The 72089-nt window shown below is 35.9% G+C and overlaps 1 pseudogene; it reads right to left on the bottom strand.

Moving 5' to 3' along the window:
• Positions 1-1289, bottom strand: part of LOC149235077 (polygalacturonase QRT3 pseudogene) — a 1965-nt pseudogene extending 676 nt beyond the window's left edge.
• Positions 1290-72089: the final 70800 nt, after the last annotated feature.

The following is a 72089-nucleotide window of genomic DNA, read 5'->3' as shown; positions in this document are numbered from 1 at the left end:
TAGGCGTCGCCTAAAAAGAAACTATCAACAATATCAAGCTGCACGGGATCTTCTGCAACAATGCCTGTGTAGTCCATATAAGAACCGAGAATCCTAGTCTGAGTCAATCCACCGAGCTGTAGTTTGATTCCAACTCCTCCAAAGCCCGTGGCCTTATTATAGCAGTGGACTCCCGTTATTATATTGGCCTGACCGCTCAACAAAATCCCCACAGCAGCCGAGAAAATGACCACATCTGTTACAGTGTTGTCGTTGCCCATGAGATTTATGGCAACGCCACTGAATTCACTCTCGTCGGGGCTTCCACCCGCGGTAATGCTCTGTCCAAGAAAGGAATTATGGATGACTGTCTCGTGCCCGCCCTGAACCATGATGCCAGACGACATGAAATGCGAGATATAGCAGCTATCTATGTTGGTTCTAAGGGAATTGATGACTAGAATACCCCCGCCTAAGAAATTCGCATCGAACATCAAATTCCGCAGAGTAACATATTCGTATGAGTACCCAGCAGACGAGTCCATGCCCATGATGGCGGTCGCGAGCTCATCGCCATTGAGGTTCCCATTGAGCTTCGCATCAGTCGAGGACCATAGCTCGATCAAGTACCGATCTTTTGGGAAAATCGAAGAAGCCCGCAGAGTTCCCCCGTGAATCTGTGTGCGCGGAAACAATTAGTAATTCGTCTGGACAAACCTGCAATGTGATACACCACAAAAATACAGAGATTTAATTTCAATACCAAAACATTGCCGCCTCTGCTTGCAGGCAGCCGCAGAGGTTCGCTGATGAGATAATTTCCCCCTTCGAGATGAATCTCCACGCCTCCGAGGTCAGGTACACCTGGCATCATTTGTTCGACTGTAGTTACATTGAAGGCCGCATTGATGGCAGCCAACAGGGCATGAGTGCTGTCTGTGTCTCCGGTTGGATCCGCGCCATAGTTTCTAACATAGAATAAGCGGCCATTCGATGGGACCTGCGCAACCAAAAGCAAACCAACAAAACACACTAAAAAAACTAATTTCCGTTGCTCAATTTGCAGAAAAGTGTGCCATCTCCAGTACACTTACCGTGGTGTTGTGAGGTCTTGACGCCGCAGCCAGCGACTGAGCCTTCTTCCAGCGAGCAATCGAAACTCTCTTCGCCTCCTCTCGACTGAAATATTTGGGAACATTGACGACTGGAGAATCGCGACTCTCCATTCTTAATTGCGAGAGGGATCTCGAGTGATCACCAGTCAAAATCATGTGACAATCCACATTGGATAAAATCCCAAGAAACGCCATTACAACCAAGACGCAAAAAGCCCCTAGGGCACCCATTACTCCTTTTGCAGGTTGAGACTTCCTCTTCTAATTCCAGGCTACTAAAAACGAAATATAGACAAAAGCCAGATTATGATACCTTTAAATATTTTTCCAGAAGAGAATGGCGGACGGGAAGGCCATTGCAGAGAGAAATCCCAATGGAGCCGAGCAATCTTTATAATCTTTCTTGTGCTGAATGTTGAAGTGCTCTATATTTATAATCTTTCTTTTTTGTGCTGAACTTTGAAGTGCTTTATATTTATAATCTTTCTTTCTTGTGCTGAATGTTGAAGTGCTCTATATTTATAATCTTTCTTCTGCAGAATTTTAAGGTGGAGTCACCAGCAAATTTTTCTGGTAGTGTCCTGCAAAGATGCTCATTGAGCACAGATGAGGAAGGCGGTGAATTTGAAGGGAAAGAGTTAGTTGTCTTGGCCGGCACAGGAGGGCTATAAATTATTATTGCATTAACAAAACTCCAAGTGTATTTATACCTTTCTCAAAAGCGGAGTCGAAACTGATTTGGACATTTTTGCTTTCATATGTTTTCGATTGTTGTTTCCAATTTTTGGTTATTAATTATCAGAAAGGCAAGTTTTGATGGATCAGATTATGCTATTCAAGTGTTTTAGCAGTTTCTAAGCACACTCAATTCAATTTTCAACCAAACGCAAAATATACAAATTCAATGAGGAAAATGGAAATTTATATTTTTTAATTTTTAATTAATTTTACAGTGACTAGATTTTTATGAAGTTTGATTCTGGTGGATTTATTTTCAATCAATTGTGTTAGTAAGATTTGACTAATATAACATTTTTTTAATTAAATTTGAAACACATTAGACATGATGAAAATGTAGTCTCACCAAGGTTACAAAAAGAAATACAATTTAAAATAATATATTTAAAAATATATTAAATTATTCTACTTTTTGTTTTTTTTGTTTTTGTAAACAAGATAGTACTTTCTATATTTATTTTTTCAAAATTTACATTCAAAAACATCGATCAGCCAGCCACCTGCCCGAGGGAAACTAGGTGGCCATCGATCAACATTGTATCCACTCCAAAATTTAAATAAGTTCATCATTATCATCAGTATCTCCCAAGTTCCTCTCTTTGGCCTTTCAGACATAAACATTCAAAAAACTATAGATAGAAAAACTAAAGATAAAGCAGCTACTCCTCATCTGAGGAGGCTATCTGAAATGTTTCCTTCTCTTCTGGGCTCAACATCTTCTTTCCGGTGTTCTGCGACTTCACCCTTGGGCTTGGGAGCTCTCGTCCCTGCTGGAACAATTTCCACTTTATCTCGGACAAAGTCTGCTTGATGCGGCCCAAAGCAAGATTGTTCCTGTATGTTTGTATCTGGATGGTTGCCAGTTCCTTCATCATTTCCCCTCGGCCAAGTTCCGGTTCCTTGTTTCGCTCCTGCCGATTCAACACTTCCCCTTCCATGTGCTCCTGATGGAGGGTCATGGCGCGAGCAACTATGTGTTTCATGATCCAGTATTGTTGCAAAGTCCTGGTATAGAGAGATTGCCGACCATTTGTTGTGCCTGGGTCTTGTACCATTTCTTCCCACTCATGCAGGGGAAGGTCTCTACCTCATAGATTTTGTCTCAGGTCTCATTCCCAGCTCCAAATCTGGTCCCAGATTTCCTGCGGATTTGCCTTCATGTAGGCGTCCACTAGTTTCTTAACCTGTTCACCTGTTGATTTCCTTCCTTTTTTCTGGCCCGTACTGCTTGTTCCGGCCTCTTGCTTAACATTTCTTTTGCTTCACCTGGGTGCCATGTTTTTGCTGGTCAGCTTACTGATGCTCTGATCCTTCAAATATTCTTGTTGGGTTGCAGTTGTCCCCTTACTGTCTGTTAGACCTATCACATTATGAACATAGTTGTCAGTTTTAACCGTTGGGGTGGTATAATTGGAGAGGGTAGCACTACCACCCTTCTTTGTAAGTCCTCTCAAGTTATGGTTGTCTCTTTTATGCAAATCCAAGGCCTCTCAAGAACTTTCCAGTTCCGAGCTTTCATCTCTGAGGGTTACGCTATGATAGTTAGCGTGTTTTTTCTGGGCCGAGCGGACCGCCTTGCGTTCTAGGCCCCTCCTAGCTCTCCTAAGCTTTCCTATCCCCATCCCTGGTTTGGGTTCCTCTAGTTCAGAATCCCCCTCTTGATTTTTTCCAGATTCTCTGACTCCTATGGCATGCACCTGCTTCCACTCTCGGATGTTCCAGGTTTGCCTTTCCAAGGGCATAGTCTCAGGGTTTGAAATTCTCGGGTCTTCCCATCTATTGTAGGGGGCATGGGTGGATGGGTCCTTCATTTCATGTTTACCCTTCTCCTTACTGTCATACTCACCTTTCCTGGCCATGGATTCTCGGGGTTCTCCCTTGTCCCAAACTACCTTAACTCTGTAACTGAATATGAGGTGATGTCAATTATCCCTCTCTAACTTCATGCCTACATTATGCTTCATGCAAAAGCTTTTTTCCAAGTGAGGGGGAGGAAATTTAACATACCCGTCGACCTAATTATGTTGTTCTATCTTCTGCAGCAGTCTTTGGCCGTCGATGTGTTCTCGCTCGCCACCTTCCTTATTCCGCGTCCACATGCAAAATGCATGGTTTCCCTCATACTTTGTTCTTTTAACATTCCTCTGTCTTAACCTTACCTCCAGCTGTCTCCGTTTCCATCCATCTGTGGCTCGCTTTTCGTCCCACTTTCCTTAGGATGCTTCCCAAATGTCTTGTCCTCTGTGCTTCATTAATGTTTATCTTCTTCCGACTGCTCTTGTCGTCCATTTGCTGACTCCGCATTTCCATCTGGCTTTCCTTTACTATCCCTTCTCGGCCCTGCTGTCCTATTCTCCCTTCGCCTACCTCTTTCCATTTTTGCCCCGCCGCTTCTCGGGTCAGTCCTTTCTCTTTCCTCTTCCGTCATCCATGTCCTCTATGTCCTTTCTTTCGTCCTGCACTATTCCGTGGGTGATCTGTGCTGATCTGCTTGTGCCTGCCTTCATCCTTCTATCCTCCCATCTACGTCACCCGAGTTCTCTTGTTGTCAATGATCTGCCTTGACTGCCTGTTTCATTTGGTTCATTTCCTCATTCTGGCTGAGCTCTGCTTCTCCTGCGTCTAATTTTTGCTCTTTGTTTCGGCATCCCTAGTTTGTGAGGAGGTCCGGTGGGGCATTTCCTTTCCTTTTCACATGGGACGAGATAGTATATGCCAGTCGTTGGCGTTGATTTTCAACATCTGTTATTACCGACACCGTCCTCCAACTTTTTCTTGGTTTTTCCACAGGTACTCCTTGTTGTAGTTGTTTTATGGTGTCTATGACCAGCCTAGAATCCCCTTCTATTTACAATCTTTGGTACCCTTCTCGTATCGCTATCTCCAATCTCCTGTTTAGTGTGTGATATTCTTCTTCATTGTTTGTGGCAATGTCGCAGTCCATTGCATATGCCCTTATGATCTTTCTTTCCTCATCTCTGAATATCCCTCCAATACCCGCCTCCCTTGGGTTGCCTTTGGCTACGCCGTCGAAGTTTAGTTTTATGAATCCTTGGGGGGGATTCCTGTAACTTTCTTCTGCTCTTACCTTTTCTGCATCTTGTACCTTCCTTATGCTATTTGAGTTTTTTACTTTAATTTCCAGTCTGTTCATAATGTTGGTTTATGTACCTTCTGTCTTCTAGTATTCCTCTATCCAGTTTCCCAGAGTGATTGTTTCCCTTATATTTCTCATAATTTGGTTCCATATTTCCCCCGTGTCATTTTTTTTTTGTTCCGAATATTACCCTGTTTCGGGCTTTCTAGAGGTTCCACAGGAAGAACCCAATTGACAGGTTCCAAGCATGGTTGAGGATTATGTTGCGGTATGGCTTACTGCTCCACAACTCTATTGTTGTTTTAATGTTGTCTAACTTTCTTTCTGTAATCTCAAAAATTTGTTGGTGATTTTGCCACGGGATGTTACTTAAATTACAGGAATTTGTGACATGCTCCATAGTTTCTTCTTGCTTTTGGCATAGTGCTCAGCGTGAGGGCCCGTGCATCCCTTCCCGTCTTAATTGATCCCAAGTCAAGGCTCTCCCATGTAGCACTGTCCAGGTAAAAAACACCACTTTTGGCTAGGTTTTTAGCTACCAGATTCTTTTCCATTTTTTTGTGTCTGCATTTCCAGCTCCTCCTATTTTCATATGGTAGCCTTCTGATATTGTGAACATGCCTTTAATGCGTTTGCCCCATCTTATTATATCTGGTCCTTCTTTAATAGCTATTTTCCTGGTTTCCAATTCTTTGTGATCGCTAGTCCATTGATCAGTTTCTGGGGCTTCAAGCCAGTCATTCTTCATCTTCCATTTTCTCCAATAACTATTTTGGTCCCCTACCCAATAGTTTCTTACTATGTCTTCCACTATTTGGGTTGTGTACTGTTGTATTTCATGTAACTGGGGTTCTTGACTCAGGGTACCTCTTTTTTTCCACCCTTCCTGCCAAGAATTTGCTTTGTTTCCCTCCCAAATTTCCCAGAAGTTGTTGTCTCTTATCAGGGCTTTATTCATATTGGCCAGGTTCCAAATCGCTGAGCCTTTCTTTTATGTCAAGGTTCAGATTTTTCCCTCCGGTGTCCATGCTATCTCATATTTTTGTTCCCAAAACAATTTCCAGAGGTCATTCCCTCCTTGAATCCATCTCCACCATAATTTTTCCCCCATGACTTGGTTTAATATATAAGGGTCTCTGAGTCCCAGACCTCCCTCTGATACCGACCTACTTAACCATGTCCATGAAAGTAATGCCCATTTTTATTTTTATTTTTTTGGTCATTGCCATAGAAATTTTTTAAATATTTGCACCACTTTCTAAAAATTTTCTTAGGGATTGCTTGACTTTCCATCTGATAGATTGGCATAGCATAGAGGACTGATTTCAGGAGTATGAGACGGCTCGGTGTATTGAGCGTTCTAAACATCCAATTGTCCATTCTTTTTTGAATTTTCCTTATCAAACCATGCCAATTCGCTACTCTGTATTGCTGATCACTCAATTGTACTCCTAAGTATTTTGTTGGGAACTGCCCAATTTGGAACCCCAATGTTCTTGCTAGGAAGGCTTGGCTCACTCTTGGCGTGTTGAAAAAGAAGATTTCAGTTTTCTCTTTATTCACCCCTGTTCCTGAAGCTTTTGTGAATTTTGTTAAGATCTCCCCTATCTTTTTTTGCTTCCTTGAGGTTTGCTTGGTTGTATATCATCACATCGTCCACAAATTGTTGATCTGTGATAGTTAAGTTTTCCCTCCATAATTGTAGCCCTTTGAATTCTCCTCTACTTACTCTGTCATTGATTAAGTGACCTAAACCACTCGCTGCTAAGATGAACAAGAATGGTGAGAGAGGATCTCCTTGTCTTAAGAAACAGGTAGGTTTAAAGGTGTCAGTAGGGGTCCCATTAAGCAGGATTGACATACTAGGTGTGGATATCATGGACATTATCCATGCTATCCATCTATCATCAAATCCGTAGGCTTGAAGGATTTCTTGTAGATATTGCCAGCTGAGTTTATCATATGCCTTTTCTAAGTCAAGTTTGATCATCATTCCTTTATTTCCAGTTTCCTTTAGGGAGTGGATCACCTCTTGCGCAACTACAATCCCATCCACAATCTGTCTTCCTTTCACAAACCCTATTTTTTCTTTTGCTATCAATTCTAGGAGTAGGGGTTGTAATCCTTTTACCATTATAGTGGCCATAATTTTATAGATTACATTGAAAAGAGCTATAGGTTTGAAGCTATGGGGTTCTTTAGCTTGATCTACTTTTGGTATTAAGGCCAGGAAGGTAGCATTCCATGTTGGGTGCATTCTTTTATGGCTTCTTGATTCTTCTATTGCATTAACAATATCTTTTTTCATGAACCGCCATGTTGCTTGAAAGAATTCTGTTGTAAAGCCATCCGGGCCAGGGGCTTTGTTTTTTGCCATTGTCTTGATTACTTCCTCAACCTCCTTTTCCATAATTACTTGTAGAAGCACTAGGTTTTGGTCCCTGCTTACCTTTTTTGGGATGTATTGTTTTATCTTTGCTATCTCCTCATTTCTGTTTCTTTGCAACTCTGTCAATATGCCCTTGAAATGTTAGATTAGGAGATTTTCCATTTCCTCTTTCTGGATTACTCTGGTACCTTGTTCATTTTTTAAGGAGAAAATTTGGTTCCGCTGCCTATGTTGCAGCATTGCTCGATGGGAGAATTTTGTATTGTGTTCTTCTTCTTTTAGCCATTGAACTCTTGACTTTTGGCACCACAGGATTTCCTCCTACTTTCTCCTTTCCTCCAGTCCGATTAGCACCTCCCCTTCTTCCTTCGCACTCTCCTCGGTTCTTCCTTCTTCTATGATTTTTTGTTGTATCCTTTTCATTGTTGTTTGGAGTTGTTCCTTGTCTTTATGGATGTTGTCGAATTCTTCTTTGTTCCAAGTCTTAATTTCACTTTTCAGCTCCTTGAGTCTCAATTGGAGTGTATGCATCTTATTCTTGCCTTGTATTTCTCCTTCACTTTTCTGCCACCAGGTTTCCAGCTTGTCAACGAGTGTTGGGTCTCTTAGCCAAAAGGCTTCAAACCTGAAAGGTTTGTGATGGTTTTGATTGTTCATGGCAATTTCAAGTTTTATTGTCAGTGATCTGATCCTTGGCATGGTAAGATTGTTGCTTCGTAGAAAATATCTTTCCCTGGAAAGTGTTCTGTGGCTAAGAACCTGTCCAATCTGGAGGCTATCCGTCTACTTCCTCCTCTTCTATTATTCCAAGTGTATTTGCCTTTGAAAGCATTGATATCAATCAATTGGAGGACTGTCTGGGTTTCCCTAAATCTCTCCATGTCTTCATCCTCTTCTGTAGTTGGTTCATCCCATTTATTTATGTCTACTTCCATTACTTCATACTCTTGGTATACTTCCTTTTCTTGGATCCCCTTTTCTTCTAGTTCTTTTTGAGATTTCTACTTATTGTTATTGATATCATGCTTTTCCCTCCCGCCTTCTTGAGCTATCCCTTCTTGGTAGTCCATATTTTAGGTTTCTTCCTCCCTTTCTTCTGTTTGTAGTGCTTTGTACCTATTTGTTTCTTGACCTGTGGTTGGCTGTTCTTTCCTGCCTTTTTGCTAGAATTCTTTAGTGGGTCATTTCTTGAGTTTTACTTCTAGAAACCCCTCATCGTCTTTAGTAGTTTTCCTCTGTTGCTTTGTCTTTCTCTCCTTTTCCTCTGCATTTAAAGAGCATTCCTTAAAAATGTGTCCATATTCGTGGCATTTTCTACATCTAAATGGTATATGTTCATAGTCCAGAGCCTGCTGCCATACCTCCTCATGGTACTCGAGTTTGACTGCACCCGGTATAGGGTTTGCAATGTTCATGTATACACATATTCTTGCATACGAATTATATCTCCCTCTTTTAGTTGATTCTGCTATCTTTAAAAAACTTCCTATGGTGTTCCCTATTCCTTCAAGAATCTCTGGGTCCCAGAAATCCATAGGTAGTCCAAATAGTCTAACCCATACCGGTGCTGCTAGGAATTTTTCTTGGTTCGGGTTATAGCATTCCTCCCAATACCTCATAAATAAACCTACATTGTTATGGAAATATGGTCCATTTTCAAATGCTTTCTCTTTGTCTTATAGGTTTGAGAAGATTACCATAAAAAAATCGCGTGCTCCCAGCTTCAGTTCAATGTGGCCGCTGGCTGCCATTTCTACTGGATCCATCTTGTCAGTTCTTTTTCTGAGGGCCAGACTCCGATGAACTTACAGATCAATGCATGATCCTTCATGTAACTTCTGTACCTTTCCAGTTTGTTCATCAGAATGACAAACCTCGGTTTCTCCTCTGCGAAAGGCAGACATCTTCCTTTTCTTCCTGATTGCCAGCATGCTCCCAGGACTGGTCCCAGCGTCTTTTGTGCAGCCTCCACTTTGCTACTATTGGTTCCTTCTCTTGCTGTCGCATCCCTGTAGGAGGGGATCTCTCCCCTCCTAGTCTCCTCTGTCATTTTTGAACCGCTTGTTCACTTCTGTCCGTGCATGTCCGCTAGTTTTTTGAGGCGTTCCGCACCACCTACCTCATGGCCGCAAGGTCATTAGGGTTGCAGAGCTCCAAGAATCCCTCATCGTGTTTTATTCTACTTTTTTTTTTTAACTTTTATATAAATTTGAATTTAATAGTGTATAATTTTTTATTCATTCATAAAATTCCATTGAGTGGAGAATTAAAATATCTTTTAGAAATATAGTGGCCATTAAAGCTTGATAATAAAATTCCGCAAAGTGAAAGAATTAAAATATCTTTTAAAGATATGGTGGGCATTAAAGTGTCCTTTTAAAAAGTAAGCATCTTGTTGAGTTGAGGCTTCTGTGATCCATATCAAGATTGAGAAAAGTTCTTCGGCGTAAATCACATGATATAATATTTGTCGACACGTTTCGAACCAACAAGTGTGATTCATAGTCAAGATAAGTTGAAGAACCAGATCACTAGGTTTGACTAAAAATGGCTATATTAGGATAGAGTTGAAAAACGACTAAGTTTGACCAAGAACAGTTAGTTTTGACTATTCAATATGTTTAATTAAATAATATTATTATGTTATGATCTTGGTATTAAACCTACTATCACTAGTATTATACCTACTATTACTGGTATTATACCTATTTATTATAATATAATATAATTATTTATTTTAGTAATTATTTAACTTATTAAAATTAAATAATTTTATTTAATTATTAAATTAATAAGAAATTCATGTATATAAATATATGAATATTATTAATAACAACTATACTAGTCTTTTTTAATTAAAACATACTCTTTATCTTTTAAATACATTTTATTATTATGGTTAACCAACAAATTATTTAAGTAATATTACAAAATATAAAAAATTAATATATTAATATTTTAAGTCAAGTATTATTATTATTTTTTAATTAATGTTTAACTTATTAATATTAATTTAACTTATTAATATATTAATAAGTTAAGTTAAGTATTAAATTAAAATTAATATATTAGTTTTTTTTAATAGGAACTTGTATTACAGGTTCTAGGGAAATTAGTAATAGTAAGTATTTATTGTATTGTTATTATTAATATAATAATAGTATTTTATTAAGGGATGGGTAGCTACTCAACAAATATTTATTAGAAAGGTCGTCTAAATATGCTAATTAAATATCTTATGCTATATAATTTAACCCTATAAAAAAAGGAAAGAAAAGGATAAAAGAAATAAAGGAAGATTTCCAAAGAGGATCAAAGAACTATAACTAAAGAAAGAAGGTTAAAGGATTACAAGGGGAAGTCCCAAGAAAAATTTATTAAAAGAGGGAGGGGAGGAAGGGGAGGAAAAGACTAAGAGGTGATGGCCGAGACCCAACAACTATTGATCTTCCAACCATCATCTCTATTGAGATTGCTTGGCCTTCTTGCAATCTCGATGGCTTCCATAAATTTTCGGCGGTAGAACTGTGAAACTCTAGCAATAACAATCCTTTCTCTTATTCTTATTTCTCTTCTCTTATTGCTTATTCCCTTTCCTTTCTCCTTTTGCTATCTCCCTTCCCCTCCTTTATACCCTCCCCTACCCACTGACATATTCCACTTGGTCTTCTCTGCATGCTCTGCTAGTAAGCATCTTTTTCACTGAAATCCATTCCAACAATTTTTTTTAAGTTAAATTGTAATTTAATAAATTTAATATTTTTTAAAACAATTTTATAAAATACATAACATGGGATCACATCTATATGAAATTACATATTGATTATGTGTATAATTTTTACTCAAACTATATTGATTATTTGTATAAATTCTTTTGAAACTATATTAATTTTGAAGTACATTTATCAATATGGATGGTATTCTTTATCGGATGATATTCTTTCTAAAATGTGGTGACTTCTCCTTTGACTTAGATTTTGTTCCATGCATTTTGTAAACATGCTCCTTGGCAAAATTGATTGTAATGGGTTATAAGGATATCTATCAATGTGGATAAATTATATTTTTTCTCAAATGTGGTGATTTCTTTTTTTACTTTGATTTTGTTCTATGCATTTTGTAAACTTGCTCTGGAAAACTGATTGCGAATGGGTTATAGATTGATTATGTCTAAAATCCTTTTTTAGCTGGTTGGTTTATGAAGAGTGAAAATTTCAAAATCATCTTCATAATTGCAGAGGAAATTATAGAGTTAAAATTAATTTTCCTAAAAAAATAATAGTAAGTTCGACAAGACTACATCTTCATCATGTCTAATATATCACTCCCATCCAGGGAGGCAATTTAACTGATGACTTCATATCAAGGAGTGCCTTAACAGAGCACCGCACCCAATCGTCGGTCCAAGACCTGTGGTCAATAATATTATTAACTTTTAAAATAACAAAAAATATATATAAACTATATAAAATTCTTACAAATTTGAATATTTTTTCAAAACCATCATTAAACATTTTACAATTCACATATCATGGACTAGTAAGATTTGTCAAGGTTTCTACACATTAAGATAAAATTCGATCCTAATTTTTTTTTGTCTTTGTCTTCAGTGAACTTGATTCAAAATGAAATAACTTGAGTGAATGAAGATATTCTCGAAATAAGGGCGTCATAGAAATAAATCAATGTTTTTAGAAATTCTACTATGTATTGAAACTACTTTACCTCTTGTAAGAATTTTGGATTACCTAATATTACTTGTTGTTTGGAAACAAACTCCACACCTTTCTAAGAATAATGAAAAACATAGAAAGGACATGGAGTTATTCTTTTCTCCTCTGGGGAGAACAAGAGACAACGGAAGCATGTTAATCACTTCATTCATGTGGCTCCTAGCTTCAATGTAGTAGTTGCATGAGTGGTTGTATCTAGTTCATGTTGGGGGTTAATGAACCTTGCCTCGATTTTATGTTGTTCCTCATTTGAAGGACAAGAAGACAAATGGATGAGGCAATTAGATGTAATGAAGGGTAGACAAGACGATGCCAAGTGTTAAATCTCATGCATTAATTGAAACCAAACTTCCTCCCTACCACCTTTGCATGATTCGGATGATGAAATTGTTTATTATGGCTTCCAAATGGTACAAAAGATGGTAATTCCTCAATTTTTGGTACAAAGTTGCTCTTCCCTAGCAATCACTCCATTATGTATCTACATGGACATTATATCCCCTTAAGATATGGTAAATTGAGATACTAGTGAATGTAGGATAGAATCAAATAGAAAAAACAAAATTCATTAACCATGCGCCTTAAAAATGATAACAAACCAATAATTGCAATCAACTTAGAGGGGAAAACCTCATTTTACAATGAATATAATGTATAAGACAATATTTGATGATTCTAAGACTAGGTCTCAATGGTATGTGCGTCTATTATATATGGGGTACAATTATAACAAAATAGTACAATGAAAGGTTATGACTTACATAATAATATAACAATATAAATCTAATAATTCAATATCTTGGTCTTAATTAGGCGTTTTAGGGTTAACATGGGGGTTTTCTGGGACTTAGCATGCCCCTCCTCTTTAAACAAGTGTTGCCTTCAATACTTGACTAACGCAGATATTTCTACTTGAACAACTAATCTTCCCATGTCGTCTCTTCCACTAGTAGGTTCTTTGATTTGGTGAGAAACATAGTAATTGTTTGATTTATTAACTAATTAGTCCTTGAGAGAGTGTATATTTCAACAATTATTCATATTGAGAGAAATTTTCAAATGAATTTGCTTGGACGAAACATTGGATAGGATTAAACATTCTCCATGCAGTTTCATTCAAAAAATTCTCTCAATACTTAATCCTTGTTTCTAGGATTGTTTCTAGTTCTAGTACAATGTCTCCTTTTTTATTAAGCTCTATTAAAATAGCTAATATTGGGATCTTGTCACTAATTACCTACTTTAAGCAAGAAACATGGAAAACTAGGTGTACATGTGAATATGGGGGAAACTCCAATTTGGAAGCCACACTTCCATTCCTTTGCAAACACCTTATAAAGGCTATAATACCTTGGTTCTAATTTTTTGTCCTTCTTTTATTGCTAAAGGAACATCTAATTATATAATTGTAGCCTCAAAAATACCCAATCCCCCACTTCAAATTCCCTATCACTGTGGCATTGATCTATTTGTTGCTTCATCCTATTTTTCATTATAACCAAGTTGTTCTTAAATAGTTTGAGAAACTCTTGTTAGTTACCTATGTCACCTTTCATTGCTTGACTATTTATATCTCCTTTCAAGGGTGTTAGGATGGATGAAGGAAACCACTTGAACTATTATGTTTGTTCATCATATGAAAATAAATGTAGATATCCTTCTAAGCATTTATTCACAATCTTAGTTTTCTTATCAGATTGAGGATGGTAAGATGAGGCATGAGCTAATTGAGTACCCCAACAAGAAAATAATGCAGTCCTAAAATTTAAAGGAAAATTGGATCTCTATCACTTACAATAATATTTGGGATTCCCTATAGCTTTTGGATTATCTACATGAATTCTTCTACCATTGTACTTGCTTTAAAAGGATGAGAAAGAGAAAAAAAATGGGTATACTTTGTAATTATATCTACCACTACCATACTGATGTTCCTTCATATTTGGGTAAACCTATAATAAAATCCATTGAAACTTCTTCCCAATGTTCCTTAGTATGAATAACGATTCTAGGAATCTTTGGGTCTTGATTGTCTTTCCCTTATTCTATTGGAATACCACTCATTTAGACAAAAAGAACTTGCATATTTACTGTAAGTCATTCCCAAAAAGAATCTTTATTAATTCTATGGTATGTTTTCAAGAACCGTGAATGTCCTCCTATACGAGAAGTGTGTAATTCCAAAGGGACCTTTTGTTTGAGTTGAGAGTTCTTACATAAGTCTGCATGATCTTGATATGATAACAAATAATTCTTCCACTTAAATTTCAATTGCATCAGATTCATCCTATAGTTTTTGAATGATATTCCATACCTTCTCATCTTGCTTCCATTCTATAATGGTTCCTTCCACCTAGTCAGATTGTAGAATTGAAATAGTGCATAGTAAACATTCCATGTCTTACTCTTTCCTTGAGAGTGCATCTACCACAATATTTAATTTCAAAGTCAAAACCTATCATCCTTTTAACCCAATTTTGTTGCTCTTATGACAAATATTGTTTTTGAGAATCTCTTTTGGACTAATCACATAATTAGCTTTTCTCAACATTTCAAACAATCTAATGTGGTTCATTCTCAGGGAAAATATGGAAAAATTAATCTATACCTAGGTATAAATAACAGAGGTACATCATGTCCTAAAGATAAACGTCAGAAAAATTAGATTAATGAAATATTTTTTTGTTTAATGAATGTTGGGTCACACTATCTTGCCTACTAGCACTTTGTAATTCTTCCAGGATGAGGAGAGGAACCCAAAGGTAAACACAAACCACTTTGAAACTGGAATCTAGCCCTTCCAGATTTAGAGAGGGTTCCCTATGCCAAAATATCCAGTCACTTAGGTCTTAGGATAGGTATGGAGATCAATTGGGAAACATATTTTACAATTTTCTTGTAGGGAAGAGGGAAAATCCATTGGGCATATGGTAATATAAAGTTGATTGATTTTCTAGTGGGAAGATGAAGGGACAAAGGATATTTCGATAGGGGAAAGGTAGTGAGTCCTTCTGGTGTTTTCAATTAAATTTGTTGTAGAAGGGTGAGTAGAGGAATGGTGGAAAATGACATAAAGAGCATCTAACTGAAGAATGAATTCTAAATGTCATTAAAGAAGAAAACCTTAATTGTTTAGTAAGCTATAACAAAGCACTTTGACAATGATTTTTGAGATAAATCCTTGCTAAATAAACATTAAGACATACATTCAAGCATGGGAATGACAAGAAATAAAACTTACAACATAATAAAACACATCACCATAGAAACAGACACAAGAATCCTTGTAAAATCAGACCTCAGTCATTTTCATTCATTGGAAAATATCAAAAAAATATAGTGCACAATGTTTCTTCTTTGATCCAGGTGGATATTGGTGGCCACTTGCCTATTCCACCTAGACCACCCAATCAGTTTCATCTGTTTCCTTGTTCATTTCAACATTTACTATTTTTAGCAGTTTTTCAGGTCCTGAACTTCCGGAGCAGTTTTGACCCCCTAAACAACATTTTTTTGGGGTCTGCACTAGGCCCATAACCATAAGTAGGGGCATGTAGTGAAACCTATAGTACTCAATGAGACCTTTCCAACAAGGTATCATATGCACTAAACAAAGATAATATGACCAAGTTACGACCCCGGGAAGTTGACTACCCAACTAACCCCAACAGGGCCCACAAACTCTTGGTGTTACATCTCCTAGGGTAGGGTTTTGGGTTTTTAGGGTTTTATCATGTTTTGCAATAATAAATAGGCCCTTGAGCCTCATTTTAACATAGTTCAAAGGAATTTAGTCGCCACATCTCTTCTCAGAGATAAGCTACCATCACCCGAGCTATCTTATTTCCATTCTGTTTGTAAGCATAGTTCCATATTTTTCTATTAATGAAATAAAGTGTTTTTCTACTGCATCTCTGTGTTGATGATTATATTTGTAAGTTTTTGCGTTCCTGTTTAAGTTTGTATCATTCTCTTAACCCCCCGACTAACCCTTTTCTTCAATAAAACTACATCATAAATAGACAAAAAACAAGTTGTTCCTTCCTTTAGGAACCAAATTCCGCAAAAATATTTATGTTTCTGCCTTCATCAACAAACATGAAACTAGGAACTGTTTTGATTAAGGCTTTCTCAAACAAATTACATTAAATACAATGCCTAAATCGAGTTTCAAATCTCCTAAACACCTTAGAATATTAACCATGACCATAAAAATTAGTTACATAAGATTTATACGTAAATTTTTTGGTTAAAGAGTTGATTGTGTGGAAGCGCAATGTCAACGCTGCGTTATTTCCTACTCCAATAGAAATGCAACACAGAAGTGCAACGAGTTGATGGTCTGACTTGTTCTGACCACCTTATGAGCCTCTAAATGAGTCATGCATGTGGAAAATCACCTAGAAATCATCCACTTCCCCTTGAGAAACTTCCTTTCATTTTGCAAACCTTCCATCTTTCAAAAACTCCACCTGCACTAAAAGCGCAGTGCCTGTATGAAAGTGCAGCGAAATCTGTCCTCCATGATTCTGACTAATGTTGAGGGATATGAACAAAATAAACAACCTTTTGATGATGTTGACAGTATTGAAATCCGTTTTCAAATCCCCACTCACCAAAAAGATGCCAAAACTTCACATTTCCATCAAACCCTAATGTCAAAAATGAGACATTGTTGTTTAAATTGCTCCCTTTGGAAAAAAATTCATAAGCTTCCAAAGTATGATTGTTTCCGCTCCCAAAAAACTTCATATAAAATATAAAACTCTCAACTCCCTCATCCAACACAATTCAACTAGTATACTTAGGAAAAACGGTAAAAACAAAACCGTTTCAATTACATGCTTCAAGGATTAAACTTTGGATGCTTTAGCCAACAAATGAAGCTTTCCCTTGTCCTTCTCTTATATTTCCGTAACTATTGTTTCACATCCCTTAGCGCCTTTCTTAAGGTGAGGTTTTTTCTATAGATATTTTTGAGTTTCTTATGCAAAGAAAGATTCTTTTTCAACATATACTTAGCATTTGACAATGCTAGATCACACATGTTCAAATGGTCATATATCTTTTGTCTGACCCTCTCATCCTATTTCTTACATCTAGTAATTTGATTTTGGGATTTTTTCAACCACATCTTCAATCTATGAAAGTATGTTGCCCTTCATCTACCTCAAACTTCTTCTCTTTCTGCACTGACTCTTGCTTTTGTGGATGCAACTTTCTTGCTGAAGACCTGGTCACAGGAACTCTTACTGATGGAGCCTCAAACTCTTGAATATCCTCTATTACTACCTGTTCTTTACCTTTGGACTTGGTAGCAAATGGAGTTAACTTTATTACTAGTTCTCTTTCATTAATATTAGGTGTCCTTTCTAAGGCAATCTTCTTCAACTCCCTATTGTCATGGTGTAGTTGGGCAATGACCAAGTGTGCCTTCTTTAGTTGTTCTTGTAGTTCTAAGATCTCATAGTATTTATCATCTAGAACAATATCCTCTAGTATGGTATCTAAAACTTCAATTGACTACTCAAATGTTTGTTCCAAAGAAAATTTCTTTGTAGTAGCTCTAGTAAGTGGCTTCTTGGAAACCTCCAGTACCTCAGGAGAAAAGTGAAAATTTTTACTCCTTTTCTTTTCTGATGGATCAAATGAAGTTGATGGCATTTTTACTGAACTCTCAACAGGTGATTGCACATATCTTTCCATAGATGATGGTGTATTTTTTTTACTCCAATGGCTAGTTGGTAACTCAGCTACCAAATTTGATGAATATGAGAATGCTTGCCATGATTGACCCCTTTTCCTTAGTTCTTATACCACCAACAACTTAGTCAAAGAGAAATGGAAAATATTGGGCTCCACTTGGCTTTTATTACCTTAAACCTTATCTTCCATCCTACTAAGGCTTCTAAACAAATACAAAGGAAAATTCAAAGGGATTTTTCCTGTGAAGTGCATCAATAGCCTAAAATGATACTGATAAATCCTCCCAAATCTTCCTTCACAAGTGAAGTATCTTTGGATGACCTTTAGAAGTTTGTTGTAGGGTTCAAGTAGGTAATCCCTAGGTACAATAGCTCCATATCCCTTGTTTATGTACTTTGGATTTAAGAATTCCTTGTAATTGATTATGTCAAGAGGCATGCTTTTAAACCATTATTATCCTTGAAGAGGAATTTCTGTAGTAGCTGAAATGGAGACATCTGACATTAAAAAAATCATCTCTCCAATCTTAACATCCACCACAGTGAAATTCAAGGCAAACTCTTTGGTGAGCTACACACTATATCCTTGGATATTCTCACAAAATATGATGCAACCAACCTGTTCAAATCCAACTCTAATTGTTGGGTGTAAGTTTATCAAAGTAAGCTCTTCGGGCTCAAACTTGATGTCTCTTCCCTTGTGATTTTTTCTATATGGATTTATCATGACTTCATGACATAGATGAATTTTACGGGTTTTCAATGAAATTTCGGTGTTTGCCAATTACGCATAGCAATAGGGTAGTATTTTTGAGTTTAGGCTTCTGTGATCCATAATGTTTAGATGAGAATTTTTTCAGAGAGTTCACATCGAATTTTTTGGAGCCAACACAAGCGTTAAAAAGCCAAACTTTATCAACAAATTCCCTTCTGTGTAGGGCTAATATTTTTTATTTTAGACTTATGTGATCCCTAATGTTTAGATGAGAACTTTTTGAGAGAGATCACATCGAATTTTTTGGAGCCAACGCAAGCGTTCAAAAAGTCAAACTTTATCAACAAATTCCCTTCTGTGTAGGGCTAATATTTCTAAGTTTAGACTTATATGATCCATAATGTTTAGATGAGAACTTTTTTGAAGAGATCACATTGAATTTATTAGAGCCAACGCAAGCGTTCAAAAAGTTGAACTTTATCAACAAATTCCCTTCCATGTTGGGCTAATATTTTTGAGTTTAGATTTTTGTGATCAATAATGTTTAAATGAGAACTTTTTCAGAGATCACATCGAATTTTTTGGAGCCAACACAAGCGTTCAAAAATTAAAACTTTATCAACAAATTCCCTTCTGTCTAGGACTAATATTTTTGAGTTTAGACTTTTGTGATCCATAACGTTTATATGAAACTTTTTTGCAGAGATCACATCAAAATTTTTGGAGCCAACACAAGCGTTCAAAAATTTGAACTTTATCAACAAATTCCCTTACGTGTAGGGTTAATATTTCTAAGTTTAGACTTTTGTGATCTGTAATGTTTAGATGAGAACTTTTTCAGAGAGATCACATCAAATATTTTGGAGCCAACGAAAGCGTTCAAAAAGTCAAACTTTATCAAGAAATTCCCTTCTATGTAGGGCTAATATTTCTGAGTTTAGACTTCTTTTAGCCATAATGTTTAGATGAGAAAATTTTCGGAGATATCACATTGAATTTTTTGGAGCCAACGCAAGCGTCCAAAAAGTCAAACTTTATCAACAAATTCCCTTCCATGTAGGTCTAATATTTTTGAGTTTAGACTTATTTGATCCATAATGTTTAGATGAGAACTTTTTTGGAGAGGTCACATCGATTGTTTTGGAGCCAACACAAGCGTTAAAAATGTAGTTATGAAAATAGGGAGTTAGATAAGGGTTTTATGGAAATTTAGAATGAAAAGTCATATATTAGAAAACTTAGACAACAAAAACCCATTTCTCAGACCCAAGTCAACAACTTCTTGTTTTTTGCCTACAGTAAAAAATTTAAAACACAGGCGCAACAAGAAAACACAGTGCATGGGGGCAAAAGTTTATTGATCCTTGAGGACAACAACAACAAGATATGAGGCTCCAGACCAGTTAAATGGAATGTTAGGATTCAAAATATGGGTCACAAACAAAGTTTTGAATGCTTTATGTAGGTAACAACATAAAACACAACGAGTGAAATAAAGCACAACATATTTTTCAGACACAACAAGGAAAGCACAATAAGCTAAAAAAATTAAAGTTTTCAAGGTCATTTGTGTATTTTATTCGACTGGTAAGGTCAAATTAAACAACATGCAAGAAAAACCATTCAAGAAATGATGAATTGGACCCTGGAAGTAGTGATAATCCTTTGTGTTGAAGAAACTCAACCACTGTCTCTAAGTGCAATGCCTCCCCTGTAGACTTCATGCAACGGACTTCAAATGATGTCTAAGAAACTTTCGATTGAACCAAAAATGGATCTCCAGTATTTTAGATGCTAAAACAATTTTTTTAACTCCCAAGGTGACCAAACCTGACTTTAAAAGATAATCATTGCGATTTGGAGCTTTAATGATGAAATCGAAACAATTGAAAGAAGTGTAGCACATGCCTCATAATCGTTGTATTAGTGGTGATGTCATGGCACAATATGATTTCACAACCTAACTGACTATCTCGACCCCACTAATTTGTGCCAATGATGAGAAGACAAGACTTACTATGACCTCATTCATGATCTTGTATGAGATATGACCCTGGACTTACTTGACTCAATCTTTAGGAAATCCATAACTTTTTTTACCTAATCTTTCACACACTTTAACATAATTACATCAATAATGAAATCTTTCATACTTTACTAAGACCAATAGCTTGATCTCTAAGAGATCATGGCAAAACTTTTGCCCATTTACCAAAATAAATTTGAAATACTAAACTTGTTTTTGACTACTATAATATAGGACATTAACATGGTCATTATATTATCTAATAAGAAAATATTAATAAACAACCAATTAGTTATAGAAATTAACCAAAAAAATTATATATTTAGAAAGAAAATTAATATGTAAAATATAGAAATGGAAGAAAATTCAGGCTAAATTAGTATTATATTATTATGTAATAAGAGTGAATAAAAAGACTAATTATAATTATAGTATAAAATTATATATTATTATATGATTATATAATATCATGAAGTTGAATCTATTAATATGATAAAAGAGAAGTTCAAACATAATGAAACTAGGTTCTAAGATTGTAATTATTCCAAATTTTATTAGAAATAAAAGAATGGGGAGAAATAACATTTATATTAAGCACATAGAATTATAACAATATAAAAAGGGACAAGAGGTTTGACCACTATGTAATATATAACAATAAAAGGGGAAAAAATGAAACAATTAAAAAATCAAGATATAGGTTTATGAAAGTAAATTTAATATAACAAAGAACAATATAATATTATTATATATATAACTTAATATCTTATAATTATAGATAATAATCAATCAAAAGGAAAATAATTCATTTACTAAAAGTTGTTAAATGTATAAAAACTTATAAAATTATGTTTAAAAATAAAGGAGGATAAATAAAGGAATATATATCTATATATATATATGAGTAAGGGAACTAGAGATCATCAAGATGAGAGGGCATGAATCTAACTTTCCAACCATTGTCTCTATTGAGATTATTCACCTGCTTCTCAGTTTCAATGGCTTCCCTCAACTTCCTATGATGGAAGTGATCAATCCTCGTGATGACCTGAGAATCCTCAATGTATACATGATGCTTGGTTTTTCCGCATGCTCAGCTATAGCTGAGGAGTGGGAACACCTGTGTTTAATGTCTATTGCATGCTCTTAATTCTTTTATTAATGGAGTGACCAATTTCCCCTATGTAAGGAATTCCACAGGAGCAAGGGATTAAGTAAACCCCTTTCATGTCTTTAGGGTTTATTGAGTCCTTAACAAATCTAAGGGAGCTTTTGATGGTAGAAAAATATTTGAAGGTAGCTAAGATTTTATTCTTTTTAAGAATATGAGAAATCTTATCAGTGGTCCCACAGATGAATGTAAGTTGAACATTGGAAACCAATTCATTGTGAGTTTTTATAATACTAGGTTCTCTACTGCATCTTTGAAAATCCATGAGCCCCTTGATGTTTGTTATTCTCAAAAACTTTCAGAAGATGGGATTTATCATATTCTAGGTTATTATCATCAGAAATTCTAAAAGGCTGGGTAGCAAGCGTATTAAGAACTCCAAATTTATGCACTGCAAAATGATGATAATTGGCATGAATATATTGTTCCACGTGAGTTTTTTTACAAAAAACTTGGCGAGACAAGGAACCATCTTCCATTCTAGAGAGGAGACATCAAGGAAAGGAAGGCTACCATAAACTTCAATCTCCATCGTGAATTTGATGGAGTTTGATTGAGAATTAAGATGATGAATCTTGTTCCAAATATTAGTTCAAACTACCATGATCTATTATTACTTTGAAGTGTCTTCCTATTAGGTATTTATGTAATTTCGTAACTACATATAGTGGCCAATATTTTTTTTCATAGTGTCTGAGTAAGTTATTTCCTTTAAGTTCACTACTTTCAAAGGCAAGGGTTCTTCTTTCTTACACCAAAATTGCATTGAAGCCATGGCCTAAGGAATCACACTCCACAGGGAAGGTTTTTGTTAAGTTAGGCTTGGCCAGGATGGGAGCTGTACACATAACCTATCTAAGTTTCTTGAAAGATATGTTTGCGTCTTTAGTCCAAGAAATTTCTTCCTTCTTCCATAATTTTGTTAGAGGTGTTACTATTTAACTATAATTCTTGACAAACATGCAATAATATCCTATCAATCCTAAGAATCCTTTGAGTCCATCCAAATTCTTTGGGATTGACCATTCCCTCATAGCTTTGATTTTGTTATGATCCACTTTGACACCTTCATGACATACAATATGACCCAAATATTCCAATTCTTGAACCCCAAAGGCATACTTGGAATACTTTTTATATAATTATTTATGTTCCAATAGTGTTAATACCTTGCCAACATGTTGTACATTCTTTCGCCTGTAGGTTTTAACCCTGTACAAAATTTCCTGGAAACAATTTCTTAAAAACAACAAAATACAATGGTGAGAATATAAAACAAATACACAGATATTTCCCATGGATCCAAAAATTGAAACTACTAGATTGATATTTCATTATATTCCTTTCAATGTTACAACACATATATATACATGTTGAAGCTTTCATAAACCCCAATCCATTAACCTTGGATTAGAAAATAATTGTAGTTCCCTTGATTATATCTACAAGATACTATGTGAAGAAAACCATCATGCCCAAAATCATGTGCAAAACACATTCACAAAACCATAGGTAGGTCCTCCCACCTAATATAGGATCCAAAAAAAAAATTCCTAGGGCATCCCATGTAGGGGCGTTACTGCCCCCTAAAAACCCCCCCGACAAGGGGGGTTTCTGCCCTCGCTACACCTAACTAGTCATGGAAAGAATATAACACACACCCAACATCGCCAAGATTTGTTGTAGATTAGTATGTCATCAAAAAACACCAACATAAATTTTCAAAGGAAGGATTTGGAAAAAGAATTCATCAAGCTTTGAAATCATTAAAGTGCATTAGTAAGTCCAAATGACATAACCAAAAAATCATAATAAACTTCATGTGTTCTAAAGGCAGTTTTGCGAGTGTGTTCTTACCTCATTTTTATTTGATGATTTCCTAAACAAAGATTGAAATTAGTAAATAAAATTGCACCATGCAATTTGTAGAATAATTCATTAATGATAGTAATGGGAAACTTGTCTTTGATTGTCATTTTTTTGAGTTGGATAACACCCATATTTAATTCCCCTATTGTAAAAATTAATGTGTAGATTCAAAATTGCTCATGAAATTTACTAAATCACAAGACTTGAAGCTACTCTACTGATCTGTGAAAGTTACTTCACCATCTAGGGCACAAATCATAGACATGCAAAAGGAAACATCACACATGCACACATATTTATATAGGGGAAAGCAACTGCTCAAAACCCTTTACTATCTACATTTCATTAATCAGAGAATAGAGAAGAAATACATATGCTTGCTCAAGCTTGAGCACACCCTGTAAGCGTATAGTCTATCCCTCTACCTGACTGACTGAATCTAGCTAATACTTAGCTAATTTCAAGCCCTATAAGCTCCTATTTCGTTGTGTTGTTCCTCTGGGAAATTGGCCCCTATTATTTAGGAATTTCCCACTATTGAATTACGCAATTCCCTAGGGTCCTTCCTATGCGTACATGCACCACCTGTACACATTAGAATATGCTACAACTGATAGTACACTTCCTTGGAATCTATATATCAACCAAGTAACTCAAATTCTATGCTTGAATCAATTATTTTGGGTGGAATGATCAGTTAAATGGTTGATCACTAAGTGTGGTTGAAGTTACACTTCCACAACTTGACCTCCACTAGTTCTTCTAATAATTAGAGCTATTTAAATTGACAGTAACTCAAATTGATTAAGATAGATTGCTACAATTAGTAATCAAACATACTAAACTGAACTCAAGATTCCCCAACTCAAATTAACTGAGTTAACTAAGTGACAAGTTCCGTGTCACCTCAGTTAACTACCTCCAAGATTTCTATTGAAATATAAATTCAAATTTTCTCTAGTTTGGCCAAGGCAACGTCAAACTGATATTTTCTTGCTACAATTTCAAAACTCCCCCTCAGCAATAAAGGTATTATCAACCACCCCTATCTTTCACCTGTGGAAATCGGACTTCTCTCTTGACAAGGCCTTTGTTAAAATATCATCATCTTGTTCCTCTATCAGAATGTACTGCAACAACATAATCTGCCTCTGCACACAATCTCGGAGATGGTGATACCAGATATCAATATGCTTGGATTGATTGTGAAAAATAAGATTTTCATAGAGTTTGATACAACTCTGATTATCACAGTAAATCACAGTAGGAACCACCATCTAAACAAACAAGCCAACAAATATCTTTCTCATCCAGATTGCCTCACATGCTTCTTGACTTGCAGCAATGTATTCTGCTTCTATTGAGTTGAGTGCTACTAATCTTTGCTTCATGTAGTACCAATAAATAGTTATGGACCCAACACTAAAAATTCAGCCTTATGTACTCTTCTAGTCTGATGGAATTTCCGCCCAATATGCATCTGTGAAGCCACACAACTTCACTCCCTCTATCCATTTGTACCATAGTCCAAACTGCGTAGTGCCTCTGAGGTACCATAGAACATGCTTAGTTACCCTCCAAAATAGTTTGGTTGGCCTAACCATAGCTTGGCTTAGCTAGTTGACTTCAAAGCACATGTGTGGTCATTTGTTCATAAGATACATGAGTGAACCCACCAACTATAGGTATACAGTCGCATCCACTTCATCACTTAAAGTGGTATCCTCTTTCCTCCCGTTGGTCACTAGAGGAGTCTCCATGGGTTTGCACCTATCCATGTAGAACCTATGAAGTCTCTCGTTGGCATACTTTACCTGAGAGACAAACAATTCCCCATCACCTTGCAATACTTCCAATCCAAGGAAGTAGTGCATGAGACCCATGTCGTTCATATCAAACTCTCTTACAAGGCCCTCCTTGCAAGATTTGATCGACTGTTCATCACCAGTCAAAATTAAATCATCAACATATAAAAAAATTCAACAATTTACCTTCTACCAAAATATGATAAAGGTTTTCATCCACACCACTTTTGGCGAAGCCCAAACCGGTGAGATAGCTATCGATTCTGGTGTACCAAGCATAGGGTGCTTGCTTGAGTATGCACACATGAGACTCTTGACCAAAATTCTCAAATCCTTGTGGTTGCTCGATATATACCTTCTCGATGACTCCATTGAGGAATGTTGTTTTCACATCCATCTAGTGGATCTTTTCACCCCATCTGTGCAACTAGAGCAAGGATTAATATGATGGATGAGTACCTGCTGTAGGAGCAAAGGTATCCTCATAATCAATCCCCTCAAATTGAGAGTACCCCTTAGCCATAAATATGGCCTTGTACTTTTCTATGCTCCTGTATGTTGCATGCTTCACCTTGAAGATCCATCTCAAAACCACAACTGATTCGTCTGTAGGTCTTGGGACCACTTCCCAAACACTGTTCTTCACAATGGATTCATACTCCTCCACCATTACATCAACCCATATGGGTTTCTCTATTGCTTCCTTGAATGAGGATAGCTCAATCTCTGCTAGCTCAGTCATTAAAGCCTTGTAGCTAGTGTACTAATCTAGTGACCTTCTCTTCCTGTGCTAATTTGAAGAAGCACCCATATTCTCCCTTGCATCCTACACAAGTCTCTCAGATTCCCTATTTATTTTCCTTCCTTCTATGGATGGTTCTAATTGAGTGGTTGTCTCCACTCTCTCCTCAACTTGTGGTTGCTCCACATCATCCCGGGGCTCCTCCTTTGGAGCTAAAAGATCCTCCTCTGGTGGTATTTGAATCTCCCTCTCAAGAGAGCACCACATGGATTTGTGTTCATCAAATTTTACATCCCTTCGCACAAGTGTCATTCCGAGGGATGGAAAATACACATGGTTGTAACATAGTTACCGACCAATGAAAAAATTACCTTGTACCCAAAAAAATTACCTAATACCCATTATTTTGAGGTAGAAACAAATCACTTGGTTTTGAAAATTGGTTATTCAAAATACACTTTTTTTTTGGAGCATATTTTTGGCACTTTAAATTTTTTGATGTATCAAGTACGAATAATTTTTTTGAATGTTAGTGATTTTCATGCTAATTTTGAAAAATATTAATGCAGCATCAACACATTTTTGAGAGCTTATTTTTGACACTTTAATTTTTTTTTTTTTTTTAATGTATAAAGTGTGATTTTTTTTGTTAGTGATTTTCATCTTGATTTTGAAAAGTGTTGATGAGCACCAACCTTTTTTGTTTAGAGAGCTTATTTTTTACACTTTAAATTTTCTAATGTATTAAGTGTGAATATATTTTTATAATTTAAAGAAAAATAAATTAAAGCAAAAGGGAAAAAAATCTAAAACAATTTTTTTTTTTAAGTTAAAAAACAAATAAAAAATAAAAACCTTATTAAAAAAAGAAAATTAAAAAAATTACCAAAAAAAGCTAAAATAGAAAAAAAAAAGTTAAGGAAAAAAAATTAAAAAAGAAATCAATTAAAATTAAAAATTAAAAAATATTTACATTAAATAATTTAAATAAACAAAATTAATAAAATAAAAATTTAAGAATTTTTTTAATTAAAATTATAGAAATATAAAAATAACATAAAATAAAATTAAGAGAAAATATAAAAAATAAAAAAATAAATTATAAAATTTATAAAAAAGGATAAAAAAAAAATTAAAACACGTTAAAAAAAACAGAAAAAAAACATTAAAAAAAATAAAAAATAAAAATTAACCACCGCAACCCCTCGCTCTCCTCTCTCCCTTCCTCTCCCTTGCTCCCGCTCCCTCTCTCCCTCCCTCGCCCCAACTGACCTCCGCCCTCGCCTACCCGCTACTCCTCCCCACCCCACCACTGCTCACCCCTTCCCTCTCACCCCCCCCTCCCCTCCCCTCTCGGCCGGGCCCTCAGCCAGCAGCCAAAGGGTTGCAGGCCGATTCTAGGGCTGCAAGCCGATTTCGGGAATCGACCTACAGCCCTTTGGCCTTTGGCTGAGGGCTCGGGCAGGCAGGGAGGGCCAAGAGAGGGGGGGAGGGAAGGGGTGGTGTGGGGTGCGGAAGGTAGGTGGGGTGGGGTGAGGTGGCTAAAGGATGACGCGGGTAGGGTCACGAGGGGGAGTGAGGGGGTGGGGTGGGGTGAGGTGGCTAAAGGACGACAAGGGTAGGGTCGCGAGGGGGAGTGAGGGGGTGGGGTGGTTAATTTTTTTTAGTATATATATATATATATATATATATATTAATTCAAAAATTAAAAATAAAAATAAAATTAATATATATATATATATATATATATATATATATATATATATATATATATATATATATATATATATATATTCAATTTTAATTTTAGTTATTTTTTTTAATTGTTTTGATTTTTTTTTTTTTTGGTCATAAATAGTCCCTTTCCCACCCTTGGCTAGTTGGGTTTTTTTTTTTTTTTTTTAAGTTGGTTGGATAGGCTTAGGGGTAGCTGAGGGATTTTTTTTTTTTTTTAATATGTCATTTCTATATATTTTTTATATTTGAATTTTTTTGTCATGTTTTCTTATGTTTTATTATTTGTTATTATTTTTTTTTATTTTTTTTTTCAAATATTTGAATTTTTGTTTTATATATATATATATATATATATATATATATATTGTAGGGTTTGTGTCGATGCTTGTCTAGCAACCCGATCCCATTATGCGCAATTTGATAGTTGATTTTAAATTTTTCGTTATGATAAATCGAGTTTTCCCCACAATGTGTTAATTTCATGGTTGGTCTTTAAGTTTTCATTCACCCAATTTGATAGTTGATTTTTCTTTTTTTTGCAATGTATCAAGTTGTCTTATGCTAATATTTTAAAATCGCTATACATTTAGCATTTAAAAAAAATTACTCTTGGTATAATAACTCTTTCATTTAGGTGTTCATTTTTAAAGTTTTTTTAGTCATAAAATTTTTCCACAATGTCATGCTTGAAATATTTTGAAAACTTAATATTGTTTTGTAGTCATAATCTTTGGTTCTAATTCCATGGTTGAAAATTTGTCAAAATTTTAATGTTTTTATAAGAGGTGATATTTTATCTTTAATGCTATAGTTGAAAATAGTTATAAGTATTTTTTTTTAGCACCATGCCTGAAAATTGTTGGAATTTTAAGGTTTTTAAAGAAAGTGATATTTTAAATTTAATGTCATGCTTAAAAATCATTGGAATTTAGGCTTTTCAAAAACGTGACATTTTATCTTTAATGTCATGCTTGAAAATCGTTGGAAATTTAAAGTTTTCCAGAGTCATGATATTTTATTTTTAACGTCATTATTAAAAAATGTTGAAAATGTACCCTGAAAAAAGAAGACGTTATTCCGGCATCAACACTTTTCGATTTCAAGGTGTTTTTTGCACCAAACAAAATGGCTTTTATTGTTTTTTACTGTTATTTTAAAAAATATTGAAAATTTACTTTGAAAAAAAATGGAGATGCAGAATCAAAACTTTTTATTTTTGGGTTTTTTTCATGTTTTTTTGGGGTTTTTTGGCTCGAGTACCCGTTTTGAGGTAATAGTTCCTGTTTGATCAATAACTATGTTTTTTTATGGGGAGTTTCTATGTAACCCAAAAATACCCACAACTCTGCTATCGCCTCTATCCTCTTCCCTGATTCTTTGGAGACATGGCAGTAGACAAAGGCTCCAAAAATCTTGACATGTGACACATCCATATTCCACCCCAAGAAAGCCTCCTCTGGTGTGATGATTCCAAGAATCCGATGAGGACTCATGTTCTGCAAATAGATTGTTGTGTTGCATGCTTCATCCCACATGTGCAGAGGTAGGTTTTTGTAACACCCTCCTCCCACATTTACCCAAATTAACTGATCGTTGGGGTAAACATGTGACAAGAGGCTAATATGATGTCATTCAACTCCCCATGTACAGTTAAAGAAGTGGAACTGACCAAACCAAACCATTCTGACCTTCCACACATGTTATAGAACCTCATGGAGCCAACCAACCCTTCGAAGTGATCAACCCCTGAGATAACTTAACATTTCCCTGAACTGAACCTCCAGTCACTCCCATGACAAGACATGCATGCGATTGATGCCTTCGAGTCACTCCCACAGCAATGGCATGCCAAGGTATATGGAAATTTTTAGCTAGTTCTGAGCCAAAAACCTCGAACTTTGTGCCACTTTTTTAGGGCCAAGATTCAGTCCATTGCCCAAAACTTCATGAAAACTTTAGAAATTATTAATAACATCAAAACAAGAGTACTAATGACAACATTTAATCAATGACTTGACTAGACCCCTACTAGCCATGACAAGGATTTTGTTAAACATCTCACAAATATGCATTCTACATGTCATAACAACATATTTGAGCATATGGGTCTCATACTTATCGGAGAATCATAAGGAAGAACTGATGCATTATCACAATAGCTTCATTATCATCTATTAGGTCATATATCCATTGTTCACTCATTTGCAAATCAAAAAATGATGGGAGCCATACATCAATTATGTCATAAAACATGCTCATAACCAATATATAACCAACAAAAATAACAAGGATATAATAGCCATAAAAAGCACATATAAACAAGTATATTTACCCATCAAATACAGGAGGAAATACGCTCTTATTAACATATGAAAAATGAAACTAGGTTTGGGACTTCCACGCACAACCCAACCATAGATTGGTTGAACCAAATATTTATTTTAGACAATCAACTCCATGTCATATTCCAAGCATGAATGTGGGATCTCATGGAAAAAGGCCAAAAAAACAAAACCAGGGTTTCCAGAGGCCAAATCACCTCAACCCTCAACCAATGATTCCACCTCACGGCTGAACATCACTAACCATCACTAGATTGGTATCCATCCACGTTTTATAGGGCTCTAGAGAATTTTTTACAACCAGGGCTTCCATGGCTAGTAACTCAACCCACAACTGTTGTCGAGCTTCTATAGCATTTTTCCAACAAGTGCTGGCGATCAAATGTTAGCTCAAAAATGAAAGTTCCCAGAATATTTTGAAACTGACGTCAATTCAAAGTGTTCATTGTTATGAATCCAACGACACTTATTTCACCTCAATCTGATGTCATATTTTTATTTTCATGATAATAAAAAAATCAACGTGTATTTTTTATTTTCATGATAGTATAATAGAGGCTTCTTTAACTAACCCCAAAAAAATATAAACATGCTTATAAACCCAATAAAATATCTAAACATTAAAAAAATATGTACAGTGAAACAACAAATCATTACATATATTCTCAAAAACCCATTTCCAGCTTACATGGTAAATTGCAAACCAAATTTTGAGGGCTTCAACTCTCAAAATATTAAACTGAATGGATTGAAATACGTAATAGATTAAGATTTGCATGGATGGCCAAGAATAGAAGGTCATTTTAACGAACCATGGATAGGTTGTAGTTAGTTATCTCTTCTAGTTGTCACCCCCGAGCCAGATTCCAGAAACTGAGGTGGTTGTGTTCAAGGGATTGAACACCAACTATTGATTGAAACAAGGACTCTAGAGGTTTTCCCACCTCCATCCACCAATCAAATAATTTTCAAAAAGCTCTAAAGGGAATTGGGAGGCCTGCTACCTCAACCCTTTAGCTGTTTACAATGATTAGACACCAAGGGCTCCACCCTAAAACCTAGAACAAAGTGGTTCCATTCACTAAAGGGAATCCAAAACCCACTGTAAAGAAAACAAAACAAGAAAATCTCTAGGATTCCCTTGAGGAATACAAGGAATAATCCCTCCACCCCAAACTTCAAGGCACTCTAGATAAAACCATCTCCACCCTCTAGCCAATGGGGAATTGAGACGCCATTGCTCTCACCTGAGAGAACTTGTCATGCTAATCTTGCCAACTGAAATCAATTATTCCAGGTACTTCTTAGTTTTTCACTTTCCAAAAACTTCTCTACCACCGATATTTTTTCAAAGAATCCTCCTATAGTTTTCCATGTGCCACCTTGCACAATTCTCCCATGTTTGAATATGTTGCCTCCTCCTTTCTCTCCTCTTGTTGTTGAATTTCTCATTTTTCTAGCTACCTAAACAACCCCCCAAACTTCATTGATTTCGTCCTTTTTGTTGGCCAAGTCCCCAAAGGCGAGCATGGGCTCCATACTTCTCTTGCAATCCCATAAATTATGAGCTCAATCCATTAAAACACACAACAATCAACTTTCAATGGTTGTCCATACAATTTATATTTTCTGGTAGTAAGAAAACTGACATCATCCCAAACAAGAAACCTCCCCCAGTCTCTAGAATATGTGTCCCTTTTTCAACCCAAACTTTGCTAAATATTTACATGAATTATTTACAATGTGTTCACAAATGGAAATGAACTAGGGTTTGTCACACAAAATTTTAATTTAATCAGTAATTTTATACATGAGGAGTAGTGATTTAACTTTTATGAAATATTTACGGAATATTTGTAGTAGTCAAAATAGTGGGTTGAGACATATTACAAAAGTAGTTATGATGTTTTTGTTTTTCATTTTTTTTTTTGTAAGATTGGCTGGACCTTTTCATTATTTTTTTTAAAAGGAAGGTTACATACATAGATCAAATCATTATATTGCCTCAACTTGTGCTACGAGAAACGAGATATGTTGGCCACCATATGCACAAAATGTGGCTCTAGCTTGATTCATCACCATATGCATGGAAATGAATAGTATTGGTCCATGCATCCTCCTTAACCACCACCTTAATTCACCACCATATGCAAAGAAATCGAGTCAGAACATGGAAGTTTCAAAAATATTACCTATTTTTGGCTCTAGCTTAAATCATGTGCTAGGATCCCACATGTGTGATTTGGGTGTATTCCAAGTATTGTACCAGCATATTAAGCCAATTTGGAACCTAATATGTCATTCTTTGAGAAAGAAAAACATATTTATAATTTTTACTTTCTTCTCCATTTGTGCAGGTGCAGAATTGAGTATCGAACTATTAAAATGGTGCTAAACTAAGTATTGAATTACCAAATTGTTTCTGAGCTGGTAGAGAAATAGAAATTTTCATATTTTAACATGCTTCTTGGCCACATAACCATATTAGTAAACTGTCATTGATAAAACCGTATTAAATACATGTTTAATCATTAAAAGGATAAGAAATCCATCATAATTAACCAAAAGGTAAAAGAGGTACATTTAACGGAAGTTGGTGGTATAATTGTTATGGAAAGTGTCAAAAATGCAGGAATCTTATGAATGGAGACTTTATATACTGAATGTTATGACATAATCAGAGCCCAATAAATTTCCTTACAATTTATATTTTCCTGTAGTAATAAAACTTACACCATCCCAAACAAGAAACCTCCCCAATGTCTAAAATATGTGTCCCTTACTCAACCCAAACTTTGTTGAAAATTTACATGAATTATTTACAATGCGTTCACAAATGGAAATGAACTAGGGGCCGTTATAGAAAATTTTAATTTAATTATCAATAATTTTATATGTGAGGAGTAGGGATTTAACTTTTATGAAATATTTACGGAATATTTGCAGTAGTCAAAATAGTGGGTTAAGACATATTACAAAAGTACTTATGATGTTTTTTTTCTCAATTTAATGATGTTTTTGTAAGTTAGCAGGACCTTTTTCATTACTTTTCTTAAAAGGTAGGTTACATACATAGATCAAATTGTTAGGTGGCCTCAACCTACCTAATAGGAAACCAGATCTATTGGCCATCTAACAGTATTATATTCCATCCAAATCTGAAAGAGTTTGATACTATCAATCAAAGCTAAATGTGTATGAATGTCATGATTCCTACTCTATGCTAAATATCTAAAGTCTGAAACTATAAATTGAAAACACTACATGTAGAAAAATATAAGTCAAAATTGGAACATCTAATCCACTAATCTTCAGAAGAATCCTCTAGGGCCGGATACTTCACACTAGAACCTGGAAGTTCTAACTGAGGGATGCATGGAATCTGTCTCTCAATGCAGCTAAGTCGTCCATTTTGTTGTTGCAGTTGGAATTGGATGTATTGTGGGTCTTTTTTTTAAAATTTCCACGTGTACATATTTAGTCTTAGGACAATCACCTAGGGAAGTAGCCAAGGCTTTGGCTACGAGATCCTTCATTATCCAATACAGATAAACAATTTGTTTATATTGGGAAGCTCTTTCGCAAGAGTGACCTGGGTCTCAAGCCAGATCTTGACAATCACCCAAATCGATATCAGATTCTTTAGTCTGTTGATTTAGTTCAGTCTCCCACCCCGAGATTAATTAACAGACTTGTTGTAGAGTTACAAAATCAAAAAATTGAGTTGCACCATGTATAAGGCTAGCGGTGGTTCGTCGGAGATGATTTCTTGAAGGATAAGATTGGATTTGACTGGCCCTATGGTGCCACCCATTCCCTCTACCGTTACCACGACCTCCTCTGGTCGATGATTCAAGGGAATATGAAAGGAATGCCATGACTTTAACGATCAAAAAAATACACAAATGACTCATGAGATGGATAAACCCAAAAATGGGCGTGACAAAGGCTAACACACAGATGGTGTCTGACTTGATAACCTGCCACTTTATTGACACTAATTGAACTGTATAAATATTCAGGAAGACAAACAGATGGCTGTGAGACAAAAATTTATCAACCCACCCAAAAATTGAATATGGATTATAGAGTGGACAAAAAACATCCCCGTCTCGTTTGGACAACGAGAAACAAAATTATTAAACAAAGAAAGGAGGGCTATGTTCCAATTCCTTATCAGATTTAGCAAAACCACCAAACTGTTAGCATAAGCACAATTACAAGCAAGCCATCGAATAAATCTAATGAAATTCCATACCAAAGCCTTTAAATACATTCCCATACGTGAAAAATATAATTCTGAAGTATATAGAAACAACAGACAGATCCATAGACAAATCACCATATAGAACCATACTTTCCTTCCTCCTTTCACAGGTTGGTATCTCATTGATGTTGTATATAATTACCAGGCTTTGCCAATGGAAACACATAAACAGAAACCAGACTGGGGAAAAACAAGATAGGAAACTACCAGAGGGACATACCCGCAGGAGAAGACCTCTAAAGGAGTCAATTCCTCTAGATGTGGTGTTGGCATTATGGTTCAGGTGTTGTCCTTGATGGCAACCCATTCAGGTGGTAGATCACTATTCTTCATGTCAGCAGCAAAGTTTGATGATCAGCTCTTAATTTATTGAAAAATTTAAGAAGGACGCAGGTACACCTTTCAGAAAGTGCGTACCCGCAGGTAATCCATGCATAGATCGCGTCCAGGGACGCAGTCCAGCCGTTCAGAAGATGCGTCCACCCAGTGCACACTTTTTAAGGCAGAGAAAAGCACACGTGGGGGTTTCTTGTGATTTACTCCTGGTATCTAGCCGATGGTATTGTGTTTTTAAGGTGTCGGCTCGTGGTATTGTTCCTTGATTTGAGGAGGAGCTTGCCTATATAAAGCAAAGGAGATCATTTGGTTTGAGCATGTCTTTGTTGAATATCTTATGGGATGAGATCTGGTCTAGATCTAATCAAGGCGAATCTATTAACGGATCGAGATCTCTTGGCGCATGTTCAGATCTGTGGATCTGATTGTCTGGGTTACTTCTGAAGTCTTGAAATCATTTATGCCCGGAGGGACGCAGGTGCAGTAAGGGTTCAGGTGCGTCCGGGACGCAGGAGCGAAGCGTTTCAGGTGCGCCGGACGCAGGCGCAGAAGGGTTCAGGTGCGCCGGGACGCAGGCAGTTCAATAGACTCAGTGCGAGGGACGCAGGTTAGCAGTTGAGCAGAGTGCGTCCGGGACGCAAGCTAGCAGTTGAGCAGGGTGCGTCCAGGGACTCAGGCCAGCAGTTGAGCAGGGTGAGTCCGGGACTCAGGCTAGCAGTTGAGCAGGGTGAGTCCGGACTCAGGCTAGCAGTTGTGCAGGGTGCTTCCTTCTCTTAAAATCTTTGTTTATCATTGTTGTGTTCTGGGTTTGGTCCTATTATTGTTGATCTAGTTACTACAGTTGATTGGGTAACTCTCTTACACTTGATGATCAATTGATGCTTATGGATCCAGTTTGAAAATTTATGAAAAGTGGTCCTTGTATGAAAAGAAGTAGGGGGTTGTAGCTCCCGTCCAGGAGAAACTGGAAAACGAGAGAGAGTTGTAGCTCTCTGCAGGTTACAGCCTGCGTACTGGTAAAGGACTGCACCAGTACAAATCCATTGTAAAAGAAGTTTCTAATTTGAAAGAAGATAGAGACATATTGCAGCAGGTGGTTTTTTCCCCACATTGGGTTTCCACCTTACATCTTGTGTTCTTTGGTGTGACTATCTGTTTTCTTTTGTTCATGCTCATTATTTTATGGTACTGACATGCAAAAATAATTCAAAGAACAAATGAAGAAGATTTATTAAAAGAATTATATAATACTGATTCACCCCCCCCTCTCAGTATTATTTCCAACATGTGGATGGCAAGCCATTGTATCCTCCACTTCTTTCTGATGTCATCAGCTCAATTCTCCAGTAGCCAGGGTTTCTCTGCCTTGTTGATAGTTATGAAACCTTGACAAAACAACTCCATTCAGGAATTCCAAACAACTGATAATCGTGCCATCTTCCCCCTCGGAATAACTACTACACATGCAACCTACCAGCTGTTGGAATTATGATACAGGTGTTGTCCTTGATGGAAACTCACTTAGATGATAGTTCACAGTGCAGTAGGTTAACACTCCAGAGATTAAAGAAAGAGAGTAGTTTAAGAAGTATACACTGGTTCACTTTGTCCAAGCAGCGTATACACATGGGTTAACAAAAAAAAAGGAGTGTATACATATATACACACTTTCACAAGAGGAAAAGCGCGTACATGTTGGAAAACTAAGGTTTTGGTCCGAGGTATTTAGTCCAAAGTATTTTGGTCCAAGGTATTGATCCAAGGTATTTGGTCCAAGGTATTGACCCTAGGTATTTGGTCCAAGGTATTGGTCATAAGTGGTTTTGGTCCAAGGTGCTAAGAAAGGCCTAAAACTATATAAGGAGGAGAATATCATTAGGCCAAGGTGTGAAAGTAATGAATATCTTATAAAGATTGAGATCAAAAGAAAATATGCATGTTATGGTTTATGGTGCTTTTCTTGATCTGAACTAAGGATGAACCTTAGTGGTTAATGGGGGATGAGATCTAACAATGGATTAGGAGCATGAGACATAAAATGAATTATTATTATATGGTTTGATCATGGATAGTTTAGATCTGAATGCTAATGCGTGATTTACACTGTAAATGTTCTAATTTGGGTATGACTGAAGTCTGGAATAGTTGTGATGTTTTAAGTTAGCATTTGAAGATCTGTACGCTGGTTCGCTTTGGTAAAAGAACGTATACATGTTGGTTCAGCACATCAAAGTAGCGTATACATTATGAAATATGATATTTGAAGTTGTAGTTTGTTATGGTTGTTGATGCAGACTTCTGGGTTCTACTCTGTGTTCTGGTGACTGTGTTTTGAATGTTCAGTTTGATTGATTGTGTTTTGCTTTAGTGATGATGGGTTTTCAGTGATTGGTTGTATAGTAGTGGTGATTTGTTTTGAGCTTTAATGTTACTGATGGGTCCAGTATGAAAATTTGATGAAATGAGGCCTTCAGATTGCATTGTTGTGTTCCAGGAGTATCCAGTGTGAAAATTTATGAAACGTGGTCCCTGGAGGAAGAGAGAAGGTCGTAGCATTCTATAGGCCGACACCTACATACTGGTAAACATATCGGCCAGTATAAGAGCCAGGGGGTTGGAGCTTCCTTCCAGTAGCAGCTAGAAAGCGAGTGAAAGTTGGAGCCTTCTATAGGTCGACGCCTACGTACTATTAAACAGATCGGCTAGTACAAGAGCTAGGGGGTTGTAGCTCCCTTCCAATAGAAGCTGGAGAAGGAGAGAAGGTTGTAGCCTTCTGCAAGTGGGTTCTTGTGTACTGGTATGAGTCTGCACCAGTACAATATTGTAAACAAGTTTTTGTTATATTAAAAGAAGACAACAATAGGCAGATTTTGTCTCGCATTGTTTTTCCACCTTAAATCTTGGTGGTGTGTTTATTATGTGTGATGGTTTGTTCTATTATTACTGCACATGGTTAATGTTTATATGGTTAATGAAGTACAGATGCACTGATTAAAGATCAAAATATGATGAATTAATTGAATCATAAGTTTGTTGGATATAGGATGGTTGCCTTAAATACAATTGCATGTACATGCGAGTTACCTTCATTAAAGTAGCGTATATAAATTAGAGTATGAAAAGAAAAAGTTATTGATTTGACTAATATTGATTCACCACCCCCCCCCTCCCTAGTATTATTTCCAAAAATTGGAATCATAGTAGGTCCTTCAGAAGAAGCTTGATTGCTTGAAGGGAGATCTTTCAAAATGAACAATCATGAAGGCATGGGATCTATCAGACCACCAATATTCAATGGGAACAACTTAGTATATTGGAAAACACGAACTAGACCATATCTTCAATCACTTGGAGTCGATTTTTGGGAAATTATGGAAAAAGGATATCAATATCCAGCAGCAATCCCCACGGATCCAGCATAAAGGAAAACATATGAAATCAATGTCAAAGTTGTCAATGCCTTATTGGAAAGTCTATCTGAATCAGAATTTGTCAAATTCATGTAGCTCGACATAGCAAAGGAAATATGGGACAAAATCATTCAGAGCTACGAAGGTGACTCCCAGGTAAAACATGCTAAACTACAGACTCTCAGAATCCAGTATGAAAATCTCAAGATGCATAGTGATGAAAGAATTTCTAGTTATTTCTTGCGAGTAGATGGGATTGTAAATAATATGAGAAATCTAGGTGAAGAGATAAAGGAAGCTACTTTATTTGAGAAAATTTTGAGATCTTTGTCTTCTAAATTTGAGTCAAAAGTGTCTGCCATGGAAGAAAAACAGGATCTTCAAACTATTATTGTGACTCAACTCCATGGAATCCTAATTGCCTTTGCAATGAGAGAAGGAGGTCCATCAAATACGAGAGAAAATGATTTTAAAGCATCAACACAGGGAAAAGAAAAGGAAGAACACAATGAATCAAAACACATTTAAGAAGAAAAAAATGAGGTAAATTTTGTCAAGAAGCTTCAACGAAGTTTCAGAAGATTCAGAGGTAAGCTACTATTCAAATGCTTTGTTTGTGGTAGAGTTGGTCATTACGTTGCTAAATGCCCTCATGTCAAAGAAAATATGTATGCAAAAGATAATAGAAGTTATTATACTCATGATGATAGTGATGGCTTGTCCAATAGTGATGAATATAATCAAGAAATTAAACTACTCATCGCATATGAAAATGATGCCTTAGAAAAGGAAGATTTCCTTAAAGAAATGAATCAACTCAAAATCAATTTGGCAGAAAAGGATATAGTCATAAACTCAGTGACAGATCAAATCACTGAAAAGTCCAAACACAATGAAGTGTTAGAATGTCAAGTAGTAAGTTTAAGAAAAGAACATGAAAAGACAAAGACTCTGAATCTTCGATTTTCTAAAGGATAAAAAATGTTAGATGAAACACCAAAGTTCAGCGGTCGCCTATTATAAAGATTGGTCTTGGTTTTCAGGAAGGTGAATCTAGTTCACAAGATGAGGTTAGGAACTCCAATGCAAAATCTGAAATGCTCAACAAGGAGATAAAAGGTCAACCCCATCAACAACCAAGGAAAGAAGGACTTCAAAGAAAAAAATTTCCACCTAACTATGGAAGGGATAATTGTTTCTTTTCTCTGAAAAATAATGTTGAATGTTTCAAATGTCATAATTTTGGACATGTTGCAGCCAGATGCAAAAGTAGAATGGTTCAAGACCTTCACACAGAAAGAGCATCAATTTCCAGGTACTTTAAGGGATATTGTTTTGCTTGCAATATATTTGGTCACAAAGCTATTGATTGCAATAGAAATAATATGAAACATGTAAGATGCTATGCGTGTAACAAGTTTGGACATAAAGAAAAGGAATGTAGGAGCATATTTTGGCCACCATACCAAAAGGAGAAAACATCATCACAATCCAAGGTATTGAAGAAGAAGGAATTGTTGTCAGAAAGATGTGGCATAGCTTAGTTTACAGACATAACAGACCCAAGGGAAGTTGAAAGTGTAAAACTTCAGTATTCCAATTCTCATACACAATATTATGAAGAGAATTTGTGTATATATGTGAGTTAGAAGATGCCTAGTCACGTATATGGTGTTTTAAAGAAAAATCATTGGGACAGACTCAGGAAAAGGCGTCTGATATGGTTCAGTCAATTATCAATTATCTATTCTGTTCTAATTGATGATGGTTACTGTCTGTTGATGATATGTGGAAGTTTTTTTGTCCCTAATAAGTTCATAATAGGTTGATGAACAACCGATTGATGATTATGCTTTGATGATTCTTACTAACAAATGCAATGATCAAATTTGATAGTAAAAAATTGGCACAGGTTCAGGGGGAGCATATGTTTCTAATAATGCATTGTTGGCATTATATGAGAATACCTTGGTACATGATGATAATTATATTATTTGATCCACATGGTTGTTTGATTGAAGTGACTCTTTTAATGATGGAGATATACAGACTGTTGATCTTGATGCTGCTGACAGATGCTGATGGTGTAGAACATATATGGTATATGTTAGTTGCTAATGACTATCATGGTCTTGTTTAGATTGTTGGTCCTTGTTATAAATGTCATGTATATCATTTGATGTAAAGGTCATGAAAAGACCTTATTTGTAACCCTACTATGCATGGGAAAGATGATCTAATAATTTCTATTTTAGTCATGTATAAACATTTTTTATATCTCCACTTGGTTGGGTGGATGAGTCAAATTTGGTGTGTCCCCACTTGGTTGGCAGATTGATGTATGTATGAGTCATTGGTGATAGGAAGGTCATACTCACTTAGTTGAGTTATAGAGTCATGTTATTCTCTTGAAAAATATTTTTGCAGTCTCTGCATGTGCTTAGGGGGAGCATGAACAGTTTAGTGCATATCAACATAAACAAAGGGGGAGCTTAATCAGAGAATTTAGCATGTACTCAGGGGGAGCATGGAACAACATATTGTATATCAAAGGGGGAGAATATCTTCATCCGCCCTTTGCCCTTGATGTCAAAGGGGGAGAGTTTCTTGGTGTTGTTTTTTCCATCAAGTCCAAAGGGGAAGATTGTTGGCATTATGATACAGGTGTTGTCCCTGATGGCAAATCACTCAGATGATAATTCACAGTGCAGCAGGTTAACACCCCAAATATTGAAGAAAGGGAGTAGTTTAAGAAGTATATGCTAGTTCACTTTGTCCAAGTAGCATATACACGCGGGTTAACAGAACAAAAGGAGTGTATATGTATACATGCACTTTCACAGGAGGAAAAGCATGTACATGTTGGAAAACCAAGGTTTTGGTTCGAGGTATTTAGTCCAAGGTATTGGTCCTAAGTGGTTTTGGTCCAAGGTATTGAGAATGGCCTAAAGCTATAAGGAGGAGAAGATCATTAGGCCAAGGTGTGTAAGTAATGAATATCTTATGAAGAGTAAGATGAAAAGAAAATATGCATGTTATGGGTTTATGGTGCTTTGCTTGATCTGAACTAAGGATGAACCTTAGCGGTTGATGGGGGATAATATCTAATGATGGATCAGGATCATGAGACCTAAAATGAGTTATTATTATATGGTTTGGTCATGGATAGTCTAGATCTGAATGCTAACGCATGATTTACACTGCAAATGTTTTGATCTGGGTATGATTGAAGTCTGGAATAGTTGTTATGTTTTAAGTTAGCATTTGCAGATCTGTACGCTAGTTTGCTTTGGTAAAAGCGCGTATACACGTTAGTTCAGCACATCAAAGTATCATATACATTATGAAATATGATATTTGAAGTTGCAGTTGGTTATGGTTGTTGATGGAGAATTCTGGGTGCCCTGTGTTCTGGCGACAGTGTTCTTAATGTTGAGTTTGATTGCTTGTGTTTTGCTTTAGTGATGATGGGTTTTCAGTGATTGGTTGTATAGCAGTGTTGATTGTTTTTGAGCTTTAATGTTTCTAATGGGTCTAGTATGAAAATTTGATGAAACAAGGCCTTCAGATTGTGGTGTTGTGTTCCAAGAGTATCCAGTGTGAAAAATTATGAAACGTGATCCTTGGAGGAAGAGAGAAGGTTGTAGCCTTCTTTTAGCTGACGCCTATGTACTAGTAAACATATTGGCTAGTATAAGAGCCAGGGGTTAAAGCTTCCTTCCAGTAGCAACTAGAAAATGAGTGAAGGTTGGAGCCTTTTGTAGGTCGATGCCTACGTAATAGTAAATGGATTGGCTAGTACAAGCGCAAGGGGGTTGTACCTCACTTCCAGTAGAAGCTGGAGACTAAGAGAAGGTTGTAGCCTTCTGCAAGTGGGTGCCTATGTACTGGTATGGGTCTGCACTAGTACAAGATTGTAAACAGGTTTTTTTTATATTAAAAGAAGACAAAAATAGGTGGTTTTTGTCCCGCATTGGGCTTCTACCTTAAACCTTAGTTTTCATGTGTATTTCTTATGTGTGATGGTTTGTTCTATTATCACTGCACAAGGTTACTGTTTATATGGTTAAAGAAGTACTGATGCACTGATTAAAGATCAACATATGATGAATTAATTGAATCATAAGTTTGTTGGATATACATTGGTTTCCTTAAATACAGTTGCGCGTACACACGAGTTACCTCCATTGAAGTAGCGTATATAAATCAAAGTATGAAAAGAAAAAGTTATTGATTTGACTAATACTGATTCATCCACACCCCCCCCCCCCCCCCCCCCTGCCCTGCCCCCCTCAGTATTATTTCCAACACCAGCTGTTGTTCCTCTGAGATGATAATTGTCAATTGATCATGTCAGAGCATCTAGGATATTTGTTTTAGGGGTTTTGGTTTTGGTTTTTATGGAGGACCAATACATAGAAAAAACTTTAAGACTGATGTATTAACTTTTTTTTATCGTACTAATAGATAATCAAAGGGTTACTATTTGACTTCACACAGTGATTTGAATCTATAGGGTGTTTAAAAAGAATAGTAAGGAGGTATGATAAATTTAGATTTCACATAGAAAAATAAATTATCATAAGTGAGAAAACCTTTGTCCTATGTTCAAAAGTTAAACAAACTATGCTTAAGATTACATAAGATGCTGACAATTTTATGATAGGAAAACAATCCAATATCTCAGTCTCTTTGTGATAATAACTTCATAAAGTAATTTTAAGAATAACTGTAACACATTTATTCTCACCAAATATCTCTATAAAACCTAAACATATGCAGAATAAACATAATGAATGAAACACATGAAAAACTTACAGAAGAAAAGAAAATTGTATGAGACCAAATTCAAATTCCTTTGTTTTATTATCAGTGATCTAGAAACAGCTTGTACATTAATGCTTTTACAAAATTGCTTATGAAAGGCACCACCTTCAATAACTCATAGAAGAGAGTTATTTATACAAGTTCTAAAGAAAATATCCTAAACTGATTACAAGATAGCTTGAAAGAAGATAGGAAAAGAAAAATTGTTGCATGATGTGTCCCTATTAGATAGGAAGTTGTTGATGGTTGTTCCTTCAAAATCTGTTGTTGCTGTCTTCTTGTTGGAATGAAAAGCTAATCAATTGTTTCACATAATTGATCCCACCTTTTCTCACTAGGTATCTCAAGATTTACCATCCTTCTAAGTATCTCATCAACTTCGATATATCTCTCAAACTTGGGTTTGGTGAGAAAAAAGATGACCAATTTCATATTTAATGGAGAGGTCTAAGCTTAAAGCTTCCATAAACTCCTTGCCAGTAATCTACCTTTTTATCTGTACAAATTGACTATTGTCTGCTACAATGGTATAAATCCTTTCACAGTAATCCTCCAATTTTACTAGCTAATCATTTAATGATACTATCTCTAGTAAACCTTTCTTATATAATATACTGAATTTAGAGTGAAAGCTCCGTATTGTAGTTTTCAAAGCATCATACTTTGTTTTTAGCTAAGTTAAGAGTTTCTTCTTCACTATGACTTTCTTAATTTCCAAAATAGTAGTTGTCCTATCTGGAATGTTCATCTCTTGTAACTGCTGCCTAGTCTTAGAATTAAGTACCCTGATCATTCCTGATGCTTCTTTAGGTTTTGTGCCCAATGCTGCCTTTTGGGTCTCTATCTCTTCTCTACATTTAACAATTAGTTCTTGCTTCTCAAAAATGATTTTTATGGATGGCCATACTTCTGTGATAGAGTGGCTAATATCTAACCATATATATTCTTTGGCTTGGGCCAAAGTGTCTGCCATTAGAGTCTTGTTTTCTAACTATTTAACCTTGAGCTTTAACCTATGTGACTTCTACATTTCTTCTATAGACAAGGTATCATTTTCTATCTTTTGTGACTCCAAGGCTTGGAACTTCTGGAGTAATTTCTCATTTTGTTGTTTCTATGATTGTATCTCCTGTGATAACCTTGTTTTTTCACTTGTTGTTGAAGATGAGGCAATGTCAGTAGGAGATGAACTTAAATCTGCACCTGTAATTGGAATTATTGTCATTGAGGTCACAACAAGTTGTGCTACATTTTTTTCCTTGAGCAGTTGTTCTATATACTCCTCCATTTTCTTGACTTGTATGTTTTTCTCAATAATGAGCTTTAACATCTCTTCCCTGTGATGTTCATTTTCTACCATTTATTTGGTCTGTGGACCCTTAGTTGAAGGCAAATTCAACTGTTTCTTCAAGGTTGTAATCTCAACATTCTTCTTTTACAGTATTTCTTCAATTGCTTTACAGTCCTGGGGATCATATCCAATCTTGATAATGATATCTTCTAAATATTTTAATTTGTTATCCTTAGACAAGGATGACAACTTTTCAATCTTAAGTTGTGATTATACATTGGATAAAGCAGTTCTAAGCTTGGAAAGAGTCATGGAAGTTATGGTCATTGTTGAAAATAACATCTCACCTGATTTCCTATGCAAATTAATTTGATCAATGGGATGTATCTGGTTTACATCAAATGAGAAGATGGTCTTCTTGTAGTCTGTTGTTGATTTAAGAAATGGAATCTGAGCCTACAAAAATTCCATTTTCATCCTTCCTCTTTCACTTTCGAAAGCAGAGAAAAGTCTATGTTGAGAAGTGGATGTCTATTTCCAAAACTGACTGTAAACTTGATATTTAAGACTTTCATTCTTTTGCTTGATTTCCAAAAATGTTGAGAAGATATCAGTATTCCCTACTGAGCTAGTCTCAGTTGATTGGATAATCTCCATAGGTTCAGTTGAAGAAGGAATTGTAGAAGTAGAGGAAGGCTTCGGATCATTGGCCCCTGCTAATGAAACATCTTCCAATTCTCCAAGATCAATTATCTTTGGTGGCTTGCTTCTTGATGAAATTGACAGCCCAGTTTTCAACTTATTTCGGAAGATATAGTACTCTTTACTTGGTTTTGTAGCTGACTGAGTTTCTTCTCTGCCTCTTTTATGCTGAGTGCTCTGTGTCGCTAGAGTCTTTGTCTGAGGAGTTGAAATAACTTATACATCAGCTTCTGTGAGAGTACGTTCAGACCATTACTCCCAATTGATGAAATTCTCCAATTCTGGCCTGGGAGTATGGTTGTAAGGTGTTGCCTTCAGCTGCACTCTGAGAGCTGAAATAATCCCAAAAGGATCATAATACAAAGTGAATCTTGGCTAGAGGTTCATGTTCTTTAGTAATCTATCGGCTTTTGTACCTGTAGACGTAGTGTTACAAATGAAACTCCCTAATTTGGCTTTGAGTTTAAACTGTGATTTCTTCTTTCCTGAGACAAAATGGACTTCATCCATATTTATCATTTTCCTGATGTATTCCAGTGAGAATATTCTCATTGGCACATACTTAGGTAGTTTGTATGGAGCCAACTCACTGCCATAGATCCTAATCTCAGTGTAATTTTGGTATAGGTACCAGTCACCAGTCTTGGTTTGCTCTGATAGGTGCAATGTCTTTTTAATTTCTTCTCCAATTCTGGGCTCTGCCGTACTGTTGAGTAATTGGAGAACTGGATGTATGAAGGAATCAATGAACTGGGAGAATGTAAAATTTAATGATCCTACTCTTACTAGCTCTATCTAGTGAATCACTGATTGATTCACTCCCTACTCATCTTGTCTATTGAGCTGAATAGGCAATAGATCTCCCTGTTGAAACAAAATTAGATGAATGATAACTGAACTATACCTAAATACTCCTTGTGGGGTCAAATTCATAAACTGTTCATGTATATTATCAGCCAGATAGTGGCTATAATTATACATGAAGGCAGGTTGATATTCTTTGCTAAAGATAGAAAAGAACCCAAGAATGGATTCATCATTAGCTTGGTCATTTTCATAACCTAGGAGGTATGATAATAAAGAGATAATGTGTCTAGTAGCTTCAAGGAACATGGATAATGAATATGGAGGATTTTTCTTAGGTAATTCGACATCTTCTGGTAGGAAAAGTTCAAAGATAAGAACTCTCTGTGGGAAGGTGAGTTTATTGTAGAGGTCCATGAGAGCTGTAGGTGAGAAATGGCTAAGGGAATCAGATGGAGGTATCATTAGCATCTGGTTTATGCTCTGAGCAGTGATGGTAATCAGGATTTTTCCATCCTGAGTCATTACTGTTCTTTGCACAGGGTCATACCTGGCTTGACACTAAGAGATTAGATCAGGGAATTGATGGGTCTTAGGAAAAGAAAACAATGGCAGAAGAGTCTCCGAGAAGCAAATGGAATCCTCTTGATCGGTATATTTCAGTTTTAACCATGAATGTAATTCATAGAAATCAAATTCACATTCACAGTCATTGATCTTGAAAAGGGAGTCTACAAGTGGTATATGATCCAAATCAAGGGAGACAATGGGGGATTCCCTTCTTCAACAGTGTTCTATATCTTTGCTTTAGGAGCCATCACTATTGCAAGGGAAATTCAGAAGCTATTTTTAACCTAAAATTGATAATAGTGGATAAAATACACAGAGCGACAAACTGGTGCTTTTGGTTTATGGATGGAAGCGAAAAGTGGCAAAGGTTAGAGCCATGGAGGATTTATAGGTTCAATTGTGCTCAAATAACTGTTTGGATCTAGCCTTATATATTCAATTTGCAGGGGAAATGTGAATTAATTCTTAACGGCTGTTAAAACAGATAATCAGGCAAAAGAAAAACTTTGGGGTGTATGGGAAACAGTATTATAACGTGGCAGGTGATGAATGGGTAAGTGAAAACAGATGGATGACGTGGAGGTTCATTATTTGATGAAGGATAATAGATGCACAAGGTGCGGGAGAAGTCAACGGTCAGATGGTGGAAAACCAGAAGTGGTTTTTTTTTTTTGGGGGGGGGATGGTTCACAATGGTTTGTAGTTTCGGGCCTTGGGTATCCGAAACATTTTGGAGGCGCCACGTTGCAAAAAGTGGAAACCATGAAAATTGCTTTTTGGACCGCCCCCCCCTTGTTAACAGGAAATGACCAAGGGTTGGCCGAAAGGCTTCCTCCATCATTGATCCAAGCGGAGTGAAGGATATTCATTGAAAAGAACATGTTGGTTATCGTTGCGCAATGTGTTGTTTTGTCATTTCTGCCAATATGACAAAAGTGTCATTTGTCACTTATTTTATAATGTCACCAAACTTTATTACAACAAAAATCGTAATTAAAGAACTTAAGCATGATTAATCAAAAGGACATTTTTCAAAGGTGCATTTGAGCTAACAACCTTAATTTATTTTCTAAAGCAAATATTTTTCTTTTATTGATTATCTATCATTTTCACTTTGCCTTCCTTTTCTAGAGCAACTACTCTATCATTTTATTTGATATGGACCTGCAATAATAATAATAATAAAATAATAATAATAATAATAATAATAAATTAATAAATTAGTAAATAATTAAATAAATAAAATTAACAAATAAATAAATAAATAACAAAAATATAAATATAAATAAAATAAAATAAATAAATAAAAATAAAAATAAATAAATAAAAATATATATTAACAAACTAATCAGATATGGGCCAACTAAAAGTCCTGATAGTATTCTTTTTATAACCCATATATATACACTAAAATACAGCTCCTGGATACATCACTAATATCTTAAAATTTATTGATGCATCCCTTGATGATGGACTCACTTAGTAGTCTGAAATGTTGGGTTCTTAAAACTCTATATTAGGTCATTCCCCCTCTATAAAAATTGTCCTCACTTGTATGGATTCATTATTTAATAATAATAATCACTTCTAACATTTTTATTTTCCATCTTGTTTTTGGTGCATATCCTAACATATTATCTTTTTGTATGGCATTTTGATTTTTTATCTAATAGTTACTTATCAAAAACAAGAATCTTACAACATCGGCTCCAACTGGGGACTGCTTTCTCCTGTAGAATGTAGAGAACCTGTAGATCCATGTGCCTTCTCCTCGGGCTATGGATTTTTCACTCTGAAAAACTCGCACTGACAGTTTGAAAAGTAAAATAAAGCAAACTTTTTACAATGGTAGAATGAAATCTACTTCAACTTCTCAGTATTGAATGTAATGTTTGAGAAACCTTCCATTAACAAGATAAGTGGAATATAGTCCCTCAAGATATTGTAGCACAAAAGTGTTGTTTCCCTTTCCTTCAACAATAGCTACAGGTCCAAACCATAGGTTGTCAAATTTGCCATGTTTTCCTTTGTCTTCTCTTTTGGAATCCCATCTTAGAACTAGGTCGCCATGCTTGAAGTCCCTTTCCTTGGCTCTTCTATCAAAAAGGCTCTTCATCTTATTCTGATACTTTTTCAATTTGTATTGAACTCCACCTTTGTTCTCATTAATTTCAATGATTTGATTTATCCTCCTTGAAAAATCATTAGTTTCATCAGTTCAATCCTGTAGAAACTTTAAAATAGGGAAGGCCAAATTGGTAGGGAAAATTGCATCTTTCCTATAAATTAACTAAAAAGGAGATCTTCCAGTAGATCTCTTTGGAGTAATCTTGTTTGCCTAGACTGCATAAATTAGATGAGTGTCCCAGCTCTTTTTATGATTTGCTAAAGTTTTTCTGATAACCTTTACCAGAATTTTATTGGATGATTCTACAATACCATTACCTTGAGGATAATATGGAGTTGAATGATGTAGCAAAATTTCATATTTCTAGAAAAAAACAATCATTTTGACACTAGAAAATGTTGTGGCATTGTCAGTAACAATCTGGGTCTGGCAACCAAACCTAGATAAAATGTTTTCTTCAATGAATTTGATTACTACTAAGTTAGTAGCATTTCTTACTAGAATTGTTTCCACCCATTTAGTAAAGTAATCTGTTGTAGTGAGAATCCATCTATGCTGATTGCTTGAAGTAGGATGAATATCTCCAATAAAATCTAGTCCCCATTGGAGAAGAGGTGTTGAAACTATTGTTAGGATCAATGGAAGAGCTGTTGTTTTTTGCTTACCAACAAACATCTGATAAGGGACAAACTTCTGACCTTTTCTCCTACTTGTAAGAACAATGTTTGCCAATAGAATCCTACCCTTAATATCTTATATGGTGTTTCTCTCCAAGTATAATGTCCTCCACAAAATCCTATATGAAACTTATCAATGATCCCTTCAGTCTCTGATTCTGTTAAACATAATAGCAAGATATTGAGTGGGTCCTTCCAATATAGATTTTCATTTATGATACAATACTTGACTGGTTTCAATTTGAGAATCCTACATTGACTTTTGGAAAATGATGCAAGGTGCTCAAAATGAATTAATAAATGTACAATATCTTGATACCAATCTGATAAAAGAAATTTCTCATCAATGTGTACAGAAGCAATCTGATCTGAGGGTAAAGGTTCTTGTGGATTCTTTTCTTCAAGATTTTTGGAAGGTTCTTGTAGATTCTCCTCATTCAGATTTTGGGAAGGTTCTTGTGGATTCTCCCCTTCTGCATAGACATAAGGTTCTTGTGGATTCTTCCTATCTAAACTTTGGGAAGGTTCTTGTGGATTCTCCACTAGTATTCCAGAATAAAGTTGATGCCTAGCACTTTACAATTAGATTCAGCTAAAAGTTTAGCTAATCTTGACCTTTTACTAACTTTGTGGTTTTGATAGTTAAATCATACTTCAAAATTTGGGTGATCCATATACCTCTCCTCCCATCAGTATTTGGATGAGTGAGAACAATTTTAATATCACTATTGGGAACATAAGCTATAATGGTTGAATGTAAAACATGCATCCTAAAAGATTTCAAGGATTGGACTAGGGCATAAGCCTACTTCTCGATTATGTCATATTTGAGATCATAATCTCTCATGACTTTGCTAAAAGAGGCTATAGGTTGGTCATTGGGAATCTTCATTCTTTTGTAGTAAAATAGCAACAAGGGTTGTTTTAAAGGCAAAGAAAAAGATACTGAATGGTTTAGTATAATCAAGGCTAGCAAGGGTTGGAGCTTCAGAGATAGCTTTCTTGATTTGATCAAATGCATGTCTGGAAGAGACAATCCATTTAACTTCATGACCCTTCTTAAGCATATTAGCTATATCTTTGACAATTTCAGCATAATTGAGTATGAACCTTCTTAAAAAGTTGATTTTACCAAGAAAATCCTGAACTTATTTTTTATTTCTTGGTAATGTTAATGTCTAAATGGTTGATACTTTGTTTGGATCGATAACTACTCCATATTTAGAAATTATATGGCCAAGCAATTTCCCTTCTAAGATGGAAAATAGAGACTTCTTTGGATTCAATGATATCCAAAATTTCCTACATCTTTCAAAAACCTTCATCAAGTGCTTCAAATGTGTTTTATCAGAATTAGAGAAAATTGTAAGGACATCAAGATAAATAGCAAGAAATTTATTTACCTAGACTACAAAAGCTATGTCCATAGCTCTCTAGAATGTAGCTCTCGCATTTGTCAAACTGAAAGGCATCCTTGCACACATGAAATTACCCCAAGGTGTTGTGAAGGCAGTATTTTCCCTATCCTCTTTGTCCACCATAATTTGATTATAACTAGAAAAACCATCTAACATAGAAAGTTTGTTGGCTTCAAAAACTTGTTGAAGTAACTGATCCATCTTAGGTAATGGATAGTTGTCCTTCAGTGATGCTTTATTTAAGTTTCTAAAATCAACACAGAGTCCACCATTCTTTTTCTGACAGGTATTAGATTGGCAATCCAATTAGAATATCTCAATGGAAGAATAATCTGTGCATCTAACATTTTCTTAAGCTCTTTCTCAATAGTTGGTAGAAGAATTGGATTAATTCTTCTGAGTTTTTGCTGGTAGGGTTTAGCTTAAGTTTTTAGTGGTATCTTATGTTCAATAAGGGATGTATCATAAGTTTTAATATCAGCATAAGACCAAGAAAAAACATATTTATATTTTTTAAGTAACTTAATATATTCATATTTAACTTCTGGGGCTAAAGATGTAGAGATTTTTATATTTTTGACTTTTTCTTGGGATCTAATATTGATTTCTTCTATGTCATCTGGTGAGAAATGGATGGAGAGTTTCAGGGGACATCATTATAATCGAATAATTTATCTAAAGGAATTAACCCATTAGGAATGAAGTTCTTTGATAACTCTATGATGTCATGATCTGCAATCTTGGAATTTAATTATGGATCATCAGCAGCTTGAGCATTGACCATATCAAGATCGTCTTCATCAATTTGCAAAAGAGAAACTTCATCTACAAGTTGAAGGAAAAATTTTAGTTTTCCATCATCCTCAAACACCTGCCAATGATTTTAGTTATCAGGTATAGATGGCCTGTATTTGAATTATATTTGGTATAACAGTTGTGTTTGATCCGGAATCTTAAATGAGCTTGTAGAAACAGCTAAAGAATCTTCATGTATGTTTTCGTTTCTAGGGACATAAGTTATGTTGAAGGCATCAAAGAAATTTTCAATGGAATCCAAAACCTCATGTCTATAAGACCTAAGCCTAGGATGATTTATTTGGAAAATATTTCTAGCTTGTCTTACAACTAGCTATGAGTCAGTAAAAACACTCAGGTTGTGTACCTTTAAATTTTTTGCTAGTTGTACTCCTAGAAGGAAAGCCTCATATTCTGCTACATTGTTGGTGACTTCAAAATCAAGTTTACATGATTGTGTTATGTTTTCCTTTTTTGGTGAGATTAACACTAGCCCATCCCTTGCTCCATCCTTTGTACAAGAACCATCAAGGAACAACTTCCATACATCAGTTTGATTTGATACAAGGTTTTCAACTACATCTTCATTTTTTACTTGAGATTCATGTATTTGATTTGAAGAGAGTTGAAAACAGCGAAAATCTTGATCAATTGCATAAATGGGGTGGTTCTTTGGTTGATCTGTTTTGCATATCGTGTGGACAAATCTAACCTCTCTATACAACCTAAGTTGTTCTCCCCCATAAACTGGAATAGTGGCATAAGACATGTCCATCTAAAGAGTTCCCCCTAATTTGGCATAGCAATACCTTGAAAGGAGCATTCCAAATTTGGGATGGATGTCAGTGACAACAATATCTAATACTATGCTCTTTACTGGGATTTGGGCAATAGTAACTACTAAATCCTTAATCAATCCTAGAAAAGGTACTCTTTTGGAATCAAAGGTGTACAAATCATGATAGGATCTAGTTATGTCAAGATTTAAATGATCCATGATGGTTTTTGGCATGAGATTGTGTGATGCTCCAGAATCAAGCATACAATTATATAGCATGGAATCATTTGTATTTAGTGTTACATAGAAAGGGGGTACTATTTCATCTATCATATATGAGCTAGGATCAAAGATCACTACTGGTTTTTCATCTTGAGGGCTAATAACATCACTTTTAGCATCAACAAAGGTGCTTTGTATCCATTGGAAACTTGATTTTTATATACAGGGTTTTTGGAAAGTTCTAAAAGTGGTATAGGGATTTTAACTCTTTCTAACTCTTTTTCAACATTAAATGCAGTCAAGATAGTTTTTTCAATTTGAACCCTATTAGTTGACTAATTTAATGGTCGAATAGTAGTTGTCTAAGTTTCAATAGTTTTGGTATGAGGTTCAATTGTTGGAGGTTCTTTAGGAGGTCTTCCAGGGCCAGGTCTAGGTCCAAGATCATATCTTTTGTTGAGCTCTGCAATTAGGAATTTGGAGAAGGCATGGTATTTGGAAATCTGTGAGGATTTTTGATCTTCTTGAACTTGCTTATTTTGTGGAAGAGGAATGATAGTGTTCTGATGAGAAGAGCTATCCATATTGTTAATGTCTTCAGTGGTAGTCATCGTATTGTCATCAAGTTGTTGATCATCTATCAATAAAGGAGTTGGAACCTGCTAATCATTACTAGGTCTTTGAAGGAGTTGTAATTGTGGATTTATTTTGTATTGACCTTGATTTTGATTTTGAGGTCAAGCTATTGTTTGTTGAACTGTTCTAGGTCGAGTCTCAATCTTGGAAATTCTATTGGACATATTTCTAAGAAGTGAAGTAATCTCACCAATTTTAGAATCTTCAATTTTAGTCTTAGGGGAAGTTGAGGCCTCTTGAATAGACGTAAGTTTTCTTTGGGTCTTTTCCTCTTTAGCTTTTAAAGTGGCTGAGGAAGCCCTATTTGCTTCTACCTCTATAGCATTAGTTTTCATGTCTTCAAGGGTCCTTGAATTTCATTCTCTTAACATTACAACAAATTCATCTTCAAAGGCTTTTGAAAACCTAGATTTGGCTATTACTATAGGGGGTTTGCAATCAGGGGGCATCTTATGATAAATTTTTTTGAACCTTTTAATAAAGTCAGATACAGGTTCACCAAAGTTTCTTTTAAGTTCTTCAAACTCAGTCAAAATGTAAAGATCATCTTTCTTCACACCCCATTGGCTTTTAAATATATTTGTTAACTCTTCCCAAGACCTAATGGAATTTGCAGGTAACTTCCTAAACTAGGTTCTTACGTTTCCCTCAAGAGATTGAACAAACAACCTCATATAGACATTTTCTTGCTCAATGTTCATATTATCTGCAAAATCTAGAAATGCTTGATGATGGTCTTCAACTGAGGAACCAGTTTCTCCATTATACCTAGGAAGATGTTTTAAATATCTTGGAGGGAATGCATCGAGGTTTTGAGGTAAAACTAAAGCTGCATATCTAGCATGTACAATAGGTTTGAATGCCATAGTCGAAGATGGTGTGTGAGATGTTTGTGTAGATGTTGAAGAAGAAAAAAAGGAAGATGGTGATAAAGAAGGTGTATACCTATGTGGAGATGATGAAGGAGGAGATAAAGAAGAAGGAGATCTCCTATATGACTTTAAGGGAGTCTTAATAACTAACTTATGAACCTGCGACTGAATATCCTCTTGTTTTTCAAAGAGTGGATTTGAATATATAGAAAAGGTCCCTTCAGGTTGTTCGGAAGTGGAAGGGAATGAATAAGTAGTGGGGGATATGAAGTCTGTAGGTTTGTATTCAAGTAAATGAACACCCAAGTTAGACTCAGATTTAGGTGATCCTGGTGGAAGTAAGGGTTCTAGATGAGATTCAAGTGAATGAATAAGGAAAGTTGGTTTAAAATCAACTCCCATGTCTAAAAGTTCAGCAACCCTAGGTGATAAATGAGTCCAATCTAGATTGGATGGAATATTACTATAGGGATAAAATTGTAATATATCTTCAGATTGCAAGGCTGAAGTAGAAGAATATGGTTGATGTCTCCTTCTAGAACTGGCCTTTCTCACAATTCTTTCTGGATCTAACATAGGACTAACTGTGTCAGATTCAAAAGGGGATCTAGTGTGCTTAAAAGGTGCCAGTTTGATACAATGGAGTTTCCAAGTGAAGTATTTTGACCTATCTAGACCTTTAGTCACCTTAAAGGAATAGGGTTTATGTCATTGTTCTAGGAAAACTAATAAAATTCGAGTCCCCGATAACAACGCTAGATTGATGTTGTTCCTTTGAGATGATAATGGTCAATTGATCATGCCAAAGCATATAAGATATTTGTTTTAGGGGTTTTAGTTTTGGCTTTTATGGAGACCAATTGTTAGGTCCCTATACTATTAGTGTAACCCCTTATTGTTATTAGTACAACCTCCTTATTATATTGTTGTGCCCATGTAGTCCCCATATTGTTTTTATTATGCCCCATAGAAGCCTACTATTGTTATTATTATGCCCTCACATGATTATTGTTATGTCGGCTCTGATTATATTATGATCCCTTAGACTCCTATATATAGAAAGGAGGTCTTGTCATTTGTATCATCCAAGAATTTTTCATTTGTGTAATGTAAAGGAGCTTGCCCCCTCGAAGAGGCTGAATTATAAGGAGTTTATCTCTCTTTTCTATCTTTTTGTGAGCTAGTTTCATAACATTTGGTATCAGAGCTTTGGATTCTAGGGTTTTGCTACTCCAAATAGGTCATCGTGGAATTTTCACTATAACCTTTTTTCTACGACTTTTCAGAAGCGAAAAAAAAAAATCATTTGAGAGGAAATCTCATTGAACCTCGGATCCAAATTTCAAATCTTGAATCACTATATCTTTGGAGATATGATCTGAGGAAGTTATGGTTTTTGCAAGCTCCATAATTCCATCTAAAATAGGTCATCATGGAATTTTCGCTATAGCAGTTTTCGCTATGAATTTTAAGAAGCTAAAAAACGCTCATTTGAGAAGAAATTAGTTGACCTAAGGTATAAATTTTAGATCTTGCCTCGCTATATTTTCGGATATATGATCTGAGGAAGTTAGGGGTTTTGCAAACTCCCGAATTACATCCTAAACAAGTGACCTTGGGAAAACCGTCATAACTTTCTTTATGACCATCAGATTGAAATTTCGTAAGAAGTTATAGAAAGAGGATGGACTGTATTTTGTTTAAATATAATTATTAGAACCTAAAGTTGAAATAGTGACACGTTGTACGTCGTACAAGTTCACTCTACTGAACTAGTCGATAATTAGGTCTTCTTGGGAGATTGGGAATAAATCTTTCTTCAGGAATCCAGTTGTGATAAGACTTGCAGATTTTAAAATAGGACTCAGAGGGCTATTACAGGCTAAAATTTTAGAACTTAAAGATCTGAAATTTTAGAGTTATATTCGTTTCAAGATCGAGCTCCTAAAATCAAGAAAAAGTGAGATTAGGAAGTTTGATGGCAAGGATCCGATAAATTAGATACTACAGATGGAGAAATATTTTGATCTACATGGTGTACCACTATTACAAAAGGTATGTATTGCATTTAATTATTTAGAACCAAATCAATTTTTATGGTATAAAGGGTTTTGTTCTCGTAAGCCACTTGTCATGTGGTCAATTTTCACGGAGGAAATGATAGCACATTATGAGGATACCAAGAGAAACACCTTCTTTAGCCAATTGATAAATCTCAAACAAAAGGGTTCAATGGCAGAGCACATTGAGGACTTTCAAAAATTGAATATAAGGGTAAATGATATTCTAGAGAAGCAAAAGATAAATAGTTTAATCTATGCCATGGAAGCTGATATCAATGATATGAAAGCATATTGGAAGAAAGGCATGGAAGATTTGAAGAAAGACATGGAAGGTTTGAAGGAAGGTGGGACAAAGCTGCTACAAGAAAGGCCTCCTAATGATGAAAAGGATCAAGAAATGTCAAAAGAAGAGGATATACACTGGGAACCAACCCTAGAGAAAGAACAAATGAATCCGACCATATCTTGTATTGCAATGGCAGGAATTACCACTCCTAAAACTCTCAAGATAGAAGGACATATCAAGAAGAAGAAGGTTCAAGCAGTGAAATATCAGGAAGAAAAGTATCAAGAAACATAAAAATAAAAGGATACTCACCAGGAACCAAGCCCAGAGAAAGAATAAATGAATTCGACGAGATACCTTGTAATGCATTGGTCGGAATTACCACTCCTCAAACTATAAAGATAGAAGGACATATCAAGAAGAAAAAGGTAATAGTTTTGATTGATTTGGGTAGTACCCATAATTTTATTCATTGTAAGATAGCCAAGGAATTGAATTGCTTCTTATATCCAGCACCATAGTGTCAAGTGACGGTTGTAAGTGGAGGAACCATAAATTGCTCTGGAAAGTGCCATAATATCAAGTTATCCATGGGAGAATATGTATTGAAGAGCCCAATGCTTTATGTTCCAGTGGGTGGTACTGATGTTGTACTAGGAGTCCAATGGCTACAATCCTTGGGTACAATAGTTTTTAATTTTCAAGAACTTTTCATGAAATTTTCTTTGGAAGGAAAGGAAGTTGAATTAAGGGGTATCACAAGGAAACCAAGAAAGATAATCAGCTCTAACGGAATGACAAAGCTTCTTAAGAAAGAACAACGAGACGTAATTTCACAATTATTTTCGCTAATGGTTCCCACATCGAAATCATATATTCTCCAGATCTCCAAAAAGTCTTGGACAATAATTCCAAGGTATTTGAGACTCCCAAAGGTCTCCCACATATTCATGATCATGCTATTCATTTGATTCCAGGAAGTGTTCCTCCAAACATGAAGCCTTATAGATATCCATATGCCCAAAGGAGTGAAATTGAACATGTGGTTGTAGAAATGGTAGAGGTTGGTATAATTATCCAACCAAATTTGATAAACAAAGCAAGGTATGAATAGAAGAATGGAGAAGCAGGGTGGGAACTCATTCAAAAGTTGCCGAAGATCCTAGTTCCAACAATATTTCCAGAACTTGACAAGGAAGGAAAAATCATATTGGAACCTGAAGCATTCACAGAACCAAGAAGTCGACAACTATGAAATCAATCAATTTCAAAGTATCTCATCAAGTGGAAGAACTTACCCACTGAAGATTCCACATGGAAGGATGAGAATTTTATACAGAAGTATCAAGAACTAATCAAGCATTGAGGACACCACTTTTTGAAGGAGAGGGGCATGTTAGGTCCCTATACTACTAGTGTAACCCCTTATTATTATTAGTACAACCCCCTTATTATATTGTTGTGCCCATGTAGTCCCTATATTGTTATTATTGTGCTCTTACATTATTCTTGTTATGTCAGCTCTGAGTTATATTATGACCCCTTAGACTCCTATATATAGAAAGGAGGTCTTGTCATTTGTATCATCAAAGAATTATTCATTTGTGTAATGTAAAGAAGGTTGCCCCCTCGAAGAGGCTGAATTATAAGGCGTTTATCTCTCTTTTCTATCCTTTTGTGAGTTGGTTTCATAACACCAATACATAGAACAAACCTTAAGAATGATGTATTAACACTTCTAGATTGTACTAATAGATAATCAAAGGGTTTCTATTTGACTTCACACAATGATTTGAATTTGTAAGGTGTTTAGAAAGAATAGTAAGGAGGTATAATTAATTTAGATTTCAGACAAAAAAATAAATTATCATAAGTGAGAAAACCTTTGTCATATGTTCAAATTTTAAACAAACTATGTTTAATATTACATAATATGTTGACAATTTTATGATTTACAGGGATATTTTTAGACAAACAGTCCAATATCTCAGTATATTTATGATAATAACTTCATAAAGGAATTTTAAGAATAGTTGTAACACATTTATTCTCACCTGATATCTCTATAAAAGCTAAGCATATGCATAATAAACATAATGAATGAAACACATGAAAATATTACAGAAGAAAACTAAACTGTATGAGACCCAATTCAGAATCCTTTGCTTTATTATCAGTGATCTAGAAAAAGCTTGTACATTAATGTTTTTACAAAATTGCTTATGAAAGGTACCACCTTTAATAACTCGTAGAAGAGATTTATTTATACAAGTTCTAAACAAAATATCCTAAACTGATTATAAGATAGCTTGAAAGAAGATAGGAAAAGAAAAATTGTTGCATGATGTGTCCCTATTAGATAGGAAGTTGTTGATGACTCTTCCTTCAAAATCTATTGTTGTTGTCTTCTTGTTGGAATGAAAATTTAATCAATTGTTTCACACAATTGATCCCACCTTTTCTCATTAGGTACCTCGAGGTCTACCATCATTCTAAGTATCTCATCAACTTCGGTATATCTCTCAAAATTGGGTTTGGTGAGAAAAAGATGACCATTTTCATATTTAATGGAGAGGTCTAAGCTTAAAGCTTCCATAAACTCATTTCCAGTAATTTGCCTTTTTATCCCTACCAATTGACTGTTGTCTAATGCAATGGTATAAATCCTTTCACAGTAATCCTCCTATTTTACTAGTTGATCATTTGATGATACTATCTCTGGTAAACCTTTCTTATGTAATATACTAAATTTAGAGTGAAACCTCCCGACTGTAGTGTTCAAAGCATCACACTTTGTTTTTAGCTGAGTTAAGAGATTCTTCTTCACTAGGACTTTCTTAATTTCCAAAATAGTAGTTGTCATATCTAGAATGTTCATCTCTTATAACTATTTCCTAGTCTTAGAATTCAGTACCATGATCATTCCTGATGCTTCTTTGGGTTTTGTGCCCAATGCTACCTTCTGGGTCTCTATCTCTGCTCTACATTTAACAATTAGTTCTTGCTACTCAAAAATGATTTGTATGGATGGCCATACTTTTGTGATAGAGTGGCTAATATCTAACTAGAGATCTTATTTGGCTTGGGCCAAAGTGTCTGCCATTAGAGTCTTTCTTTCTAATTGTTTAACCTTGAGCTCTAACCTATATGACTTCTGCATTTCTTCACATACAAGGTATCATTTTTTATCTTTTGTGACTCCAAGGTTTGGAACTTCTGGAGTACTTTCTCATTTTGTTGTTTTTGTGCTTGTAGCTCCTGTGATAACCTTGTTGTTTCACCTATTGCTAAAGACGAGGAAATGTCAGTAGGAGATGAACTTAAATCTACACCTTTCATGGGAATTGTTGTCACTGAGGTCACAACAAGTTGTGCTGTCTATTTTTCCTTGTGCAGTTGTTCTAGTTGCTTCTCCATTTTCTTGATTTGTATGTTTTTCTCAATAATGAGCTTTAACTTGTCCTCCCTATGCTTTTCATTTTCTACCATTTATTTAGTCTGTGGATCCTCAGTTGAAGGCAGCTTCAATTGTTTCTTTGAGGTTGTAATCTCAACATTCTTCTTTTATAGTATTTCTTCAATTGATTTCCAGTAATGGGGATCATATCCAATCTTGATAATAATATCTTTTAAAGATTTTAATTTGTTATCCTTAGACAAGAATGAAAACTTTTCAATCTTAAGTTGTAACTATACATTGGAAAACTCAGTTCTACAATTAAAAAGAGTCATGGAAATTGTGGTCATTGTTGAAAATAGCATCTCACTTGATTACCTATGCAATTCCATTTGATCAATGGGATGTATCTGGTTTACATCAATTGAGAAGATAGCCTTCTTGTAGTTTGTTCTGGATTTAGGAAATGGAATCGAAGCCTACAAAAATGTCATTTGCATCCTTCCTCTTTCATTTTCAAAAGTAGAGAGAAGTCTATGTTGAGAAGTGGATGTCTGTTTCGAAAACTAACTATAAACTTGAGATTTAAGACTTTCATTTTTTTACTTGATTTCCAAAACTGTTGAGAAGATATTAGTGTCCCCTATTGAGATGGTCTCAGATGATTGGATAATCTCCATAGATTCAGTTGAAGGAGTTGAAGAAGTAGAGGAAGGCTTAGGATCAGTGGTCCCTGTTGATGAAACATCTTCCAATTCTCCAAAATCAATGATCTCTAGTGGCTTGCCTCCTGATGACATTGACTCCTAGTTTTGAACTTCCTTTGCAAGATATAGTACTCTTTAAATAGTTATGTAGCTGACTGAGTTTCTTCTTTGCCTCTTTTATGCTGAGTGCTCTGTGTAGCTGGAGACTTTGTCTTAGGAGTTGATACAACTTGTTCATTAGCTTATGTGAGAGTACCTTCAGAACATTGCTCTCGGTTCATGAACTTTTCCAATTCTGGCCTAGGAGTATGGTTGTAAGCTGTTGCCTTCAATTGCACTCTAAGAGCTGCAATAATCCCAAAAGGATCATAAGACCAAGTGAAGCTTGGCTGGAGGTTCATGTTCTTTAGCAATATGTCTGCTTATGTACCTACAGACCTAGTGTTACAGATGAAACTCCCTACTTTGGCTTTGAGTTTAAACTGTGATTTCTTCTTGCTTGATACAAAATGGACTTCATCCATATTTATCATTTTCTTGATGTATTCTAGTGAGATTATTCTCATTAGCACATACTTAGGTAGTTTCTATGGAACTAATTCATTGCGATAGATCCTAATCTTAGTGTAATTATGGTATAGGTAGTAGTCACTAGTCTTGGTTTTCTCTGATAGGTGTAGTGTCTTTTTAATTTCTTCTCCAATTTCGGGCTCTTCCTAGTTGTTGAGTAAATGTGAGAACTAGATTAATGAAGGAATCAATGAATTGGGAGAATGTAAAATTTAATGATCCTAATCTTACTAGCTCTATCCAGTGAATCACTGATTGGTTCACTCCTTTCTCATTTGTCTGTTGAGTTGAATAGGCAATAGTTCTCCCTGTTGAAACAAAACTAGATGAATCATAACTGAAATATACCTGAGTACTCCTTGTGTGGTCAAATACATAAATTGTTCATGTATATTATCATCCAGAAAGTGGCTATAATTATACATGAAGATAGGTTGATATTATTTACTAAAGATAGAAAAGAACCCAAGGATGGATTCATCAACAACTTAGTCATTTTCATAACCTAGGAGGCATGATAACAGAGAGATAACGTGTTTAGTAGCTTTAGGGATCATGGACAATGAATATGGAGGATTTCTCTTAGGTAATTCAACATCTTCTGGTATGAATATTTCAAAGATAAGAGCTCTTTGTGGGAAGGTGAGTTTATTGTAGAGGTCCATGAGGGCTGTAGGTGAGAAATGGCTAAGGAAATTAGATGGAGGTATCATTAGCATTTGGTTTATGCTTTGAGCAGTGATGGTAATCAGGATTTTTCCATCTTGAGTCACTACTATTCTTTGCACAGGGTCATACCTGGCTTGACACCAAGAGATTAGATCAGGGAATTGATGGGTCTTAGGAAAAGAAAACAATGGCAGAAGAGTCTCCTATAAGTGAATGGAATCCTCTTGATCGGTATATATCAGTTTTAACCATGAATCTAATTCATAGAAATCAAATACACATTCACAGTCATTGATCTTGAAAAGGGAGTCTACAAGTGGCATATGATCCAAATCAAGGGAGACTGTGGAGGGATTCCCTTCTTCGGCAGTCTTCTGTATATTTTCTTTAGGATCCATTACTACCACAAGGGAAATTCAGAAGCTACTTTTAACCTAAAATTGATAACAGTGGAGAAAATACACAGAGCGACAAACTGGTGCTTTTGGTTTATGGATGGAAGGAAAAATGCCAAAGATTGGAGACATGGAGGATTTATAGGTTCAATTGGGATCAAATAATTGTTTGGATATATCCGTACGAATTCAATTTACAGGTGAAATACAAATTAATGCTTAACGATTGTTTAAATGGATAATCAGGAACAGCAGCGGCTTTGGAGCATATGGGCAACGATATTATAACGTGGCGGGTGGTGAATAGGTAAGTGAAAATGGATGGATGACTTAGAGGTTCATTATTGGACGGAGGATAACGGATGCATAAGGCGCAGGAGAAGTCAATAGTCGGATGGTAGAAAATTGGAAGCGGATTTCGAGGGGGGCGGAGTCACAATGGTTTGTGGTTTCGGTCCTTGGGGGTCCAAAACATTTTGGAGGCACCACGTTGCAAAAAGTGGCAGTCGTGAAAACTTCTTTTTAGACACCCCCCCCCCTCCTCGTGTTAACGGGAAACAACCAAGGGGGGGGCGAAAGGCTTCCTTCGCCATTGGTCTGGGCAAAGTGAAGGATCTTTGTTGAAAAGAGCGCGTTGGTTATTGGTGCGCGATGTGTTGTTTTTATGTTTCTGCCAATACGACAAAAGTGTCATTTGTCACTTATTTTATAATGTCATCAAGCTTTATTACAACAATTAAATCCTAATTAAAGAACTTAAGCTTAATTAATCAAAATGACATTTTTCAAAGGTGCATTTGAGCTAGCAACCTTAATTTATTTTCTAAAGCAAATATTTTTATTTTATTGATTATCTATCATTTTCATTTTGCCTTCATTTTTTAGAGCAACTACTCTATGATTTTATTTGATATGGACTTGCAATAATAATCACTTCTAACATTTTTATTTTCCATCTTGTTTTTGGTCCATATCTTAACTTATCATTTTTTTGTATGCCATTTTGTTCTTTTATCTAATAGCTAACTTATCAAAAACAAGAATGTTACAACACCAGCAATACTACCATGTCGCTCATGTGAGGAGTACGGGGCCTCCATGCACCGCCCTTACTCTCCTTCATTAGTCGTCAATTCATTATAATCCCACATTCATGAACGAGCATACGAGGGCATGGGTCAGGCTACCCATCGAAACTTTCAACAATTAGTTCACTCATGACATAAATCTCGAGATGGGCAATGAGTTGTCTCGCACCCTGATTGGGAAGTTTTTCAATTTAATTAAAAAATACTATAAAATTAAAATAAAATATATATAAAATATTTTGAGTGTGAAATGAGTGATGATTTTTTGGCCATGTGGCATTTGATAACCCATGGTATGTAACAAAATCGATTTACAAGTTAAAAATATCCATAATAAAGTCGGGGTGAATCTCCATGGTTAAAAATTTTCTTACAAGTTTTTTTTAAGTATATATATTTAACATATATAATATTTTTTTTATAATTATTTATAACAATAATAATTTAGAATAAAATTGTAATCACGATAGACATATCTATTTTAGAATAAGGTTTTAGAATTTTAATTTAATTAACAATTATTATTATCTTTTTGTCTAAGTTATGCTAATTCTATTACTGAAATATCTATATATATATATATATATATATATATATATATATATATATATATATATATATATATATATATATATATATATATATATATATATATATATATATCATACACTGAGACCTTAGCCTGTACTTAACCATGCCTGAGGAATGGCAAAACTAGCAAAGTCTAGATCTGGACTGCCCAGGAAGGGAAACCAGTCTGTAATAGAAAAGTGTTCAAAAAATTAGTTTGCTGCCCATGCAGGGGAAACCAGCAAAGCACCCAGTTTGTTATGAGTGTATCTAATGAGACAAAAAACCAAATAAATAGCCGAAAACCCATATTATTTTCCTCGAAACCCCATTGAAACCAAAAACTAAAAATCAGAGTCCCAAAAAACCTAAGACACGTAGCATGCTGAGTGGCAGACTGTGTGGCGGACACGTGGCATCAAGGTGGTAGACTAGGAACGAGGTGGAGATGGAGGGTGTTCCTCCACGATGAAACACCTGTACTCCTCCATGTCATGACCTACCAGTAGCGAGGTCTCCATGTTCCAGTCTGCAATGTCGGGTGTTCTTCCTCGACGAGATAGTAGTAAGGGTCCATTACCTCGTCTGCATGCTGATCCTTGTTCACCTCCTTCCCTGCACGTCTCGTCTTCTGCTCATTGTTCCGCTCCCCTGCTCCTTGGATGCTCGTCTGAGCCATATCTGGTTTGGCTTTGGTGTGGCTGCATCCTTCTGTGGTGCGCCCACCACCTGCAATGTCTAGTACCCCAATTACCCTGGTGCTGCCACCACCCATCATTCCCTGCTCCGCAATTACACTGGTGCGTCCACCAACCTCTGTGGCCTGTTCCTCAGTGATCTGCTCCACCTCATGAAAGAGAATGGATATAGTGGCCGTGATGATGGGCTTGTTCAGGGTGGAGCGGAAGGTGAATTGGGCATTCTGGGATTGCAGTTGAGGAAGGGGTGGAGTGCCTCTGGGAGACGAGGCCGAAATGGATGGAAAGTTTCTGGGAGGCGAGGCAGGGGGCACTGAGTGGAGATGTCCTCTTCCATTGTGTGTATTTGGGTAGCGCCCCGGGGCCTGCTCTGCCAGGGAGGAAGTGGTGTCCGAAGCAGGAGAATGCTGGGGGCGACTCAGGCTCCCTCGGCTCCCGCCCCTGCGGCTGCACATACGGTGTCGCATTCTTGGCATGTTGTCTATAGGAGTATGCGAATTCCTTTCGGAATTGGGCACAATGTGGTGCAAAGACACAATTGAACTTACGTACTGGTCAGCAGAGGGATGAGTGACCAGGGCCGAAGGGAAGAGAAAATGACAATCCAGGCACTGGGTGAAGTGGATGCCTGGGTCGAAACCAATGCAGCAAAGGAGGTGGCAGCGTCTCCCGGTGGTTTTGCTGGAGCTGGGTATAGTCACAGCTTGAGGGCAGAGGCATTGCAGAGGCAGAGGTTGCAAAGGTTGATGGACAAATGCAGAAGTGAAATTCTCCCGAGGATTCATGTTTGCATAAAGTCGAGGTTAGTGACGGTTAATAGGTTGGAGACGACGCTCGCATAAAGTGAATTTATGGTTGTTATGAATGCCAATTTTGGACCACTGTGCCAATCTACAGAAGGCCATGTGGTCTTGCCACACACCAACCCAGTTGATTTCCACCTCACTGTCCTTGTTTATCACCCGCATCCAGGAGATGTGCGTCCTTGTGCACCAGGTCAGTGCAAGCTTGCAATTGAGATTGGTCATGTAGAATGTTGATTGTGTTAGAATGTAGGACTTGAGTTATATTCAACTCCTATATCTTCCAAGAGATCGGCTACCTTGTTGTTGTCCCTTTTGAGGTGAATAAATGTGGTAGCTCGTCTATTTTTCATCCATTGCCCTATTAGTTCAAGCCTAGCCACTAGTCTCCAGCTGTTAGCAACTCTCGAAGCTGTGATTCCTAGTTGTATTTGAGTAACCATATTTATTATAATTTGGGAGTCCCCCTCTATTATGATGGGATGAAAAATATGTTGGTGTGCTAAGTTCATACCTTGCCACAGTCCTTCCATTTCCACGGAATTATTCGTCTTCCATCCAATTGAGCCCAAGTATATTAGCAAATGTTGGCCTTCATGATCTCTGAAGATGCCACCATGTCCTGTTTTACCTGGGTTGCCCTTGGAGGCCCCATCAAAATTTATCTTTATCACATTTTTTGGGGGCGGATTCCAATGTGAGGGCTGCTTGGTGATAGTACTTACTTTGTTGGGATAAAATTGTGCCTGTTGGAGCTTGAATTTCTAGTTTGCCCATATGCTCTGTTCCTGTGCCTGGGTGGGCAAGTCCTCAGCACTCCACTGTTGGAGAGCTAGAGTTTCTTGAATATTCTGACATAAATTGGTCCAAATAATCTCTAAAGCCGTTCTTTGGTTTTTGAAAATTCTTTTGTTTCTTTCCTCCCAAATTGTTTAGAAAAGGAAGCATGACAAAATAGTCCATAGCTTATTTAAAATTTTGATATTATATGGCTTTGGAGTCCAGTTGCGAATTGTGCCTTTTATATTCCCTAAGATTCTGCAGGGTCGCTGACATCGGAAAGTAAGTTTTTCCCATAATTGGTTAGCCATGTGGCAGGAGTCCATGAGGTGTTGAATAGTTTCTTCATGATTTTTGACAATTAGGATAGTAGGAGGGTCCCTGGAATCCTCTTTTGATTAAGTTTTCCCAAGTGATAATTCTTTGATGATATAGCAGCCATGTGAAAGTGGAGATTTTTGGCCATATCCCTATAGTCCATTTGCGATTCCAAGCAGGATCAACTGGTTCTTGTGTTTGGAGCATTAGCTAGTAGGCTTCTTTTGTTTTGTATGTTCCTTTAGGAGTATATCCCCATCTCAGAACATCTTTCTCAGTATTACATCTGATTCTTCTGCTGGTGAGTTCTTTCTGTAGCTCCAAGTTATAGGCTTTAGTTTCTTGTTGTATTATCTGCGTAGTAGGTTTCCATTGCCTAAAGCCATGATTGGTACTTTGAGTCCAGAATTGTGCTACATGGTCAGTCTGATTGATGTTATTTCCATTATGATTTGTGAAGGGTAGGATTTCTACAATTTTTGGTCTCTGTTGCCAAGAATCCATCCAGAAATGCGTTATTCTCCCCTTGCGTATCTCCCAAAAACTATGCTTTTGGATGAGCTCTCTATGCTGTTTTGTTGCATTCCAGATTAGAGATCTTGTATTCGTGGTAGTGATTCTTATCAAATCTTCTTGTGGATGATTGTTTGCTTATTTTGTAGTCCATATTTGTGCCCATGGCTTCTGTGGGCTTTGTTGAGTCCCAAACCTGCATCTTCCCTATATACCTTTTCAGCCTTCTTTTCCATTTACTTGATCCACCAAGCTATCGAATCATTGCATATTAGTCTAAAAAGAGCTTATAAAATGGTTTCCTAACAATGTTTGTGACTGCTGTTTGATTTAGATTTTTGTTCAATCAGCTACGAAAACTTGTCACTTTCCGCAACCAGCTCAAGTTTCCGCAACCATTTTGTTAAAGGCTATGTTACAGGTGTCCAATGGAGAATCCGGTCACATGGGCAAGCTGCAAATGACATGTACATGGAGCGTGTCCCCTTGGTTCAGCCGAATCACTCACGAACAGCCATAGTCAAAGATAGTCAAAGGAGGGGTCAAACCAAGAGTTTTGCAGTGGCACGACTCTGTTTTGCCCACATGAAGTTTTGCGTGGCAAGATCCTCAATTTTCGGAGGTGTGCCAACACCTGTGGACCAATTTGTGAACTGAATCGAGCAGCCACCACTCCATGGATTTATCTGTCATAATTACCATACCGCTAGATCTCAGGCCGTGGAGATTCACGTGTCTGTTTGGTAGCGTAGAATCTAGGAATTAGTTATAGAATTTTCACTTATAAATAACGCGTTATCATATGCTTGACAGTTATCTTTTCATATCTAATCTTGAATGTGTTTACGAGCCACTGTACCGTGCTCTATTTCTATGTTTTTACTGCAGTCTAATATATGAGAAGACAACATTCTTGAGTTCCATTTATGACTAAGTATTGATTGGCTGAGGTTGCAGAGGGCCCCTGTACACCAAAGCTCTGTATCTACTGTATAATTTCTCGCCTTCTTTCATTATGTTACTGCTTTTATAATTAGTTTCCTGTATATATTTCCTGATATTTATAATAACTGCTGATTCATCTTTCCTTTTATGCTTTCTCATGGTTGCTAGCTGATCAGTATTTTCTCTTTCAGGTTCTTGTAGGAAGCCCGAGAAAATTACATAGTTTTAATGACTACTAACATGAGATCATCTTGTCCTTTCTGCTGATTCATTTACTGAGTTTTAATTCCAGCATTGTCATTTCTTTCAGTTTTGAACAATGTAAACTTTGAAACGGGAACTATAAACTCAAAACGGGAACTCTGGCCAAAAAACCCCAAAAAAACATCAAAAACAGTGCTCAAAACGAAAAGTGTGTATACTGGAACGATGTTTTTATTTTTTAGGCGTCAATTTTGAACATGTTTTAAAATTGGCAGTGACTACAAGATTTACTATGAAATTTTCGTGCAAAATATAGCTTCAAAATGAAACTGATGACACTGGAACAATGATTTTTTTTTTAGGGTCAATTTTTAGTATTTAAAAAAAATGCTAATAAAACCAAATTTCTATGTGTCAAACAAAGTTGTTTATGCGGGAAAAAACACACTAATGTTTTTGGTAGAATATCATTTTTCTTTCCTAAGTATAAATTTAACATGTTTTCAACCATAACATGCTAGATACAAAAAAAATTGAAAATTTTTCAACTATAAAATAAAAAAAACCATGACATTATGAACAAATTACATCACTAAATGCATTCAAAAGTCATTATTTGTATATTGAATAAAACATATTTTATATCTCTAATTTAATATTGCATTGTAGATATTTTAAACAATAAAATTTATCATAACTAAGACATATAATCCAACAACATAAAAATGCCTCATAACTTCTCATTTAACACCATATGGAAAACATTAATTTTATTTGAAGATACGATGCATACATCAGTTATATAAACCGTCTTAAACAACTATTCAAAATCACTCATGTTTTCTGGCACACCATCAGAATTCACATCTTCAGATGAGTGACTGGATGCTGACGAAGATGTTCCATATTCTTCTCTTTCATCAACTAGTGCCCCATCTGAGTCCACATGCATGCCCAACATTTCAGGTTTCAAAATTCTTCTAGATCTACGACTGGTTTCAGGTGACTCCCATGTCAACACTGTTCCTTCTGGTAACAACCTTTTCAGAATCTCTATTGTCTTGAAGCGAAGAGTTCCTCTCTTTGTTAAATTGAAGTCATAAACAAGTATGTCTACATCCTCCAATTTTAATATGTCTGTGCGGCGGCGATTTACATTTGTACCCTTTCTTTTTCCGCCATTTTTTTTGTCAACTACCATCTCTGGCTTATACACACCATTGAATGGATGTGTATTTGTGGCATACCAATGTACTTCAACACTTGTAACATCCTCATTTTCTGTAAAGACCTTTATAACTTTAGCAACCCAAAATGGATAGCCTTTGGGATCTCCATCTGCTAGCACTGCAATCATGCAACCCTCCTTAATATCCTGTACTGAACCCCTATAAAGGTCTTCCATGGCTTCACGTTGTGCACGAGATCTTCTGGAACCAATATACATCTCTCTTTCCTCTACCTGTGAAGAATTAATAATACCTTGAGATTGTTGCTGTTCAACAATTTTTACTTCCTCATGTTCATTCGACACATTATGTGGCCAAATAAATGGATTTTTCAACGGTATATCTTCATTTATTGTTGTCGAAATGATATCACTTTGATTATAGAAAAACGACTCCCACCAAACTGAATCAGCAATGTCAAATTACTCATATGTATATCTAATACATTTTTTAATTTCTTCCACGCAATCAGAATAATTTATAGCCCTGTTCTGTCTACGTGCATTCTGAACTTCACCAACTGATTGTAATAACAATATTTTTGATGCAAATATTGGATGATCTGGAATGAACTTCAAAAATTGCAATCCTGATGACGGTGCCCATTCTGTAGTAGTTGAATACTTCTTGCCCCATATTAGTGTTTTCCCATCAATTTTTTTGATACGAAATTGATGTTGGAAGCTAATGTCATTAAGTTTTTCAATGCATCTCCCCTCACCATATGATCCTAGAATAAACCTTCGCATGTCAATAGTTTCTTCCAACACATCAAAAGTAGGCTGTGGCATGTATGATTTCTTAATACATTCAATTAGTGATGGCAAGCTACCAACTTCCTTCCTCCTCAATGTGACTGAAAAACGGCTGAACATCTGATCAATATGGTCATGAGTGTGCCCAACAAGAAGGAAACCAACCTTTACCTTCTGAAAAATTCCCAATTCAACAAGCATGTTTAGGTATCCAAAAACAACCTGATTTTTGTTTTCACGGCAAGTGTTGTCCAATTGTAGATACAAAACTTCAGGAAGATTACCAGACCAATGAGAAATCACATCATGAATTATAGTTATGGTCAGATTTGCATCATTGTGAATATTTGGAGCTGTGAAGTACACCCTTGGCAACATTTTCCCATTGAAGACCATACAACCGACCAAGTGAAATTGAATAAAGTTTTCCTCCTGTAAATTTTTGGGTGTGCGAACAAAATGTGGTAAAAGTGTTTTCTTCTGGTCCATACCATCAATTATCAAACCCAAATATTTATTCGGATTATCATAGCACTTTTTTCGATGCTTGTACAACTTCTTCCTTTCGTTTGTTTGTTGTTCGCGATGCTCCTGAAGTTGTTTGACAATTAAATCTACACAACATAAAAGAGATTCATTAAGAAATATGTTTTCATAGTTGATGACTATACAATTTTAAAAGTTAAAGTTATAAACGCTTACCTCTTTCTGAGCCTTCACTTTTGTCCCTTTTTGATTTAAGAGAAGCACATGTACTGCAAATCCCCATCCTTGTCTTCTTAGAAATACAGACATTGTTGAATTCTTTCTTCCATACCTTCACAAAATATTGATATGTAATAAACTGGCCATGTCCCTCAGCACCTTCTGCATATTCTTTGTATAAGTTGTAGATTTCTCGTCTTGAAAAATTATCTGGAATATGTATTGTCTCTCCATTTGGCATACACTCTCCATGCTTTGAAAAGAAATCTTTCATCCATGACATTGCAGTATTTGATAATGGACCAAACTGTCTTTTATGACGTACTTCTGAATAAAATGTGGATCCTTTTCCAAATTTTCTTGAATTCTCGAGAGACGAAAATTCCCAATCGAATGAAACATTTTGAAACCTTTTCTACAGATAAAAAAGTCCCAATATGATAATCATAACCTGACAATGTAGATTGCATGCACCCAACTAAATATGAATTTTGCATGCTTTTATTCATTGACAAATATCTCTCCCTGCTTTCTAATGCAAATTTGAAATCCATATGTTTCAAGCAATCTTTTTGGCAACATTCACTTGAAATGAGAGCACTGATAGAACTTCTTCTCGTCAGATATTCTGCTCTACCCCTTGTATAACTAGAACAACTTGCATTGATACGAAAAGGTCTGCTCCTACTCCTTGATACAATGTTTCTTGGGAACATCTCCATCATTTGTATAAGTTTTTTCATCATCATTAAGAGGAATGTTATCCACACTATGATCATCCTTGCTTTTCAAATATTGACTTGGAGGATATTCTTCATCTTCTGCTTCTTCAGTGCTACTGTCGTAGTCCTTAGAATTCGGACTGAATGGAAAATCTGACTCGATGTTTAATGGATATTCTTCCTCATATGCATTGCCAGTGCTACTCTCATAGTCCATAGAATTAGGACTACGTTGAAAATGTGACTTACTTATTGAAGATGCTACATCCCGTCCTTTGTCACTGCTACCTTTATACTCATTAGAATTAGGACTAAGTGCATCATCCTGTCCTTCATCACTGCTGCTCTCATAGTCCGTAGAATTAGGACTAAGAGGACACAGTGACACTCTATTATTTTGAAATTCATCATCACGCTCTTCATAACTATTGCTCTCATAGTCCGCAGAATTAGGACTAAGTGGACACTGTGGTACTCCAATCTTTTGAATTTCATCATCCCACTCTTCATCACTGCTGCTCTCATAGTCCTTAGAATTTGGACTAACTGGACACCGTGACACTCCATGCTTTTGAAAATCAACATCATGCTTTTCATCACTACTGCTCTCATAGTCCTTAGAATTAGGACTAAGTGGACACTTTGACACTCCATACTTTTGAAAATCAACATCATGCTTTTCATCACTGCTGCTCTCATAGTCTTCAGAATTAGGACTAAGTGGACACCGTGACACTCCATTCTTTTGAAATTTTCCATCATGTGCTTCAAAACTG

Source organism: Pinus tabuliformis, chromosome 8 (assembly GCF_031772625.1).
Source record: "Pinus tabuliformis cultivar Carrire ecotype Pingquan chromosome 8, CPIR1, whole genome shotgun sequence".
NCBI classification, from domain to species: domain Eukaryota; kingdom Viridiplantae; phylum Streptophyta; class Pinopsida; order Pinales; family Pinaceae; genus Pinus; species Pinus tabuliformis.
This window is presented reverse-complemented; position numbering and strand designations above follow the sequence as displayed.